The following is a 72,089-nucleotide window of genomic DNA, read 5'->3' as shown; positions in this document are numbered from 1 at the left end:
GCTCAGAAAGACGTAGCGATCCGTGTAAAACACCTCACTCACACTTCTGTGTGGTTCATGCTGGTTAGAGATTGGTCGTTCGGAAACTAACTCGTCCAAAGGAACGGTTCACCAATATGAACGGAAGGAGCGAGGTACGAATTCTAAGGAACGGTCTTTCATCACTTTGGTCGCGGCTTTCTACTTACAGTTCCCGGGACGGGAAACGGTCGGTCTCGTTCCCACAACGGCACGTCGGCCGGTCCCGTTCCAGCCTCGGTCCCGTTCCCGTCTGCCTCGGTCTCATTCGGCCGGACTCGTCCTTCTTCGCGTGGCCACTCGTCGACTGCCGACTGCTCATAGTTAGTTCAGTATCGAGTTGTTGTTGCTTTCATTCGCTGCCCACGCCCATTCGTAGATCTGTTTCAAACCTTTTTTGAGCTCTGGACTTTGGTTCTTTTCGTATTCTATTCAGCGATCACAACCGGTAATTAAAATGTATTTTATATTTACATAGATTACATAAAAATTAATAATTTTTTTCTCGGGCTTCCAGCCGCGTCAGGTGGTTAAAATCCCACGAGCTTTCGGCCGAGCTCTCTTCAGTCATCGTGAAGTGGTAAGAATGACTGCTGTGTCGCCGTTACGTGGTATATAATACATACATCATTTCAGGTAACAAAAGGGCATATCAGCTTACTTCACTATTTCGATAAACAGCAGAAGACATACGTATAAAACGGCATGGTTTTTTTTTTTTATTGTTATTACACGTACAAAGGAAGTCGGCGTGGAGCACGGGAGTGGCAATTTTCCGTCTTTTTTTGATCCAAGGTAAAACAGCGTGTTCATTTTTATGGAAGACAGACCGACTTATAACCGAATAAAGCCCACGCTCCATAATCGAGTGTTTGATGTCACGTTTTGTGAAGATAATATAGTAACTTGTACAATATTATTTCAGTGGTACATCGTGGCGCACGAAAAATCGGCCCCGAGTAGTAGCTAGACTGCTCATTGTCGCCCATCAATCGTCATGTGTTGTTTCGAAGTTGTTGTTTGCATTAGCTTATTTGTTGTTTCTTTACTGCCTAGTTATTTACATGTTTACCTATTCTGCTCGTAGCGGTCAACAAATCGTGATTAATTGGCGAGCAGTCTGTTCTCGGGGCCGGTTTTTCGTGCACCTCCTTATATTATTTCGCTGGGGTCAGCCACATAAGGCTACAGTTGACTAAACGAGAGGTTTTGCAGAATCACGAAAATTACATCTACAAGTGTGTGAGAATTCTGTTATGAATGAAAACTTTGGACTTCAGGGGGGGGGGGGGGCGCCCTCCATCTTCAGTCACCTATGCTACTAATGTTCAGTTTTTCATAAGAACCATAGAACCATATATCATGCGCAAATGAACGGTGAACGAGTAAAAATGAACGGTTCCCAAAAAAAGACCGATCACCAGTGAATTAGTGCTCGAGGTTGAACGAGTTTGCCCATCTCCAATGCTGGTCACGCAAGCTACGAGCCGGCGGCCAGGATGGACGCTCCTGTCTGCAGGGGTACTAGATCAAAAAACTGTATTGACATCAGGATTACATAGGTACTAAGCAGAATTTCAAGGCAACGGGACAAGTGGAACTGTTTCGAAGTAGAGTTTTAAGATTTGACCGAAACAAATCTAATGTACAAGTCAGGATGGTATCAGGAGATCAGCTTGGCATCCAGAATATTTTTCTTAACGTAAAATGAGAAATGCTAGAATTCAGAGAAAAATGGGTTTTCTTCCCAAGAACTACCACTAAGGGGTACGATATCCACGAAAACTGGCTACGGCCATGGAGTCAATCGCACACCATACGGAAACAGCATTTTGCGCTCAATAGGAAGGACTGGTGGACGCGTCCAGAGATTAAGGAAGGTGTCTGGCACGAGCTGTTGCGACCGCTACCTCACTGACTACCTCACTTGACAGCACCCGGTCCTGGCGCGTGGCGGAAAAGTAGGCGTTCCTCACTCGCAAGGGAAACTCCCCGTCGCACCCCTCTCAGATTTAGTCGTACGGTGGCCCAGTGGATACTGATAGCCCGTCAAAAACTGAACGCAGATCAACAGATCAAGCATGAAAACAGAAAGGAGGTGTACTGAATTGTGAAAAAGGAAGCAAAATAGAAACAGTGATCGGTACAAATTCAACATGTGCAGCATTGAGCTTACTTGTACACGGGTGGCGGCCTGGTTATGTGGGTATCGTGTTGGAGTGCGAAGGGGAAGATCTAGTTTCAAATGGCTCTGAGCACTATGCAACTTAACTTCTGAGGTCATCAGTCGCCTAGAACTAATTAAACCTAACTAACCTAAGGACAGCACACACATCCATGCCCGAGGCAGGATTCGAACCTGCTACCGTAGCAGTCGCTCGGCTCCAGACTGTTGCGCCTAGAACCGCACGGCCACTCCGGCCGGCGATCTAGTTTCAAATCTCGCTCAAATTCTTAAGTTTTTTTTCACAAAACTATGAACTGTTCCTCCGGTTATTGAGGTGTCTGTTCGTTGTATTCAGATTTGTGTGTGTGTCGTGGTGTAACGTCCTTCTGTAACAGCCAGGTGAAAGATAGGGACATCCAGATGTATGTACCTGCCGTTTGTTCTACAGAAGTGCCACATCTTATGACTGTTGCGTCTAGTTTTGACTTTTGAAGCCGGCCAAAGTGGCCGAGCGGTTCTAGGCGCTACAGTCTGGAACCGCGCGACCGCTACGCTCGCAGGTTCGAATCCTGCCTCGGGCATGGATGTGTGTGATGTCCTTAGGTTAGTTAGGTTTAAGTAGTTCTATGTTCTAGAGGACTGATGACCTCAGCAGTTAAGTCCCATAGTGCTCAGAGCCATTTGAACCATTTTTGACACTTGAATCCCTTTGTTGTAGTATAGTTGACACCGGCTTATTTGTTTTGAATTCTGCGAAAGGTCGATGCCGCATCTCCCTGCTCTCACTATACATCATACTTACTTGCGACAGTAATATATTCTTACTGCATGAGATATCCTACAACCAATTTATAGTATGACAATCGCCAAGACTGCAGAAGGAGAAAAGACACGTCAACGACCGATGATAAGTTCATAATTTTGTGAAAAAGAATATGGGGCACGCTCGAGATCTTCCCCTTCGCAGTTCAACACTGACTACATAATCACGACGGCCTAGCTGCATAATCATGCTCGATACTGAACATCTTGACCTTGGACCGTTCACTGTTTCTGTTTTGCTTCTTTTTCCATAGTTCAGTACACCACCTTCCTGTTTTCATGCTTGAACTGTGTACAGATTTTGACAGGTTATCGCCGGCCGATGTGGCCGAGCGGTTCTAGGCGCTTCAGTCCGGAACCGCGCTGCAGCTACGGTCGCAGGTTCGAATCCTGCCTCGGGCATGGATGTGTGTGATGTTCTTAGGTTAGTTAGGTTTAAGTAAGTCTAAGTTCTAGGGGACTGATGACCTCAGATGTTAAGTCCCATAGTGCTCAGAGCCATTTGAACCATTTGACAGGTTACCCACATGGTTACTTGAACACTAAGGATTATCTTCAGCCAAAAATGGAAAAACGTTTCAGTCTGTTGTCAGAGACAAGAGTTGCCAATGAGAGTGTGAGTAGTATGGTTTTCATAGGTAGCAGCAGTGCCTTTAGTAAGGATACAGTTGTTAGTTCATATACTGACCACCGTATGCTCTTTTCTGGCTCGTTTGTTACAGTGAAAAATTATTTCGTTTACTCTTCAACTTCCTTCTCTACAGGCAACACAAAGGATGTCTATTGCTGAGCAATTTTTTTTTAAATTTCACATCTTTTACAGTTTTATCCAGTCAGTTTGATATTTTTATAAAATGAACCATATAAAAAGATTCATTTAAAAACTTGTTCACATTACATGCAAAAGTTGGTTACTTGAGCCCATTGTGTTTGTCATGCGCTTTGGGTGCCAAAAGAGGATACTTTTTAGAATTGCTGAAACAAAATAAAAGAAAAAGAAACAAAACAAGTGAAGGTATTAGTGAGATGATACTAAGCAAGCTCGACGCTGACTGAACTGTAGAGGGGAAGCTTACGACAACGCTGCCACAATGGTTGGAAGACAGACAGGTGTGTAGCAACGAATAAAACAATTATATCAGTTCTGAAGCAGAATTTATGCCCTGTACAAACCACTATTTCAACCTAGTTTGCTTGCATGTGCCTACGGAGTAGGTGATTTCTGTGACTTTTCAGCACTTTGTAACGCTGTTAAGCTTCCTTGTTTATGGGCACTCGACGATTGGAGAGCCTGGTTGCTGCTACATGCAAGAGTTTGAAGAGGAATCAGGACACATGTTGAAGCGCAGGAGGCGATGCAGTAAACATGACACGAAATCATAACAGAGAAATTTGGACAACGCTATGGAAGCTAATAGAAATGGCCGAAAGCTTCAACTCGCAAATCGACGCAGTAATTTTGCTAGTCTCGATGCAATCAATTCCGTTTCTATGTTTCCTGGGTTGCTGGCAACCAGTACTGCACGAAGTGAATATGCCCAAAATTACTTGCAAACATAGTGTGCTCAGAAAGTAAGCGCCTGGCAGACAGTAATGGAAGAGAAACGAGAGGGATTCGTAGACGAGGCTTTAAGTTACGCTAAGAGCTTGTGTAAGGTATCTGACATTCCTATTGAACCTCCAAGAGGAATTAGGAGGAGGCACATTTCTGGCGACGAGAGTGGAGATACCAGTTTTTTGCATGAAGACGATTTAAAACGAGAAATTTTTTTCTTCATTAGATAATGTAACTGTTGAAATTCGGAAAAACGTTCCACCAACTCCAGAATTTCGGCAGAAATATGTCTTCTTAAGGTCTGCAAGAACGCTGGGCGTCGATGATCAGAAATCCAACCTGGTCCAGATTCCTCAAGATATTGACGGAGAGAAGTTTAAGATTGAGTGCGTGCAGACACGAGCCTTCGTAGCTGCAAGAGACTCATCTTCTTCTTTTCCTTCAGCGTTTGGCCCGCGTGCCTGCGGGGTCCACCACATGGGTCCGATGTCTCCCTTTCGCTCTATCACGGGTTACATCTGGGTGGATGTTCACGCATTTAAGGTCTTTATGAATAGCATCACCCCAACGTTGCTTAGGTCTTCCTTTGGGTCTTATGCCGATGACTTCAAGTGTGTAACCCGCCTTTGCAATAAAGTCATCTCCGGCCCATAAAACATGCCCAAACCATCGAAGACGACTCTCACGCATCTTGTCTTGGATAGGGTGCAACACCAAACTGTTGCCTAATGCTGTCATTATAAACGTGATCCAACTTAGTGAGGCCCGCTGTCCACCTTAGCATCTTCGTTTCCATTACACATAGGCAGCGTTCTGTCTCAACTGTAGTCGGCCAGCACTCACAACCATACAAGGCGACTGGTCGGATGACAGTGCGATAGATTTTTGATTTTAAATTGCCTTACATCCTGCGGTCACAAGTGACTCCGGTTGTTGTTCGCCACTTCATCCAGGCTGCCTGAGTTCTGGTGTTGACCTCTTCGGTGAGTCGGCCGTCAACAGAGATCGTGGAACCAAGGTACTTAATCACACCACTCAGATCTTCAACATTAATCGTGGTGGTTCCCATTTCATGTCCGTCTGATGTCATGTACTCGGTTTTCTTCAAACTAAGGCGCAAACCGTGTTGCGCCAACTGATCACTCCATTTTTGAGTTTGGCTCTGCAGATCAATCTTGTTTTCTGCTGCCAGCATCACGTCGTCAGCATAAAGTAGGGTCCACGGTGATGGCCCGTGCTGATCAGTGTCACGGTGTCCATTACGAGAATGGGAAGTTCTTGGATAGTCCTGAGACTGTACGGACATAGCTTTTTGGCTGTGCATAAAGTAACTGCACCCAGTTAATAAGCTGCTCTGGCACATCACGCTGTCGAAGTGATAGCCAGATGAGACTGTGTGGCACCTGATCAAAGGCTTTTCGGGATCCAGGAATGCTAGATGCAGCGGCCTGGCTTTCTCATGATGTTTCTCGACTAAGAATCTTGCAGCATGAAAGGCATTGGTTGTGCCACAGTTCTTCACAAATCCAGCTTGGTTTCTGGAAATCTGTGTGATCTCACGGATCCTTTGGTCCAGACTTTAAGAGGCTATAAGAAAATAATTGATTCCGGACTGCTGGGTTTATTAAGGTTTATTTTTGAGGCCAAACTTGAAGAAGGGTTACCGAATATAATTATAATGCTGGGAATACTCCTCACAGTTGGCGTACTTGAAGCCAGTTGTGAGAGAAGCTTCTTTGAATTGAAACCGATCAAAAATTATTTAAGATCTGCAGTGTGTACTTAATATTAACAAATGTAGCTATCGTGGCAATCGAACAAGAGATACAAACTGACATTGACGAATGTGTTAAAGAGCTTGCTTTGCAAGAAACACACAAAATAAAATTTTAATTTAAAAAATTACGTTTTATTGGAATCCATTTCAAATGGTGATAGAGTATTTGAGATTTTTTTTCAATTCCTTGGACGCATTGTACAGCCAGTACAAGATAGGTTAGTGCTAGTAGTGCATGTATATGTGTTCTGGGACAATGGCCCCATTGTCGTCCGTAAGTAAACAAATCAGTCACCTGTGCTAGTCTAATTTAATGACAGTTATATAAACAATCTTTTCACCAGCGTGCATGCTTTCTTTGTCCATGCCAGAATTAACCCACAATTACAGTTATAATAATGGCAATTAATGGTCAGTAACTATCATAATAATTACCATAATTTATGAACAGGATGGCCACCTAGTGGGGGACTTGGCTTCATGTTTACTCAGGCGTTCATTGCTTTTAGCTTAATGTGGCAACTGTCGTTCTTAATTATGGAAATTTGTGACTCAAATAAGACTGTGATCTCATTGTGCTGCTATTGGTCCTTCCAAAATCACCACCAGCACCGCCGCTCCCACAGGATATTAGCATCAACCTGAGACTCTCATTTTTAATCTGGGCCAGACTGGAGCAGCAGCAGTAATGTTGGAAAATTCCAGCATAGCATAGCATGCAGTGGTTTTGGCCTAGCTTTCACGAATGTTTGTCACCTGCACTATTTTCTGCAACATGCGATACTGTTTATGGTTTCATGGCTAATTTTTACTGAGTTTTAAAGAAGACGCAAATTTCATTGCTGTTTTGTTGATTTCCCCTCTTTTTAAGAAGATACACGTAGATATGGACTTCGTTGCTTTTCTCTCCACTTTTTAGGGAAGATAGGTCAATTACATAGCTTTAATGCTTAATAACTATCACAATCAACATGTAACGCTATTTACAGTTTTTAGGCAAATCGTTAAAATTTGATTGATTATCTCCCAATATTCCACAAGTAGATCCTTTTTGGTATATGTATATGGAGACACAAAGAACCGAAAGGCAGTAGGAAGTGAGGGCATTAACAGCGAACTAACAAAATATTCGTCAGTAGCATTTTAAAAAAAGGTTACTCAGATTTTTGAATCTTTGTGGATAACGAAGGAAATACCAAAAGAATGGAATATCTCACTTATAAAACCAATATTTAAAAAAGTAAACAGATCAAAACCCGAAAATTATAGAGGCATATCACTATTAAATACAGTGTATAAGAGCTATGCTAGAATAATAACCAAAAGACTAAAACTCATAATAGAGTGCCAGGTGTCAGAAGAACAAATGGATTCAGAAAGGGGAGAAGCTGTACAGAGAACATATTTATACGACAGCAAATTGTAGAAAAACATAAGGAATTCAATAAAGAAACACACATCCTTTTCGTCGATTATGTATAGGCTTTTGATAAAGTAAATAGACAGCTATTGTGGGAAATTTTAATAAGAAGAGGTATACCAATACACATTGTACAAGTTGTTCAAAAGATCAATGCTAATACAAGAATCCAAATAATTGGGGATAATGAAGAAACAACAAAGGTTATCAATTTAGCAGTTCGAAAAGATTGCTGTCTCTATCCACTGCTTTTTAATATATACATTGACGACATTTTACGGCAATGGAGAATGAAACTGAAGAACTATCAACCAAAAAGATTACATTATGAATTTGTTATTCGCAGATGATCAAACGTTAATTTCGAATAATGAAGATGGACTGCTGAGAGGGTGTAGAAACAGTCACGGAGTTCAACAGCATCCACTATGGATAAAATTCATTCATGGACTGCAGAGAGCTGCCTACGAACCATACCAAACATGCCAGATTTAGAATATGCCAGTATCAATAAAAAAACAAAAGCCATGGCTTCCTGTCGAAAAAATCCAGTAAGAACAAAAATAATTATAGACAACAAGATTATAGAGCAAGTAGATAGATTCAAATTTCTAGGAACCGTGCTGTCGTACAGGGAAGACCTAGATCAAAAAGACAAAACTGAGAAATTTGACTACTTAAATGGCACTATCAGAATAGCCCTCCAAAGTAAAGTAAGAACAGAAACATATCTAAAATTTTATAAAGTTATTTCAGTACCAGCATTACTATATGGAAGTGAATCTTGAGTAATGAAAAAGAAAGATAAAATAAGATTACAAGTCAATGAAATGAAATTCCTCAGGTACATAGCAGTATACACAAAGAAGACTACAAAAGAAATACAGGTATCAGGAAGGAACTAAATATTTTCGATGTAAGCAGGAAGGTTGACGAATACCGAGAAAAATGTATATCCCATCTGTTACGAAAGGACAAATCAACATTACCACTACATTTTTGGCGACATACTCCGCAAGGCAAAAGTTGCATTGGTAGACCTGCAAAACGATGGAAGGACCAGGTGTAGCTGCAAACCAGGTGAAGCTGCAACAGGCTGAAGGAAAGCCTAACGCATGACGGAAGAAGAAGGAAAAAGAAGCTACTTTTTTCAGGTAGGGACACGTAAGAATATCCGTCAAGCAATCACCATATCACAATAATCTAATAAATTACATGGATATTCAGCGTTAAACAATTTTTATTCAAGGTGAAGGAGGAGATTAGCTTTTAACGTCCCGCCTACAACGAGGTCATTAGAGACGGAGCACAAGTTCGGATTACGGAAGGATGGGGAAGGAAATCGGCCGTGCCCTTTCAAAGGAACCATCCTGGCATTCGCCTGAGGACTATTTAGGGAAATAAGGATGGCTGGACATGGGTTTCAAACGTCGTCTTCCCGAATGTGATTCCATTGTGCTAACCACAATTTTTATTCAACAACAAAATACACACACACACACACACACACACACACACACACACACACACACGAAGTTGCATCCCTCCTAGTCGCTTATAATGTGGTCTGATTCTACGTTTGTGCTTACTGCAGTCTTGGTTTCAGCTGTTTCTGTTTGATTAATGATTTGTTTCCTCATAACCCTAGGCTCATCTCTGTCGTACTGTCTCACTTTCACACCTGTTGTTTCTTCGTTAATCAGTTGATCATCGTTATTTAAGCCACATGTTTCCTGCTCAAAATCTTCACACATTGCTCAAATTCCTCACTTCACGACCCTGTAGACTAATGACGTGCCGATATTTTTCCCACAGAAGTGTCTCTATACACGGGTAATTATATCCCTTTTCATTCACCTCAGGTAGTGCAGTGCATGCGTTTTCTAGTTTCTGTGCGCTACCACGGAACATTTCTGCCTTTCTTTCACACGTCACATACAGCATCATGATTATGGAACCCTGATATAGCAGGTAACTCAACATACGCCCTCCATTCCCAAAGATTCTGCAGCAGCAAAGGATACATAGGATCACAAATCAAAACAAAAACGTGTGAAATGAAAAATATTTCCTGAGAATACCAGATTTTAACGTTGGCTTCGCCATTTCGTATATAAGGCACAAGTAGTTGCTCAAGTTCCCAACCAACAGTTTTCCAGTTACTACAACAGCCTACTGATCCCCAAAAATAAAAAACGAATTCGACTCTACTTTCTCATCCTCATACATAGCAAAGCACATTCTTGACAATCACGTGCGGAGTGCCCAGAACGTATTCAGCTATCACACAATTTGAGTAAGACTGATTACAACGTGCGCTGTAACTTGCGTCATCCTGATTTTAGAAAGAATATCTTTAATGCTGTGGTTTTCCTGTGAATCATCAGCAACCTTCAGTGATATCGAATTTTCCAGTACTGTTTATAAAGTCGTTCACACAACTGTGTCATGTACCTGACAGACGCTTGCATGTAAACGTAACCATCGAAATCATGCCGCCACAGGTCCCCAGTTTTCTTTTTCATTCTTCTGTATATTAATCGTGTCAGCAGTTTGGATGCATGAGCTGTTAAGCTGATTGCGCGATGGTTTTCACACTTGTCGGCCCTTGCTATCTTTGGGACTGTGCGGATGATATTTTTGCAGTAGTCTGATGGAACGCTGACAGTCTCATACATTCTACACAGCAACGCCAACAGTCGTTTGGTCGTGTTTTCCCATGATGATTTTAGAAATTCCGAAGGAATGTTATGTATACAGCACTTGCATCTACCCGACTTTGACGAGTAAGGCTGGCTAGCCCTCTACCCGTCACTCGCTACGTAGAGAGCTATCACAACGAGAAAAAATAACACACCAACGTTCAGGGAGGAACCCACCACCATGCGCATGCTTATGTCCATTTTTTTCGCAACTGGTACTGCTTCTAGTGAACTGTAGTTAAGCGCGTGATTAAAAAGTAGCATGCCTCTTTGGGTATTCGGCTACAACTCCCACCAATCTTCAGTCCTCTCCAAATTGCTACAGTCAACTGGTATCGCAAATAGACAGGAACCTTCATTTAAATACATATTCCGATGTCACTGCACTGAGTGGCCTATCTCATAATAGTATAATCGATTTTTTTTCGTTCCTACTCCAGTCCCAATGGCAATGATCGACTAAAATTATGCGAGACAGAAATTATTCGCAATTGTATAACGCAGGCTCCCTGCCGACGTGACTCCAAGAGACCGAAGCCGCCCTCAGGAGTTGTCTCGCCATTAGGCGGGTGCTGGACTATTGCATAAGCTTCGAGGACATTGTCGGAGTCATTCTGCTAGTGTACATCTATGATACTGCCGCGGTTACAGTCAGCGAATGGAACCTCTCCTGCGAGTCCAGTAGCTTGTAACCGATGCACCGCTGCCAATTTACTGTAACCCTCGCACACTCACATTGACAATTTGACACAGAAATTGCTTAGTGATTGCATACTACTTTCTCCCTGCCTACACCTCTGCAAGAGACTAATGACGCCCTCAGGAATTGTATCGCCACTAGGCGGGTGCTGGGCTATTGCCTAAGGCTCGACGCTATTGTCGGAGACAGTCTGCTAGTGTACATCTATGATACTGGCGCAGCTACGGTCATTGCATTGAACCTCTCCTGGGAGTCCAGTAGATCGTAACCGATGAACCACTGCCCGTTTACTGTAAACACGCACCCTTACATTGACGATGTGACACAGAAATTGCTTCACGATTGCATACAACAAGCTTTATCCAGGGACTCACGCCTAGCGAGTACGTGGCTGGTGACCACGGGGCCCCAAGCTGGCATTGCTTCCACTTACTTACGCCAGGCTCCTCACTTTTATCTTTCCTGTCTGGCCACCGTCGACAGACTTGTTCTTTTCCGACCCTGACGCTATTAGGTTACGAGGACTAGGGGTCTTTCATTTTCCAACCTATACGTCTCATGCAGCGTCTGACCCGCTCCGGACAACTGCGAAATGCGTCTGTATCCCATGTTAGGGGCGGCCTCCAGAACTGTGGAAGGCAACGGAATACCACCGCAGATTATCTTCCCTGCATAATGCAGTCTCCATTTTATGCACAAAAATGGCTTCCTCTCGTGTTAAATCAGTATCCGAATGTAAAATAGCCCCCCATTCGGATCTCCTGAGGGGACAACTTCAAAGGAGGCAAAAACCAAAACGAGAATTAGCACCTGGAATGTTAGAACTCTGCTACAAGCAGGAAAACTAGGAAACCTTAAAAGAGAGATGGAAAAGAATTATATGTACCTCGTAGGAATTGCTGAGGTAAGATGGAATGGATGTGGAGAGTTACAGTCATATAAATATGTATTGTCCTACTCAGGAGGAGAAGTAAAAGAAATGAATGGAGTAGGAATGATTATGACAAAGGAATTGGCTAAATGTGTGGAATATGTGGAACTACGCAAATGACCAGGTTATTGGTGTAAGGCTGAAAGGAGCACAAAAAGATTTACTGATTGTCCAGGTGTATATGCCAACTTCAGTACGTGATGAACAAATTGTAGAGGAAACATACAATGTAATGGAAAGAATAATGGACGAAAATAAAAAAAATGCTGCAAAATAGTAATGAGAGATTGGAACGCCATTGTGGGAAAAGGGAAAGAGGGAAACATAGTAGGCAGTCATGGTCTTGGAAGGGGAAATGATAGAGGTGAATGGCCAATTGACTACTGCAGGGAAAGGCAGTTGATAGTGGCAAACACATGGTTCAAGAACCACAAGAGGAGGCTCTACACTTGGAAATCACCAGGGGATAAATACAGAAACCAAATCGATTTTATACTGCTAGAAGAAAGACACAGTAATGGAATCAAGAAGGTACACACATTACCAGGTGTGGATATTAATAGCGAGCACAACTTACTTATGGCAGAAATAGAAATAAGAATGAAAAAACTGAAGAGGGCGACCATGGTGAAGAAGTGGTATCTAGAGAAGATAAGATCCAACAGAGAACAAATTACAGAAATGCTGTCACTTGAGTTTCTAAACACATTACGAGACAAAGAGCCACCTGATAATGTCAACGAGTACTGGAATATGCTGAAAGAAGGAATGATTAAAGCAAGACAGCAAAATATAGGATATGTAAAAGGGAAAAGGGGAAAAAACCATTGGTCACACAAGAAATAATTTCCAAAATGGAGGAGAGAAGAAAATTTAAAACCAAGAACACTGAAGATGCAAGAAAGATGTACCAAAGCTTAAATAATGAACTGCGAAGAGAAACAGAGCAGGCTAGGAAAAAATGGCTAAAAGAGGAATGTGATGCAGTTGAAGAACTGGACGGGAAGGGAAGATACGACTTACTGCACAGCAGAGTAAAGACTATGACGGGGGATCAGAACAGAGCAGGAAGTGCTACTATGGAAATTTTGAGTAAAAGCGAAGAGGTAGTGTACAAAGATGGTGACGATGTTCTCCAGAGATAAGAAGAATATCTAAAGCAGCTATATGACACAGATCGCAAACGAGAAACTCTAGAACTTGAATCACTCAACAGTGTAAGTGATGACGAGAAAGGATCAACCATCATAATGGAAGAAGTAAAGTATGCCATAGCTGCAATGAAAAATGGTAAAGTGGTAGGTACAGATACAATACCACGAGAAATATTAAAATGCTTGAACCAAGATGGAATAAGACAAATATTGAGGTTATGTAATAAAATACATGGCAGTGGTGAATGGCCTGACGACTTTCTGACAACAGTACTGATTCCATTACCGAAGAAACAAGGAACCAAGAAACGCAGTGAGCACAGGACAATTAGCCTCATTTCACATGCAGCCAAAGTGATGTCATTAATTAGAGACTGGAAAAAGTAATGGAGGAGAATATTGGTGAGGAGCAGTGCGGAATATGGACACTAGAGATGCAATAGGACTCCTACGAATCTTGGCAGAAAGGTTTATTGAAAAAGAAAGAGACCTCTGTATGTATTTCATCGATCTAGAAAAGGCATTTCACAATGTGGCTTGGGACAAGTTGGCGACTATAATGAGGGAAAAGAGAGTGGACTGGAAAACCAGAAGACTTGTAAACTCATTATATATGAATCAAAAAGCCTCAGTTAAAGTGAGAGGAGAAAGTATAAACTGGATCGGACTAGTAAAAGGAGTAAGACAAGGAGGCTGTCTATCACATACCCTGTTCAACCTCTACTTGGAAAATATGATAGACAAATGCCCATTAGATGACAAAGGAGTAGAAATTGGAGAAAGAAGAGTTGGGTGTTTGAGGTTTCTAGCCACAGGGAAAAAAGAATTACAGGATTTAGTGGACACCATTGAAGCTAACGGAAAAAATATGATATGAAAATTGACACAAACAAAACAAAAGTATTGGCACTAGGAGGAATCCTATAGAGTATGTCTGGGATGCACTAGGGGGAAAGCGTGCATCACATCAGCATCCACCAACACCCCTACAAGACTTGCAAGCAGCTCTGCAAGAAGATTGGGTGTTATTGCCTCAACATGAGATAGATGACATCATTCACAGTAAGCCCTGTCGTCATCAGGCCTGTATTGCTGACAAGAGGTGGCCACACCCCATATGAGCATGTTAACCAGATGTCAGATTGTCTGTGCAAATTTATTAAGTTGCAAAAACTGAAGAACATTTTGTTTACCATTATGCATGTTGCAGTTGTTTATGTTCTTTACTTTTTACATTATTTCTGCTTTTATATCACCTATTTAAACTATTTTGTGGCAAAATAAATGCAACATTGCAAAATTTCCATTTGTTGCTTTCATTTTGGACACGAGTGTATTTACCTTATAAGGATTCCAGATCCTACTTTAACAATTATGCTGCCAGGCACTTGCCATTCCCTAGATGTATTACAAACTAACCACTGTCCTCAGGGCACCACACTGTAATCCCATGGCCTCAGTGGTATTGCCCTAACTTTGTGGTAAAGTGGCACCCATCATCTGTTGTCATAAAATGCATTAAGCAAAGGATCCACTGCAATCCTAGACAAGGCAGATAAATTAACTAGGTATGCTCCCTTCAACAGATTGAGTGTTGTCACATACAAGTAGGTGATATGAGGATGAAATAAGAGTTTATCTCCAAGAGTCCATATATATTATAAAAATAAGTGTGTGAGAACCATCAGCCTATCACAGTTCTGGAGAAACTGCGTCATAACTAACGGGATGCATGAAAAACGGAGCCCTAATGCATGGTGTTTAAATTTATTACTTCTGTGCTACTAACTCCATTTGTAATAATTTTCAGAAACAGTATCCAAATATGCTGCTAAATGCACCTGGAAGATGGTATCACGGTACAAGGGTTGTTCAATAAGTAATGCAACACTTTTTTTTCTCGGCCAGTCTGTGTTGAAAAAATGCAGAATTTGATGTGGCTTCAGCCCCTATAGCCTCATGAAGTTTTGACAGCTGGCAGCACTATACATAGTCTTCTACATGGCAAGTTTAACAGAGGTGCGAGAACTGTCATTGAGTTTCTTTTGGCAGAAAACCTGAGTTGCAGAATGTCTACAGAGACTTGGCAGAGAAGAAAGACATGGCAAGTCATCGAGCAAGGAGTCTGTCATCACAAAAAGGTCGCACAAACTTGTCCAATCCTTAGTGTGCTGGCCAGTCGTACACAGCTGTGACTCGTGCAATGTTGGAACATGGGAACACACTCATTCGAAGAGATTGACAGACCACAATCAGACACCTCACTGTTCAACTGGATGTTGCTGACACACTCATCCACCTGTTAGGTTACTCAAAGCTGTGTGCTCATTGGGTTCCTCACCACCCAACATAAGAGCATAAAGAGCAACAAAGGACCACCTGTGGGGAATTATTTACATATTATGAGGTTGATCATGACAGGTGATAAAACCCAGATAAATCACTTTGAACTGGAAATAATATGGCAATCTATGGACTGGCTCCACACCATCTCCCCTACAAAGAAATAGTTCAAAGCCACACCCTCCGCCAGTAAGGTCACGGCATGAATTTTCTGGAAGTCTAAAGAGGTTATTCTGTTTGATGTCCTCTCCTATGGTGCAATGATCAACTCTGAAGTGTACTGTGCTGCTCCCAGGAAACTTCTTGACTTCTTCTCCATGATGTCAGCTCTCACAAGTGTATGTACCCAAGAGGAGCTCACAAACTTTCACTGTACTGTCCTTCCTCATCTATACTATAGCCCGGATCTCGTACCTTCCGACTTCTATCTGTTTGGCCCAATGAAGGATGCACTCCACAAAAAGCAGTACATGGGTAATGGGGAGATTACTGATGTTGACTGGTAGGGTTGTACAATGTGGACATAAAGGCCCTCCCAGTAAGGCAGTGTAAGGCCCTCACATTCAATAGAGATTGAGATGACAAATAGATTATTGTAGCCAAAAGAATGGGGAATAATGTGGTGTATTGGAATCCTGAATAAACTCAACTTGCTTTCAGAAAAAAAAGTGTTGAGTTACTTATTGAATGCCCCTCGTACTACACAGTTCAGGAAATATGACATTACAAAAACTGAGATACATGAAAAACTGCCACATCATGCAAGACATTTAAATTTATTACTGCTTTGCTATTAACTCTATTCATGACATATTTTGCAGACAGTATCTATCTATGCTGCTGAACGTACCTACACAAATATATCATTGGATGACATAATTCAAGAGACATGGCATCAAATAGTGAGATGCAAGAAAAAATGCCCCATAATGCATTATTTTAATACATTTCTTCTTTTCTGCTAAGACACTACAATTGAGTAAACTTCAGGAAATCTCCAACACTTGGTAAAGTTCTTGACAGCTTTCAACAGTGATGCGCAAATGCTTTAGGTGAGAACAACAGCTGTCTATAGAACTATGAAGAGGCATTGCCATACAGAGGTTTCCAAAATCATATTGTAGATACGCAGAGCAGCTGTACTTGTACATTTGTATATTATGCATATTTCTTTCTATAACTGTTTCATAATTTCAAAGGTGTTTTTACTAATATAAGGAAATTAATTTTTTTCAATATTATACTATAAATGTAATTAACATTTTTTTTTCATTTCTAATAGAAAAGTTGCAAAATGAATACCCAGAAAATGCCAGGTTTGTCAGCTAGTCAACATGTAAATACGCACAGTATCTCATTCATCGGGACCACCCCAAATAAATTTTGTCAAGAAGGAAAATGAAAAATGCATCAAGCAAATGTTATTTAGCTACAAGAAGGACATTAGCCAGTATGAGTGCCTTTCTTTTAACTTTGATTGTTATGAACATATGAGCAACAGTACATCTTTTTTAAATAGCATACTACATTTTTTAATTGGTAATCCACTTTCTCTGCTCAAAACTTGCTCAAAAACATGTTCACGCAAATATAAGAATATTAAAAATATAACACGAAATATAATTTTAGAACAGTATCTGAATTATGAGCCAAAGAATTATTAGATTGAAAAATATTTCTTTTCATGATAAGTTCATATTTTACAGTAGGGCAGAATAACAGATTACACAGAACAATATAGAGAACATCTTACTGCACTCATATCTTTACTTTGGTGTTGCTATCACCTGCAATAATAGGTAGATCCATCATGACAATTCTGTGCATTTGATTACAATCATGGGTGCTACAAAGATGGGTACAGCCACCGTATTGCGGTAATAGGGATAGTGATAATTTTTTAAATTATATCCAATGATATTACAGTAATTATTCCAACTAACAATAAAAAAATTTAATTAATTGATTTAGTAAAGCCACTTGTTTATTTTACTTCAGGATTTACTCTAAGAAGACATGACACTATGGATTTTAAGACATCTTGAACATAGCCAACATTAGCTTGTCGATGAATAAAGTTATCCGAAAGTGGTTTTCTTAAGCCTGAAGAATCTGCATCTGGCAGCAAGAAGTAAAGCACTTTATAGGTTCCAGTTTGTGTGAAACCAGCTTTCTGCAAAGCCAAACTCACCTCCAACTGTCAGAATTCTGTTCATAACATATTATGAAAAGGATAGTTGTTACTCATCATATAGCGGAGAAGCTGAGTCGCAGATAGACGCAACAAAAAGACTGTCAGCAAGTAAGCTTTCGGCCAAAAAGGCCTTCATCGGAATCAGACACAGACACACACACACACACACACACACACACACACACACACACACACACACACACACACACACACACAGAAACCAACTCCCATACACATCACCACAATCTCTGGCTGGCCTTGGCAGCCATATACTGTGGTCATGTGCGTACGAGTTGGTGTGTGTGTGTGTGTGTGTGTGTGTGTGTGTGTGTGATGAAGCCTTCTCTGAGTGAAAACTTACTTGGACAGTCTGTTTGAAGTGTATCTGTGACTCGGCACCTTTGCTATAAGGTGGGTAGCAACTAACCTTTTCGTAATAGGTCATTATTCTATCCTGGATTTTCCACTGTAAATTCTGTTGCAGGTATTGGCGAATTTGCCACCCTCCAGCACCATGCATTTGACCAGACCCCACTGGAAATTGGATATGAGCAAGCATGGAGTCTAAGATGCAAACATTAACAAAATCTCAATCTTATGAGCCCATTTACACATCTTTGATGATACTAAAGCACTGACTGCCTCATGCTTAGTGATGGATGTTTCACCACCACGCCAGGCCCACTGCGTGGCAGCTCTGTTGTGACCACTGATGGCCACACAGCAGTCAACATGTTAACACAAACATTTGTTTGTTTCAAATTTTTGTGGACTGTGGTACTAGGGTGCAGCCTATACAACCTCTCTGTAAATGTGGCCTTTTGGAGGAACAATATTGGACGAATGAATGCTGGTATTTCTCTAAATGGTACCCCTGCAATCAATAACCTGTGTGTGTTCCTGTTGCCTGTCAGTGCTTCTGCTATTCGGTGAGTGGTCTCATTAACTCCTGAATTTATTTAAATAATCATGTGATGTTTTGTGTGAGAGCAGGGAGGGGAGGGAGGTGTCTTCATTCAAATACCTTCTACATCTCTGAGCAATCCTCCTTGCACACAGCCAAGATAATTATATGAATCGTTAATATCATCATTCTGTCATTCTCAGCAAAATCCTGGACCAGTTCATGCAAAATTTCACTGTCCTTACAAAAATGTGAAGCCAAGTCTTTCATTTCTTTAGGTTCTGAACGAACAGCTGCTGCCTTCCAGCAACTTGTTATCATACAAAACAATGTAATGTACCGGCTGATTTAAAATCTGCATTTCCACTACCTATCCATTGTTTTAGAACCTATATGTTTCTTGCAGCACAATGAAGATTGACTGAGTCTGTCAATCTACCATGATTTGATATTCACAAGCCAGAGAAATCATACCTCATCAAATGACAGGATCAGTAGCCCATAAACTGAAATTTTCGCATCCCGTGTATTGATGGAACTGACAGAGAAAGTATTAAGTCCTGTCATTTGCTTGTCTAAATAATATTGATGGTAGGCATATTAGCATATCCAGTGAGCCAATACTGGAAGTCTGTGGCATGAAAATTGACATGAAGTCTTTGTTTGCCATTTCCTTAATTTTTCCATTCCAACGAGAAAGTTACATCACCTAGCAATCAGGCAAAAATTTTTGCTATTCATAATGCTGTTTATAAAATAAAAGTATTCCAAGTCTATTGTTTGTGTCCTCCCATGCACTCAACATCAAAAGTTTACACTCAAATCAAAATATATATGTGCTTTACAACTTCATAACATATCCTTAGAGGCATGGTCATTTTGTATTCACTTCCAGCTGAAATACTATTCAGTTTACAATAGAAACGAAACACTGACTGTTGTACTTCATGTTTCCTGCAGTTATTACTTTGTGAAACTTTAAAAGAAATACTGATGTCATCTTTTGCTTGATCCCACACACAATTTCAGATTAGGAAAATATTTAATAAATAGAATCAAACTTTTAAAAAATTGATTTTTGATCTTTTATTAAAATCAAAATAAAGTCTCCATATAGAAATATGCATGTACATATTTCACAAACAACTGTGTTTGCAGTAATATCACACTTCAATAACCATAGTTTGCTGTTTGGTATCACCCTAATACATGAACAACAACAATGTGAAAATATACAACACAGACGTGTGTGTTGTATTCAATCACAACTCAGCCTATGAAACATCATTAACATAGTTATTTCTGTATTCTATTGTCCATTAAAAATTGGTCAAATATCACAGTCTCTGAATATCAAATACGCGGCACTGTGTGTCATCGGAAACTGTTACCAGTTCTCGCCCATCCCTGGAACATAAAAAAAAAAAGGTAAGACAATAAAATCTGCACTTAAATGAAATGATACATTTATGTGCACTTATACTGAGTGTATATGTGCACCTTTGTTTTGGGATACCTACACAGATACACAAATGTCTAAGATAGAGCTTCGATGTCCACTCAACTGGCCAACTTCTTGATTATTCTGAACATCATATATTCGTACAGAACCATCTAAGCTGCCTAAATATGCTACAGGACTATCCTTCCTCCATACAATAGTAGTTATGCCGCAATCTTGTTTTGAGAATGAACGCAGTGCCTAAAATAAAAAAAATGGCCCATAATAAATTTAACTGTTCCAAATTATGCAAAGATGATAAAATTGTAATTAGTATTCATTGTGAATCCTGTAAAAATAAATAAATAATTTAAATATGTGTAACTGTTACTTATAACTGCTACTTGCCTGTCTGCTGACATCCCAAATGAATAGGCAACCATAACAATTTCCTGATATAGCAACTGGAAAAGATGGATTTTTGTAAAATGCAATTGTCTCAACACAAAATTCTGCTGGGTGATCATCATCTGCAGAGTCACCACCTGCACTACCAGAACTGTCCAGCTCCTTGGTGTCAAAAACACTAACTACCTGGAAAGAAAAATCCCATTACTGGGTCCAGTTTAACACAAATTAATGTACATCATTTCTTAGGGTTAGGGAGCGGGGAGGGAGGAGAGAGAGAGAGAGAGAGAGAGAGAGAGAGAGAGAGAGAGAGAGAGAGACTAAACATGTTTACATTATTCTGTATTATATCTTCAGGCATTAAAAAATGTTGCACAAATGTTTCTGAGATTTTGAGTTCACACACAGAAATTTACCGACCCAACCTCTGCAGAAATCATTGTTTGTCATTTTTATGCCTCTTATTTCTATAGTGTTTTCTGTCTAACTTTCTTCACTTGTGCTAACTTTACGGATGCGGTGAAAGCAGAGACTAAAAGCACATTGGTAGAGCAGAAGAAGGGTGTATGCATGTTTGTTGACGCTTCCCAGTGATGATAGGCATATTGTTAGTGAATTCACCAGCCCTGGGACAATGAGATTTCACTTAATTAGCCAGGTGCATCTGCATACTACCACCGAGCGAGACGGCACAGCGGTTAGCACACTGTACTTACATTCAGGAGGATGACGGTTCAAACTCGAGTCCAGTCATCTGTGGTTTACCTAAATCATTTCAGGCAATTTCTGGGATAGTTCCTTTCAAAGAGCATGGCTGACACCCTTCCCCATCCTTCCCTAATCCAAGCTTGTGCTCCATCTCTAATGACCTTGTTGTCAACTGGACGTTAAACACTAATCTCCTCCTCCTCCTCCGCATACTACCTACCCCACTAAATTGTTATAGATATTTTCAACAAGAAAATCTTATGAATGAGTGTCTTGAAGGGGGGGGGGGGGGGACATATTTTAGAAGCAAATCAGGAATGTTAGTTTTATTCGTAACAGATGAATAGATTATAAGCATAACAATCCAAGTATTTTCTTTCTGACTTTGTATATTACCACATCACTAAAATCCAAAGATTCAAAACATTAATTAAGACGAAAATGAACACACTCAATTCAACTCACAAAAACAATTTTAGTACAAAATTTCTATCATATCATTCACATGTTTGCCAACATGAGAATCTGCTGTTCAACAACTTAACGACACTTTTTTTAACTTTTTTTACTCTCTCCCGTTACATAGACTTCTTGGTGAAATAAAAGTAGAGTACAGTGTCTGAAAATAGATTATACTGTTTACTTACTCTTCCAGTGGCTGTTGTGATGAAAGCTACAATTCCATCCAAGTCACCAGACATAATAAGGTTGTCATCATGGAATGCATCTAATGCTGTGACACTACTTCTGTGTGCATCACCGGATTTGATATGTTGTATTACCTTGACTGACTTTATATCAAATACTTTTATTGTTCCTGACTCATACCCCACAACAAACCTTTTTCCTGTAATATGACAAACAAAATAAATATAAATTATCAGATTACAATCCTATCAAAATTATCAATAAGGTCAGAATTAAAAAAGAGGGGGGGGATGAAGAGGGGAGAGAGGAGGGCAGAGGGAGGGAGGGAGGGAGGGAGGGAGGGATGGATTCTCCAGTTATACATGTTGTACTGTTCTATGTTGTATTGTTCTATGGATTGTAAGTACAAAGTGTTCATTCCAAGATTCATAGATTTCATTTTCTTCCTTTTTGTTTGCTGCTCTTGTTTATGTGATCCACTTTTTATAAACTGCAAGCAAAGGTTTTTCATACCTCAAAATCTTTTATTTTTACATTAATCATTAAAAAATAAAAGAGTGAACCTCGCCAGTCAGCAAAAGTTGGTAAACCCTTATTTCTCATCCAGAATAACACACATGAAATCACACGACACACCAATAACTATTTTGAAAGGTGTATGGGAAACTGCAAGATTCTTTTTTGGGAAACTGCAAGATTCTTTTTTAAGCTGCAGTACTCCTATGTGGTAACTTTGAAAAATGCAAGGTAACATACAAACTAGTAGCTGATCCAGCTTCATTACTGGACTAGTGGTCTGTTACTACTCTGTACAACCAAATCTACAAAACTGCTGAGTGATCAGCTCTGTTCCTTTTTCCTCTAAATAATCCCATCTAGCATGTAGTCCACTTTTTAGGACTTCAAAAAAATAAATTTTATTATTTAACTTTCTTACCTGGTGTCTTACCTGACACCACAGTCTTCTAAGGGTGTGAAGTTGGGTATGCCATCTGTCAGTAAATCATGTAAATTTTGTTCTGTGTGTTATTGAATTTTAACTGTTTCTGTATCGTATTCTCTGAGGCAGAATTTGGGGACCAGCCCAGAATTTGCCCAAAAAAAGTGTGGGAAATCATCTTAAAACCACACCCAGGCTTGCCAGTGTACATGGCTGTTAATCTACCATGCATATTCAATCCAAGATCAGGCTCACTGCCTTGTCTCACAAACTAGCATACTGCACATTTCACTACACAAGCAGATCATGTACAAGCTACTTCTATATAGCTGTTTATTTGTAACAGAGATAAAAAACACTAAAACATAATATAATCAAGAAATCAAAAGCTAGTACTAATGATTGAGAGCACTCCCCACTTTGTGAATCCAATGTTCATTTGCTGTCAAAAAGTCTTCCATATCACAGGGTTCACTCAAGTTACTGCAAGCCAACAAGTGTTCAGATTCCTTCCATGCTCCAAATTCACAAAGTTCATCATCACTAATACCGCACATCTTCGAATTAATTTGGCACCTTATCACTTGTGTCTTCAATCTGCGGAGGGTTTTCCAAGCCCCAGGTTGAAGATAGCAGCCTGATGACAGTCTTCCTTTTGCTGTCCATAATCCTTCACGAGTCCGAAACAATGGATGCCAGTGATGTGTTTCTTGCTTTTTCTTTTCAATCTCTGCTACTACCTGTCATCTTACATTTGAAGGGGCTGCTTCCATCACTTGAAAGATCTTATCAATGGGTTGGTTTTAGCACCTTGTGACTGAGTGGCCCATCTCAAAGAGCTACAATTTCATTAGCAAGTGCAGAGTTCCTCCAGACTGGAGTGGTGTACTCAGCAGCTGAGAAACACAGAGCAAGGGAGGATGTGCGGAGGATGCTAGGCTGTGCTTCCCAGATGGTGTTTGTCAGTTTGCAGAAAGGGAAATGAGACGGACAGACAGATGGTTGTGAGCATGTGAGCAGGAGATGCACACAAAAATGGGAGGAGGAGGAGATGTGTGGAATATATGTGTCAAACACAACTCAAATCAAATCACAGGAAAAAAGCATAACAGACTGTAAGTACTTATGTCCGAGATCTCCTCCCAAACCCCAGCATTGATTGCAACCAAATTTGGCACACAAACTTCACGAGTATCAGCACTGTGTGGTTTATAACCTCGTTGCCATAATAGGAGTGGAGATATGGGCAAACGCGTGTTTCTTCATCACATACCATATAGGCTGCCCTGCAAGACAGGTGTGTTGTGTGGGAATATCAGTCTGCCTTATTGACCTGCTTTGTAGGGCAGTCACAAGTCAGGGGCAGGAAAATATTTTATAGCCCAACATGTGCGCTGCCCTGAATGATAGGTGTTTAGTGTTGGGGCAGTACAGGCCTGCCTTATCGACCTGCTTTGCAGGGCAGCCAACATGCAAGGGCCAAAAAAACAGTTTTCAAGCACACGATTTGTAGGCTGCCAGGTGCAACAGGCATATTGCCCTGCTTTATCGACATGTTTTTCAGGGGCTATATGTGCGGATGGGCACAGCTGCGGGAGGACAGAGGGGGTGGGAAGGAGGGGAGAGGGTGTAGCGAGATGGGAAGAGGAGAGAGGGAGGAGAGGGGCCAGGAAACAGAGGTGGGGGAGAGGGAATATAGAAGTGGATGTTGAGAGAAGGAGATGGAGAGAGGTGGAGGGGATGGCCAGAGAGGAGGAGAAGCAGATGGACAAAGAGAGGGAAATAAGATGGACAGAGAGAGGGGATGGACAGAGAGATGGGGGAGGAGAGGACGGACAGAGAGATGGGGGAGGAGAGGATGTTGCTCACAGTGTGGCTTCAGCTGCCAGAGGCTGCAGCCATGTGTGTGAGTTGGGTTTACGTGGGTGCGTCACCTGTTTTTGACAAAGGCCTTGTCGGTTGGCACCTTATACTGTGACAGTCTTTTTGTTGTGCCTATCTGCAACTCAGCAACATCTAGTTAGATAAGGCAGGCACGTGCAGAAGTGCCACACCCATTTCAACTCTCTGGCTTCATATCATGCCAAGGCAACCACAGGATATCTACAAATATGTATAAACAAATATAGGGTTATTCTAAATGATGGACTCATTTTCAAAAATTCATATGTAATCAAGTACAAATCCAAAATGAACAAGCTTTATACCAATGAAAAGAATACGTTAGAAAGATTTTGGCGGGCAGCGGTGGTGGGCGGTGATGGTTTCAGAAGCAGCCGGTAGAGATCGCGCGGCATATGGCCGTCATTCTGTTTCAATGTCAGTTGTGGGTGAGATGGCAACTGTGGAGCACAAGGTTTTCTGTGTTCTTGAGTTTGCAAAAAGTGAGTTGCAAATTGTGGTACAGCGGGCATTCCGTACCAAATTTGGTATTCAACCACCAACTCACAAAACCATTAGCTATTGGTTTAAGCAGTATAAACAGACTGGGAGTGAGTGCAAAGGAAAAAGCACAGGCCAACCGCATGTGACAGAGGATGATGTCAGACGGAATCAAGAAAGTTTTGTGCGGAGTCCCAGTAAGTCTACCAATAGGGTCAGTTGAGAACTTGGAATACCCCTACCAACTGTATGGAAAGTTCTGAGATGTCATTTGCTGTACATGCCCTACCGATTACAACTTGTGCAGGCTGTCAACTCCAGTGACAAATAGAAGCATCTCACATTTTGTGGTTATGTGCTAGCAAAGATGTTTGGCATACAGCCGAAGGTGGCCACGTTGAACATTTATCACATTTCTAATTATTAAATAATTGTTAAAAACTAATTAATTAGAAATTATTAAATTTATTAAACTGATATCAAACATCATGAAAAAACTTTGAAACTACTACTTTTCACAGATATAATGCTTGTTCATTTTGGACTTTAACTTGAATAAATACAAAGTTTTGAAAATGAGTCCATCATTTAGAACAGTCCTGTATATCAGTCAACAGCGTACATTGTATATTATTTTTCTTAAGGTGGATGACGTACCTACAGATGTGCTTTTTCATTTGCATAATTCTCTTGTGTAAACAGTTTGTAACTGCTATGCTGTGGTCTCGAATACTGGGAATGGCATTTTTTGGATAGGGCACTGCAAAGACAGATTATATTACAGTAAAATCCCCCTTTTACACTTTTGAAGCGAATTAAAAAATAAAAAAAAGGTTTAAAAAGCGGGAAAATGTAAAACATGGGAAATAACATTTTAAGCAGGACAAGCTATGTATAGGATACCTCCTTGCATTTTCGCACTTTATGTATGAGATATGCACATAAAAGGCATCGAAAGACTTATCAGGAACTTGTTTATTATCTAATAAAACCTGCTGATGTAATTGGAACTGATAACTGTCTGGGAAGTAGTATGTTATAATCGATGTTTCTGAAAGCCTGCAGCTGTCATTCATTATTTAAAAAATGAGATCCTGCACTAGCTACATATTTTTTCATGTTTAGCAAGATGCATTTTGAGAAGTTTTTCAGTATGTCGAGGGCAAATATGTACCTTTTGTGTGGTGTTTGAATATATGTTATTCTGCGCCTGTTGCATTGTATTCAACAGGTTATCAGGAACTGTGCCTCCTCAGTTATGTGGAACCCCCCCCCCCCTCCCCCCCCCCACACACACACAAAATTACTCACACTGTGCTGTGTTTAAACTAAAAACATTTGAGAAACACAAAGTGCTACAAGTGGCCAAATGCCAAAATACGTCATATACGGTTCGACAAAGGTGTCACAATGATCAGAACAATCACGAAACTGTGTTTGCACTGTTGAGACAGTTTTTAAGTGGTTGTGATTGATCACGTTATCTTTATTTGAACAACTCTAGTTACTCCCATCAGCCACCACACCAAGTAGAGCGTGGCAGCGGCGGGAGATACAGCACAAATTGTTCCAACTTTTACACATTTACCAGTTGAAATCCACTGAGTAGAGTGCCCTGGTGTCAAGAAACTTCGTAACCACGCAATATTTGTAAACACTACTCGATGGCCAACATTATGCCAGCATCATTTTCTTCTCCACGAACATTTCTTCATGTGTAAACTGCGAGAAAATTATAAATATGCTGACGCAAAATCAGGTGCAAATTAACATTGTGGACATAGGAAATTTGACGGGAACAATAAAAAAATGTCGTAAAAAGTGGGAAAACATTAATTCCTGGAACGTAAAAGTGGGGTTATACTGTATTTCATTTACAATTACAGAATGGAACAATGAACACTCCACATCTGCACAGAGAGCTGAGAGGTAAGAGGTGGATAGAGTGAGGAGGAGGAGATGAAAACAAACACACACACACACACACACACACACACACACACACACACACACACACACAAACAGAGAGAGAGAGAGAGAGAGAGAGAGAGAGAGAGAGAGAGAGAGAGAGAGGGGGGGGGGGCAGGGAGGGCAGGTGGGAGGGGGGCAGGGAGGGCAGGTGGGAGGGGGGCAGGGAGGGCAGGTGGGAGGGGGGCAGGGAGGGCAGGTGGGAGGGGGGCAGGGAGGGCAGGTGGGAGGGGGGAGAGGGGCACGAGGAGATAGTTGGCGAAGGGGAAAGGAGGAGATGAAAGGAAGGAGGGGGGAAACATGCAGGAACCATATGAAGAGTGTAGATAGGTAGAGGGTATATGGACAAGGATGAAGGTGAGGAGGAGATGAACAGAGGGAGTGTGAGAACAATATGGAAAGAGTAGGGGGGTTGAGGATATGGACAGAGACAGGTTGTGGATGACATGGACAAAGAGAGAGGGTAGGAGGTGGTGGACAGAGAGCTTGGGGAGAGGAAGAAGTGGAGGCAGAGAAGGTGGCAGGGGGGGGGGGGGGGGGGGGTTACAATGTGTGTGTTAAATACGTATGGGGGCAAAACTGCAGGGGAAAAATCAAGACGTCAAAACAAACATTACTTAGTTTGTTAAAAATCACTCATTATTTTTTAATTTATTGCTCAGGATCTTACCTGTTACATTACTGGCTACCTATCTGTCAACATCACTTACATACAAGAAATTAATCCTTCTACTAAGAAACAGTTTACTAAAAATTATTGTCAAAGAAACTTACCATCTGGCATAATAATTCCACTTTCTGTTTTCTCTCCAGATCCGGGAAGGACCTTAATTTCACCACTTGGAATTTTAAAAGCAAAGACATCACCAGTGGCAAATCCACAAAACAAAACATGAGCTGCAGGGTGCCATTTCATCCACTACAGGAAAATGAGAAAAATTATTTCTAATGAATTCCACAAAACAATGGAAAATCCAGGATGGAATGTAACATTAATTTCGTAAAACATAATCTACATGCAAGCCAATATTTCATAAAATTATTACATTCAGTCACAGTTAATCACGGTCTTTTTTTTTTTAGAAACACATTTCAGATCATAATGCCCAACACTATGAAAAAAAGAAAGAAAGAAAGAAAGAAAGAAAAAAAGAACACCATATGGAGCCCACTTTAGTTACAATCAAATAATCTTTCATAAAACTCAAAGAAATTCTGGTCATACGTAAAAGCTGTTAGCGTCACCAATGTTAGTGTAGAGTCACTCGTGACAGACAGAAAATGAAATCAAGGATAGCAAAGCAAAAGCATAGTGCTTAACGCTGTATTCAAAACTTCCTTTACACAGAAAAACCCACAAGAAGTGCCTCAATCTAATCCTCGTACCACTGAAAAGGTGACTGAAATAAATATCCGAGCCAGTGGTGTTGAGGAATATCTGAAATTGTTAAAATTGAACAAAGCTTCAGAGTCCTGTGGAATCCCCATCAGATTCTATACTGAACTCACAGCCAAGTTAGCTCATCTTCTAACTATAATCTACTGTACAGAATATTGTGCCCAGTGGTTAGAAGAGGGCACGTATCACACCCATTTACAAGAAGGGTAGGAGAAGTGATCCACAAAACCACCACCCAATATCCCTGATATCAATTTGTTGTATAATCTTAGAACATATTGTCAGACCAAATATAATGAGGTGTCTCAAACAGAATGACCTCCTCCATGCCAATGAGCAGGGATTCCAAAAACATTGATCATGTGAAACCCAAATCACCCTTTTCTCACATGAAATAATGATAGCTTTGGATCAAGGTAGTCAGGTAGATGCAGTACTTCTTGATTTTTGAAAAGGATTTGAATCAGTAATATATCTATGCTTCTTGTCAAAAGCAAGATCGTATTGGGTATCAACTGAAATTTGTGACGACTGAGGAGGTATTGGAGAGTGTGTGTGTGTGTGTGTGTGTGTGTGTGTGTGTGTGTGTGTCAGGTTATGTTGGATGGAGATTCACGGTCAAATGTAGAAGTAACTTCAGGTGTGCCACAGGGAAGTATACTGGGACCCTTGCTGTTCTTGTTTTGTATTAATGCCCTTCTGCACAAAATTAATAACACTGAAAGAAACAGCACAAATATTCAGTCAGACCTTGATAAGATTTCAAAGTGGTGGAATGATTGGCAGCTTGTTTTAAATGTTCAGAAATGCAAAAATGTACATTTCAAAAAAAGAGAGAAAATGTAGTATCCTACAATATCAACAATCATAGTTGGAATCATCCAACTCGTACAAATAACTGGGTGTAACACTTTAAAAGGATATGAAATGGAACGATCACATAGGTTCAGTCGTGAGTAAATCAGGTGGTAGACTTCAGTCTATAGTACTGGGCAAGTGCAATCAGTCTACAAAGGAGATTGCTTACACATCATTTGTCCAACCCATTCTAGAATATTGCTAAAGTTTGTGGAACCTATACCAAATACGACTAAAAGGGGATTTTGAACTCATGGTGAAGAAGCTGAACTATCAGACTCTTGAAGATAGATGCAGCTTTAACAGGGTGTATACATAAACAAGAAAAAAAATTCCTGGATTTCCAGGTTAAAAATACACTTTCTCCCAGGAAAAAATACACTTTTTCGCGTTAAATGACGGTATACTCTACCTCGGAACTGTAAAACTTATGAATCCTTTGAATGGTTATGGTTTTATACACTTGCATAGAATTTCCCAGCCCTTAAAAAAAGAATTAAAAAAAAAACGTTTTGGAAAGATTTTTGACGTGCATCAACATATGTGCTGCATATTTTCGTATTAAGAAAGTATAAATTTGAATTCCACCAAACACCACATGTTAATTTCCGAAGCATTGAAATCGAGATTGAGATGTGCTTTTCCAAGCCAGTCATAGCTCATGTCATGTGATTTCGCCAACCGATGAAAGTGGATATTCAGAGCACATGACAGTGATGTCGTCAGCCAATAGCACTATCACTGTTAAGTAGTGTGTACACACAAATAGGAAAAGTTGCTGGTTTAAATTAATATACATAGTGTTGTTACAAGAAAAGCAAAGTTTTCACATATAATGTTGGTCTCTAAGATTAATAAGCTGCAAGAGATGCTTGCACAACAATGTTGATCTTTATTCTGTGTGTTACACTTTAATATACAGCACACAAATAATCCAGTAAAATTTTTAATAATGGCATAAATGTTTGATCTTCTGGGTTCAAAATTTGTCTAAATAATCATCCTCAAAGAGTTGATTTTTAAACGAGAGTCAAATGCTCTGGGATTTAAGAAATTCATTGTACATTCTTGCAGATAGTTCATCATGCGTTACAGGACATTTACTTTGAAAGTAACACTTTTCAAACAACCATTCAAAATATTTTCCCGCAACCTGTTAGAAATACACTATGTGATCAAAAGTATCCAGACACCTGGCTGAAAATGACTTACAGGTTCATGGCACCCTACATAGGTAATGCTGGAATTCAATATGGCGTTGGCCCACCCTTAGCCTTGATGTCAACTTCCACTCTCAAAGGCATACATACAATCAGGTGCCGAAAGGTTTCTTGGGGAATGGCAGCCCATTCTTCATGGAGTGCTGCACTGAGGAGAGGTACCAATAACAGTCGGTGAAGCTTGGCACAAAGTCGGTGTTCCAAAACATCCCGAAGGTGTTCTAGAGGACTCAGGAATCTGTGCAGACCAGCCATTACAGGGATGTTATTGACGTGTAACCACTCCGCCACAGGCTGTGCATTATGAACAGGTGCTCAATCATGTTGAAAGATGCAATTAGCATTCCTGAATTGCTCTCAAACAGTGGGAAGGAGAAAGGTGGTTAAAACATCAATGTAGGCCAGTGCTCTGATAGTGCCACGTAAAACAACAAAGGATGCAAGCTGCCTCCATGAAAAACACGAACACACCATAACACATCCACTTCCAAATTTTACTGTTGGCACAGCACACACTGGAAGAGGACATTCACCAGGCATTTGCCACACCCACACCCTGCCATCGGATCGCCATTTTGTGTACCGTGATTCATCACTCCACACAACGTTTTTCCACAGTTCACTCGTCCTCCAATATTTACACTCCTTACACCAAGCGAGAAGTCGTACATTTACTGGCGTGATGTGTGGCTTACAAGTAGCCACTCTGCCATGAAATCCAAGTTTTACCACCTCCCGCCTAACTGTCATAGAACCTGCATGGATCCCTATGCAGTTTGGAATTCCTGTGCGATGGTCTGGATTACAACGCTCTTCAACTGTCGTCAGTCTCTTTCAGTCAACAGATGAGGTCGGCCTATGCTCTTTTGTGCTGTATGTATCCCTTCATGTCTCCACTTCACTATCACATCTGAAACAGTGGAATTAGGGATGTTTAGGAGTGTGGAAATCTCGCGTACAGGTGTATGATACAAGTGACACCCAATCACATGACCACGTTCGAAGTCCGTGAGTTCCGCAAAGTGCCCCATTCTGCTCTCACACGATGTCTAATGACTACTGAGGTTGCTGATATGGAGTACCTGGCAGTAGGTGGCAGCACAATGCATCTAATATAAAAAAAGAATGTTTTTGGAGGTGTCTCGATACTTTTGATCACACAGTATAGTTTCGTTTCAGCAGTTGCCAGAGAGCACCAGATAACAGGCGTCACTGCACTTGCGCAGCTACGATGATGCAGGAAGCCAACATGTTCGTAGGTGTAAAACATCAAAAGATCTTACATTATGTCATAAAAGAAACTAGACATCACAGAATACTCCAAGAGCAGTGGAATTTCATGAAGCATACTAAAATGCATAATTCGGCTGTATGTGCAGATTCATATGTCCAGATTCAGATGTAAATTTTCTTGGAATACCAGTACTGTATTCTCATGTTTGTTTCTTTATCATGGCATAATGCCATACACGCTAGAAGATGAAAACGCGCACATTAAATACTTCATTTCAAATAAATTGACTTCCTCAGCGGAAAAGATTAATAACAGCCAAATTTTTTCCCCAAACCGACAAAACTAACTTCATTGTTCTGCAAAGAGATTAATGCTTGACTGTCAGAAAGATGGAAATAAAATGAAATCTGAAACTAATAACATATTTTAGTCACCCGTAATTTTGTGAATGTCTTAATTCACTTGATAGCTCCCGGTCACAGAAAATTAACAGCTTGTGCTTGCTTGTGGTAGGCCTAATAGGCATTTGATATTGGTACTTTGTGAATTGTATTCTGTCGTGTTATAAAAATGACTATTTGTGCCAAAACAGTCTCGTTTATTTGGTGTGTGTTACAACTGCTGCAATATTATTAATTTGGTTTTCATTTAACGTGAGAGCAATAAACGAAGAGAAAACAGCAAACTCACTAAACATAAACACGGGGCACGTGGAGACTATCCACCTACCCACTACAACTCAGGCTTCTCCGAGCATCAGCCCCGGATAACGATATTTCTAAACCACAGCAATACTAGATAGTGATGCCCCCCCCCCCCCCACACACACACACCTCCTGCCTCAAGCATTTGAGATAGGACAGGGAGGGGGGGAACTTTTCAAAAATATGTTCATGTTATAGCGCACAACTTTCTCAACAATGTGATACATAAAGGAAAAGGTAATACATGTAAAAGAACATACAAGACATGTTATTTGGTCTTAAATATGCCAAAGTGCAGTGTCACGCCTCTTCACACAACATTCTTCTATCGCACCTCACTGTATTTCGCTCTGTGGAATTCAAACATCTATATTTTGTAATGGATGCCATCAAACTATATTCCAGGGCAGAGGAAATTAAAAATGTCCTGTGAAATTACACTAAAATCCAAACCTTTGTAGCTGCTTACAGGTGTTGATAAATATCAACAGGGACACTTGAAAATGTGTGCCCTGACCACATAAAAATGTCCTGTGGTGCCTCTCCTGCTCCCAGTCGGCCAGTCTTACATCCAGCCCCTCTTTTCTTCTTTTTTTTAAAAAAAAAAAAAAAACCCTCACAATTAATATTGGATGGGATTATTTGTAACTGGGAGAACAAGAATTCTTCGGAGAATTTGCACTCTTTATTGCCTATTACCTAATAACTGGCTCTTTTGTGTGACAAAACATTAAATATAGGATACATAAAACCAGTAAAGACAAGAGACAAACAAGACACTACACATTTCTTCAATCCTTAAGTCCTAGCATTTTTTTCTCTCTAACCTTAGTACAGCTTTACATGGCGTGCTTTCCTTTCTGGGAAAGATTGTATTACCTCATCAAAGTTCGTCAAATGTTTTGCTACAAGAAAAAACGAAATGTCGTCGTCTAATACTGAAAAAGCTGTTAATATAAATAGTACCTCAAGACTGGTGTGGTTTCTCGATCTGATTACGTGTATTTTGTCACTGTCTGCTAGATAAAATGAAATAGGCCTGTCTAATATTGCAGCAGTTGTAACACACACCAAATAAACGAGACTGTTTTGGCACAAATAGTCATTTTTATAACACGACAGAATACAATTCACGAAGTACCAATATCAAATGCCTATTAGGCCTACCACAAGCAAAAAGCTTTAGGTCCGGAAATAGTTCTACATTTCATTCATATGCTCCAGCTTCTCAAGCACGAGATTGAAAAGTAGTAGTATGAAATCTTTATAAAAATTCGGAATCGTCATTTTCTTCCATAATTTGTGTGAGGTCCCCGTGTCTTCTCCCTCCTCGTTCTAACAAACAATCATGTCATCATTAATTCTGTAACTATTCCTACGAGTGCCAAACCTTATTCTCCAGTTAACTTCACTAACCCTGCCACACTCAGCGGTTTAGTTATCCCATGTTTATTTTCCAGTTAGGCGTTACTACGAGTTCGAACAACGCGTTTTGCATGCTACTCCCAGAATAGAACTCAGGCGGCTGCTACCAGGGACTGTACAACTGGCCCTTACTGGGGTAGCGGTCTGGCCAAAAATTTACTGTCAAAATTTCATTTTCTTGGATACACCGAGACGATAAGTAATCTTTCTTACCTGTTGTCCCTGTTAGTTCTTTATTTCCACTCTGGTAGCCTGAATCTATGGATTTCACTGATAATTTTAACAATGCTGATCATTTGCAAACCCAGTCAACTACATAAACAAAGAGCGATTGGTATTAACCCATTCAGCTTTATTCTAGTCAGTTCGTATAGCCCCACCCCATTCTATCTGCAGGAAAGTTTATTTCTAGATGCAACGGGGATTCCCCTAGCAGAGAAGTGAAGTACACTGTGCACGCATTCAAAAATCAACCTACGATTCATTCAGAAATAAAAGAATAAGTTCATAAACCAACAGGGATGCATTTCAAAATCATATGAGTAACCAATACGAACAATGTGCGCACCTGGCTGGCTGCTTGCTGCTACTGCTTATACAGCCAATAGCCGAACTTCTGTAGCCAAAAGCAGGAGAAGGTACTACACATGCGCAACTCAACTGCGCATGCGCATGAGCCTGCTCACAACTGCTGAAACGAAACTAATGTAAACAGTTGTGATGTCACACTCATCATAGGAAATTTGTTGTTATGGAGCATTGCATAATCTTCGTACTCCTTTGACACATTTTGCTGTTGGCAGACGCTTGTATGAGCACTGTGTTTTGTTGTATATGGCGCATTTCCTTGGCTACTTAAGTTTTATTTTCATTTTTTCTCTCTCGTTCATGTTTTATTGCTGCAGTATTATTCTGCAGTACCGGGATATAGTAATATCCTTTGTTAGAGTATTGTTTCTTACCAGTCAAAATTACAAAAAATTAATTGAAAACTAAAAAAATCCCAGAATTCTAAAAAAAATCCCAGGTTTTTCCTTGATCTCCTGGGTCGTATATACCTTGTTTAAGTAATGACTCTAGGAATATATAGCAATCCTCTAAGTATCACTCACACATGGATTGTGAGGACAAGATTAGATTAATAACAGCATGCACAGACGCATTCACACAATCATTCTTCCTGCACTCGTTACGTGAATAGAATGGGAAGAAACTCTAATAACTGGTACAATGTGCTGTACCTTCTGGCGTGAACTTCACAATGGTTTGCAGAGAGCAGATGTAGATGTGGAATCACCCCTATGGTAAAAGTTCAGTTATGGTGTCAGTGGATTTTTTATTACGTGCTGGTGTTGCTAACTGCTGCATGACGGGGAGTGAATGTGATGGTTCGTTAGTTGGATGTGGGTAACCAATCACACTGGTCATAAAATGAAGTTAGCTGGTGTTTCATTTCACTCGCAGCAATGTAAGTTGAGCTATTAGGTCCCACCATAACCAACACTTCAGAAATCATGACATATTATGGAAAAACATGTGTATATCTTGTATACAAGTTGGAATAATTTTGTCGTGGCTGGCTCTGCCAAGGATTTTAATAATTCTGATGGAATGTCTTCTACTTCAGGGCACATGTTTTAACTTGGGCCTTTCAGAGCCCTGTCAAATTTTTTCTTGGAGGATCATATCTCCATCTCATCTTCATTTACTTCCTCTTCTGTTTGCATAATTATGTCTTCAAGTTTGTTACCCTTAAGTAGACCATCTACGTATTCCTCCTACCTTTCGGCCATTTCTTCCCCTTGTACAGTGTTGCAATCTGAGCTTTTAACATTCATACAGCTGCTTCTCTTTTCTCCATATATATTTTTTTTAATTTCCTTTATGCTGCAGGTATCTTTCCCATATTCATGCAAATTTCTTTGTGTTTCTCTTCTAACCATTTCTGCCACGCAAGTTTGCACTTCATGTGAATCTCTTTATTCCCTTTTTCTTGCTTTCTGTATTTTTATTTTCCTTCTTTTATCAATTACACTGAATATCTTATATGTTATCCAAAGATTTCTACTGGGACTTGTCTTTGTGAGTATTTGACCATCTACTGCCTTCATTATTTCGTGACTCAACACCAACAATCACTGTCTGTGTTCCTTTCTCCTGTTTCAGTCAATAACTGCCTAATGCTGTATTTGAAATGTGGAACAATTTTGGGTCTCTTAATTCATCCACATCCCATTTTCTTAATTTCCTACATTGCCGCAATTGATTCAGTTTTAATCTGCAGTTCACAGCCAACAAATTATAGTCAAGAGTCCACATCTGAACCTGAAAATGTTTTGCAGTTTAAAATCTGGATTCAAAAACCTCTGCCTTACTATTAAGTGTCTGTGTCTCCATTTAACTTCTACATGCACACCCTTCCTTCATTATATTTAAACAAGTATTCACAGTAATTAAATTGCGCTACATGCAAAATTCTACTTGGGACTTTCCCCTTTCATTACCCCTCAGTCAGTCCTTGTTCTACTATCTTTCTTTCTTTTTTTCCCAGTACAGATTTCCTGTCCCCAATCACAATTAAATTTTCATCTACCTCAAATCTGATAATATCTTTTATCTAATCATATATTCTTTCAAAATTTACACCATTTGTGGAATTAATAGACCCATACACTTGCACTACTGTCATGAGTGTTGGCTTCGTATCTTTCTTGGCTACTATAATGTGTTCACTATGCTGCTCATAGCAGCTTACCTCCATTCCTATTCTATTATTCACCGAGTACTCTGTGCTGACCGGGTATGTATTTATTTCAATTTTAGTGTCCATCTCTTCCTCCCCCCCCCCCCTCACCACCTTTCTGTCCATCACCTTCTCCCCTTCTCTCTATCCACTTTCTTCCCTCCCTAATCTCTGTCCACGCCTCCCACCACTCTCTCTGTTCGTCTACTACTTCCTCCTCTCTTTGTCCATTTCCTCCTCCCCCTCTCCCTGTCCATCTGCTCCTCTTTCATTTCTCTGTCCTCCTCCTCCTCCTCCACCATGTTGTGCAATGATATATAATTTTGTTGGTACATTCAGTGACATATGTGGATACTGTCTGCTAAATGTGCTGTGAATATAGTTAGTAGCAAAGAAGTAATAAACTTGAACATCATGACATCATGCCTGATGAACAGCAAAAATGTAGCAAGTGCCAAACTCTTTTCCTCTCATTTTTTTGTGGGGGTTATAAGTGAAAAAGTTTTGTAAAGGTTTGACATTACATGTAAAGTTTGTTGCAAGCCACTAAGTGCTCTCATTCTCAAATACTGGATGCTCTTAGCATGTTTACACTCAGGAAACAAGGAGGTAAGGCACCAACAGGGTACAAACTGGTATTCTTGTAAATGAAGTGCTACCACACAATACACATTTGTATGTCAATGCAATAAATGAAGACTGGCACTTTTGTTCTGACTATACTCTACAGATGATATAAATTTTTCCAGCACATTTTCACGGAATAACAGATATCAAAACCACTGGCCATTTCAACTCTCACAGCTAAAATTTTTGTAATAGTCTAATGCAGTCTGCCTTTTTTGAAATTATGTTGTCTGATTTGACATGATAATTCATATATTGAGATACAATTTCCAAATAAATATCATAGAGAGGAGAATTTTTTTTTTTTTTTTTTCACAAGTGGACAATGCAGGTCAGTGTGCTGGAGGAGGAGGTTGGTGGAGGGGGCAGAGGTCAAAGAAGGGACTGAATGGCAATGTATGCCACAGTAAAGTCATTCACATTGATGGGCCTTGTGCAGGAACTTCAGCCCCAATAACTGGATGATGTCAAATGACCTGCTATCCACTTACCTATCATACATTACAAAAGCAATCACTTCACAATTGTGAGATGGTAGAGTGCACATAGCATCACATAGAAAGTTACTGTAGTTCTCATAATAATTTTTTTTTAAAAAATTGTTAGTGTTAAAGCGCTTTGTGTAAATGATCAAAAATAAGGGTGAAACCCAATGAATTTAAATGGTTGCAAAATTAATATATGAGAAACCAATAATGCAATTTCCCCTACAATAACTGATAATTTATTGGAGCCGTGGCAAGGTGACCTTCATACAATGATCATGGTGCGAGAACAAATTACCAGACTGATGTTTTATTATGAGTATTGATCTAAAAACTATAAATCATAGCATAGTAAATAACTATTATGTACCTATCACATATTTAATATGAAATTAATTGTATTTTCTTTCTTTGTCATCATTTTGTAACTAATTCAATGAAGGTGGTTATCAGCTCTCATCACATGTGAAAGTACAGCAAAAATAGAGACAAAGAGAGAAGAAAAATTTCATACTGAAATAGTATAAAACCCAAAACCTCAATAAACTAGCTTGCAACCTTACACATCACAATGTCATGCTCTCTTGCAGGCTACAATCAATGTCAAATTCATCTCCCAAACAAATGTCCCAGTAGGATGAATGGTTTTAGGGTAAGATACAGGACATTTCAAACCAGATAACCTTTCAGTCAGTTCTTCAACCCCCATCCCAAACCCCCTGCCCTCTTTGTCAGTGTTTATTTGCTAGCTTCGAACTATAGTTCTAGCAAAGTTGTTATTTCCTAACATTAGTCATAATGTCACAGAAATTGTTGGCAAATAACAGATTTATCCACATTGTCAAGGCGTACATACTATGGCCAATTTGCTGACTTTTCTTTGGGGCAAATACTTCAATTCCACTCATATCATCATTGAATCTATCCCGTCCTACTTTGCACACTATCAACTTGCTCTGTTTTAATATTCTGTTTGCATATTCCGTCACTTTTTCCATCTGTCACGCCTTTCTCCTTCTCACCTCTAATGAATTTAATTTTGTCAACAGTCAGCTTCAACAGTGCAATGTGCACTACTTTAATTGGAGCATAACTGTACCATGTCACATGACCTAGTCAGTGCCCAATATTCCTGGCTCTACAGTTCACTTTGCTGAGTAACAGTAAATTAATTGTTAATGTTTATGTTAACATAATGACTGCAGGAGTATTTATGATGCTCACCACACTGCAGATAAGGTTGCTGTTGACAATTAATGGAAATGTAACTATTATGCATTTTACAAAAAAATTTTAAGAGTTGTATGATGAACATACCTGAAGATCACCATAACTGTCATCAGAACTCCAAGCCAGAGTTTTGGTTGGCACTTTCCATACCTGGATAATTCCAGACATATCAGCAGTTGCAGCATACATTCCATCATGGCTGAACCCAACACAAGAAACCGAATCCTACGGAAAAAAAGGATGCATAACATTGCTAAGTTTTAGCACAAGATGATTATGACAAGCCTAACATCCCTTACTACATCATGTTTGTGACTGACAATCTGAATACAAGAAACAACACAATTCCTTGTCCAGATTACGTATTCACGATGTATGGGCATAACATTTAACTGTACACAATTTTCAACAACAGTTCTGCTGGTATCATACACTTCTATGATTTTATCTGCTTATTCAATCTGAAATTTTTATTATTCCTGAGATCCACTGACAGTGGTGATTTAAACCTTTATATTTTCATAATTTTTCAAACTTTTAAATAATTCCTTAACATGAATTACAGGAAAAATTGGATATAAAATGAAAGACTGGTACATACAGCTACTACAAGAAAGGGAGAAGTTCCTCTTGTATGAATGATTCAGTTAGAGTTTGTTTAGGAAGTAGGAGTTCACAGCTACATCGTGTTTATTTTATTTATCTTTCATTCTTGCCAACAGTTACAGGGTTGTAGTATCACTTACAACCATTCATTCTCACAAGCAGCTAATATGTACATTTATTTCTAATGTAAATTTATATGCCTCTAAGTTACATAAAGGAATTATTTAACAGTTTTAAAAATAATGAAAAGTAACAATTTAAAGCAGTCATGGGCAACCTTTGGTGATCCATGGGCAGGATTCACACACTTACTTAAGCTTGCAGGTCCCCTCATCATGTGACACAACAACAGCACTTCTAGTGCACAGAGGCCCATTTACATTGAGTTCAAAACATGTTCTGGAATATTGTTTGCGGTTAGCACTGAACTAGCAATGTTGGCAACTCAAAACTGTTGTTCTAAGGCTGTATCAGTACAGATCAAAGGAACACTGTTGTTGGCCTGCTGTCATTAAATGCTGTTACACAGCACTAGTGTCTGTATTCTGTCTCGAGTCTTGCGTGCATGTTGTCTTTCTGTGTGTTGCATTGTTACAAAATGGAGTGGACAAGGTGCAAAGTTTCGGAACTTTTCTCACTCTATCAGGCAAGGGAGTGCCTCTGGAATGTTAAAAGTCAAAATTATAAAACTATTTAAATCCAACATTACTCATTAGAAAGAAAAAAAAAACTGCTGCAATGTTTGGCATCAGTGTCAGTGACATTGATAACAAAATTAAATGTCTCATCTCAGAGTACAAATCTGAGAAACATAGAACTGAAGAGAGTAAGAGATCTGATATTAGTGCAGATGATGTTTACAAACCGAAGTGAAAGAAACGGTCCCTTGAACAAGTCCACTGAAATGTTATACTACAAACAATGATAACAAGACTCATCATTTGATGGAAAATTAGCTGCCAGGAAATTATCGGAGCTTCCATCCCACGAAAGAGAGGTGGGGGGGGGGGGGGGGGGGGGGGGGAGAAGAAAGATAGATAGATGCATTACCGTATTTACTCCAATCTAAGCCGCTAAGCCGCACTCGAATCTAAGCCGCACCTGAAAAATGAGACTCGAAATCAAGGAAAAAAAATTTCCCGAATCTAAGCCGCACCTGAAATTTGAGACTCGAAATTCAAGGGGAGAGAGAAGTTTTAGGCCGCACCTCCAAATCGAAACAAAGTTGGTCCATTGTAATATGAGACACAATTTAGGTCGAATGAATGACGATTTAGCTACAGTAGTTTGGTTTGAATCGTAAGCTTAGCAGCTAAGCTTTACCAGGTAGCCATTGCTATGTGTCAGGCGCTCCGTCCGTATTTATACGGGTACCCTTCCTTTTTCACGTGCTTCGTCTGGTTTGAATTGATTGCTTATTTTTCTTTGATCTGATACTAAACATTGGCCAGAGACTGCTATTTGTTGTTACTTAACACTGCTGCTTTCTTTGATAATGATCAACAAGAACCAAATAGTAGACTGCGTATGATAGAAGATGTTCTGAACGAGAGTTTAGCGAAAAATTTTCTCCGTTTGTAAATCTTTGCAGACGCCTCTTTAGTACATTACATTCTGCACATAAATTAGAGCCATCTTAGATTTAAAAATCCAGTCAATTGCCTTGCTTCACTTCTGACTGTATCACTAATACGCATAAGAATAATACGAATATAAACATGACATGATATGCATATTCTTCCGCGTTTGCTGTTGTCTCACTCTACTTTTGTAGTTTATTAGGCAGACAGAATTTATGAGATAGCAGCAAACACGACAGAATACATGGCAAAATGTTTATATTCGTATTATTCTTATGGTGAAGAGAATACTGCATGTGATTCACAATTCATAAAAGTTCTTATTAGCAACCATCTCTTCTCACAGGTAGGAAAAAATTCAGAAAGTAGGGTTGGCCATATTGACAAACATCCCAAACAGTCTTGCCAGTCGGATTTTCGTAGTTCATTGAAACGCTGCATACGGAATTTGTATATACTTCGATGGATAATGTATGAAAATGCAGTGGTCGAAACACGGGGCGGAGGAAAAAAAGCTCATCTTCCACCTTTTTTATTTATTTATTTATTTACTGACGCAGAGGTTTTGGCGCCAGTATTTATCTTTGTGCCTGCAAAGCATGCTTGTGTAGCGGTACATATATTCGACAACAAAAGTTAGTTGTGGCGACACCTACCAACATTTTTCAGAACTTCTGCTTACTTTGCACTTGATTCTAAGCCGCAGGCGGTTTTTTGGATTACAAAAACCCGAAAAAAAGTGTGGCTTGGATTTGAGTAAATACGGTATACATGGTAGAATTGAATGTGCTTAGGAGGAGGCAGACAACAGTGAATGTGTATGTGGCAGGGGGATCACTTTATTGGAAGTGTTACAGACTTCGAGGCTGTAGCTGAAGAAATTATCTTCACTGAAAATGCTAATTTAATTCCAGTATGAAAATAAAAATATATATTCAAATAGGTGTTTCAGTGCCATAACTGAGTTACCTTACAAAACCTTCCAACCAAAGCTTCACAAACTGCAGAAATTATCTGAGATATGGCTGGCTTTGAAACATGAAATAAATATGCAAGGGTTTGATAAGAATCTCCTGCTGCCAAAAAATGAAGAGTAATAGCAAGTCTTTCCTTCACAAAAATTGCTTTTCTGAAATTTGTATCTGTCTTTGAAACAATTGGCCTCATAGCATTCATCAAAATTTCAAAATCTTACAGCAACACCCTAGTGAAGTTACAAAAACCAGAACCATCTTTCAATTTCAGTTTACACAGCATGTCATTCCCACCACATCCTCTAAAAGACATTTTGGTCCGCCAATGATGAGTATGTTGCTTTCTTTGCTACTTATTTCATTGAGTATGATTAATGTAGACTTGTATGTCACTCATTCTTCCTTTTCACTTGTCATAGTGCAGTTCTTGCTGCAAATACACAATGTGAAATATTTCCTGCCAAGTCCCCGTAGCAGATGATGCGAATACATACATATAAATATTTGTCAATAGTGTAGACAGGGATGCAAACAATGAACAATGTTGCTAACATGTTGTGGAGCAAGTTGCAAACAGAAACATGCTCTTAACTCAGTGTAACTCTGGCTTAAAGTCAGGACTATAGCATCCGTGACTTGCAATGCATCAATCAATATAATGGCATGCATTTCATGACACGACAAGCCAACAGACTGTTCCTGTAAACACATACTTTTGAGAGTACATTCATTTTATGTTCACACTATCTTGGGATGTGTACACTTATATATATTCTGGATTCGAGGCAGCTTGAAATTACACCACGGAAAAGTAAACGCCTATAAAAAAAACTGGTTGCTGTTAATTTTTTATATATTACCTTTAGTTTAAGAAGTTGCTGTGTTCTACGAACAGACAAGAAGTATTTACTAATATTAATACAAGAAAGAACAAGAAAACAAAACACAACAATAAGTACGCAATCCCTGTCGACAAGCAATTCGGTGTAATTTTGTGACAGGTCATTCAAGTGTTTGAGATCTACTGTATATATATCAACAAACACTATTAGCAAGCATTTTTTAAAAAATATTTGTACAAAAATACTTTTCGTGACTGACTGCACAGGCACAGTTTGTTTCTGTAACACAAAATAAATTAAGCACTCTGACTAGAGACTCGTGTTTCACTTGCTCAAATTCAGCAGCGGTAAAATGGCATCATGCATGCACAGAGTAAGCAAAACTTTCACGGGTCTGCAACATGAGCCAAAACCCAAGCAAACCAAGTGTCAGTGGAAATATCCGAAAAATGCATCCTAGATGGAATACATGCAAGTGCCTCACATTCATTCATTCATTCATTATCTCTCTCTCTCTCTCTCTCTCTCTCTCTCTCTCTCTCTCTCTCTCTCCCCCCCCCCCCCTTCCCTCCCACAAATTTCTTCTTTCTTCCGTGGACTGCGTTGAAACCAGTTGCAGCAGTTTAAAGTCTCACTAATGATGATGGAGCAAAAATTCAAATTGGATACAAATACTTATGCCTTTTCAAATGAACCACCCCAGTATTTACCATAGTAATTTGTGGAAACCAAAATCTGAATGGCTGGAAAAATATTTTAAGTCCACTTCTCCCGAAAGAGAGTTCAACATTACTGAGCCATCTTGTTTGATCGAAAAACTACACATTCAGCTGTGGGTCTTCTTTAGTAATTTGTTTTCTTGTCTATTCTTCTTTAAAAATTAATGCTGTTTCAGCAGCTGATAAGCAGATGCTCTCTTCCAAAATAATATTCAAATCATATAAAACTTCCTTTCTATAAGTGATTTTATTTAAATACAGAAGGTTTTGAGATGCACCAGTTTTGTCAACACTAGCCCCAACAAATTAATCTGAGGTAAGACTCACAACACCAACTATAGATTATTTATTGGAATCAGGGTTATGGGTTTACTGACATATGGGCATTTCTGAAAGGAACAGCAAAAATTTGGGATGTTGCCAGTTGCACAAAATGGACATTAAATATTGCTGAATATTTAAAAAAGCCTACAATGAGACACTGATAACTGTGGAACTTACCTTGTGATTTGTACATTCAAACAAAATTTCTCCTGAGCTTGTGTTCCACACATATGCTTTTTCATCTTGTCCACCTGTTATCACGAGCTTGGATTCTTTTGGTTCAATGTCACAACAGAATACAGAACCTGAAAGAAAAATATATTACTCGAAGGAACAGGTGCCCAATCCAAAAAGAAGACTTGGATGATAAATAATTACAAACTCAGTAACAAAATTATTTGTAACCCATAATTTTGGGTATTCCTCAACTTTGAAATGTAAAGCTGATGCCAAATTAAAGGAAATTCTACTGTATGGATTTCTGAATGCGAGAAGCAAAAACAGCTAAACACAGGGTGTCCCAAAACATATCAACCAAAAAGTCACTCTTCCCTTTACATTGTTCCATTAGCCTACCAACCTGTTGGAGAAGTTTCTCTATATATGGCTTACCCTCCTAATATTGATATTAAGAAAGAATTTTAAATAACTCTTTCAATGATGTTTCCAGCACTCATGAGTACATAACCATTGGCTTGTTTTGAATGTTAATTTGAAACCAGTAATTTATGTTCTTAAAGTTCCAGAAGTAGTTTTTCCTCATATTATATACACTTTCATTTCTTGTATTTTCTATAGATATTTTCCTCTTCTCTTCACAAAGAATTATACTTGCTTCTCTGAGCTGACAATGCTATTCTGATCCTTTGGGTATATTCTGACGGAGGTCTTAGCATGCAGTTTTTTATCCTTCATGGCTTCTTGACTTCTGACATCAACCAGGCTTTATTTTTGTGCTTCTCATAACCTAATTACTGCAGTGCCAAGATTTTATTTAAAAGATTCCATTCTTGAATTGCTGATGATTATTTGTACTAGCCCAGGATGTGACATTCTCATTTCTTCACATGCTCCTTGTTTTCATGCAATGCACAATAAGTCTTTGCCACACAGAATATAAAAACAGGGGTGGAACGTGTTGCTGTCTACTTTATTGAAGCTACAAAACCAAGCATTTAGTCAAAAATCAAGGAAGGACAATAAAGGTTTAATGTTCTCTCAATGATGAAGTCATTAGAGGTGGACCACAAGCTCAATTGGGAAAGACGGGAAGGGAAATGGCTCAAGCCTTTTCAAAGGAATCATTTAGGGAAATCACAGAAAATCTAAATCTGGATGACTGGATGAGTATTTGAACGTATATCCTCCCAAATACGAATCCACTGTTTTCCCACATCGCTCAGAAACACAGAGTCAGTTTTATTGAGGAGCTCTCATAGTCTCGTTCTAGACAAACCATTTCTGTCCTTGTTATTACTATGGTGATAGGGATGAGGAGGTAATAGTGTAGCGGTCGGAGTGGTCACCACTACATGATGCAGCAAGTACATTGTTACTGATATTGTGTGCTTTTAAATGGGACAGTAAATCAAGTGAAGTATAAAGAAATATCTTAATCGAAACAGCATACTGTTATAAACATGAATTTTGTTTCACTCCTTATACATACTTTGAGATCGCAAACCATGCTATGTAATCACATTAACATACTTAGTCCTGGACTTGAACTTGTTGAAAAGAAGGCTTTCAAGCTGGAAAGTGTGATATCGGCTGCTATCTGTTCCACACTTTCAAATACGCACACCGCCAGCTTGTGCCACTGCATTTCCTACAGCCAGCACCATGGCACGAGGGCTCTGCCACAAACGACACAAATGATTATGCCACAAACGACACAAACGATTATGCCACAACCAATGAGAAGCAAGCATTTGTTCTCCAGAGCTCCAGCTGCAGAAGTACTTATATTTGAACATTCACGCACTGAGCTCATTTTGCGTGTTTGCTTGTTGAATAATATTTACAGACTTTCATAGTGGCTAAGGACATGATCTACTGAAAATTTATTGTACTGAAGACTGAATAATTTGTAAATTTGCAGTATCTGTATATGTTTCAACATTCAAGGCTACTGTTTGCAATTGCGACAGCAATCTCACGAATCTTTTTACTATTTGATATTAGATGTAGAATAAATTAATATCTGAGTTTTCTGCTCACGAACAGCAACTGTTCCTCACTCCTGTAGTCACTCTAGAACCACATGACATGCAACGAATGTCTAACAGAAAAGTACGCGTACAGTGCCCAAAAAAAGAAAATAAATGCATAACCTGCCTTCTCGGATAAATTATCATGCTTGCCTCCACCAAAAAGAGCTTTAGCTGAGGTCCACAACTGTCAAAGAATGGTTACATAACTCTTGTGTACCTGTATAGCAGCATCTCAATTTGCTGATTTTTACTGCTTCAAGCATTGTATTGCATGCATATGAACACTTGTTTTGGGATATTGTTCATTTTTAAGCATGTGATTACTGTGTAGATGTACACATGACAATTACTATTGGCATCTCTGCTCTTCCTCCACTATGTATACTGCTCCAAACAATCCAATCGCAACACATTATTATCCAATGATAAATTTGACAAGCTCCAAGTATTCCCTGTTTTGCTTCCAGTGTGACACAAGTAAGTATATGCTTTGCTGCAGGCCAGCTGGCGGGTATGATAACACATTCTTTGAGTTGCTGATGAGCTACATGGAAATGAACTGAAGTTTGATAAAATGTTAAATTACTCATTGTTTTAACTCCAACACTCAACAAAGCATCTAGTCTCCATGAAGGTATATGCTTCACTCTGCTAACAAAAAACTGCTGATACACTAATCCTGTAACTGATAATCTACAAATCTTCATTTAGCCTATGGTTAAACAGCTTCATTTGGAATGTGAGTCACAGGTAAAATTTTGGAATGGGTTGATCCCAATCAATGTCATTTTGCATGTAGAGAATATAATCCATGTTTGCAATTGTATCTACAATGAATTCTCAAATAATTATCAATTTTCAAGACACACTGCCCACTGAAAAATTCTATAGCATCAAACAACTACTTTCCAGCCCCACTGGGCAACACAAACTTAATCAATGCAGTAAGGTAGAGACTGCAATGAAGAATCTTTACCTATGTGGTTTGTGAAAACAAGTTTTGAATCATCACTTGTTGGTACCATGGCCTCTGCACCTTCTTCTGCCTGCCCAGTATCATCGTCGTCGTCATCGTCATCATCATCATCCTGCTCCAAGCCTTCGTCAAGTTCTTCAACTGAAACTTCTTCATACCACTGTATTTCTTCATCAATATTTTCTTCTTCTATGAAACCTGGATCATCATCCATTATTATTTGTGGTGATTCTGGAGGAGTATCCAGAAATACCATTTATCCCACCACCAACTTCTGTAAGGAATCATAAACATTAAAATGATGAACATAAAAGTAAAATGTACTACAAACATGGAAAAATCCTCTATGGAATATAAATATGACATGTTGAAAAACATCAACAATAGAGAAGAGAGGTGTGTGTGTGTGTGTGTGTGTGTGTGTGTGTGTTTTACACTGGTGGAGTTTTGTTTCCAGTCTTGACAGCAACGCTGAAAGTCTTCCACTGGTAGGGCCATTAGACTGTCAGTTACATTCTTTTGAATTATTATGTAAATTGAAGATGGAGGGGGGAGAAATGAAAGGAAAGAAAAGGAAAGGAATGGTACTAGTGATGTCAGTTGCAAAGAGACTTTATGCAGACTCAGCGGCAATGAGTGAAAATGTGCGCCAGACCAGGATTCGAACTCAGGATCTCCTGCTTACTGCACAGTTATGTTAACCACTGTTCAATCTAGATGCAGTGTTTATCACAACTGTGCAGACTATCTCAGCATGCCTCTCAGCCGACCCACATTCTCATCTAGCACCACCAATCCCAGGCCCAGCCCCAGGCTCCATCCACCATGCTCACTTGTTTGAGATTATCGCAGGATGTTGAATCAATTATATGTATGTCTGATGTCTGTTCTTTCATATGGGAATCTCAAAGTAGCAAGCATAAAGGACATGGATGGAACTGCGGATAGATGGCGCTAAGTGGGGACGTGGGTTGGCCGAGATAGTCCACGCAACTGCGATAAACACTGTGCCCGGATGACACAGTGGTTAATGCAACTGCCTAGTACGGAGGAGGTCCCAGGTTCGAATCCCGGTCCAGCATATATTTTACCTTGTCGTCACTGATTCCGCATAAAGTACTAATGCAGCTGACATCAATAGTTCCTTTCCCTCCCCCCCTCCTCCTCCTCCTCCACTTTTAGTTTACACAATAATAGTTCCTTCCCCCCCCCCCCCCTCCACTTTTAGTTTACACAACTGCAGATTCTGTGCGGTGTCTGTTTTCTCGGACATGTCTGAAAGCAGACATCAAGCATTTATACAATTATTTGGAATGATCTACAGAGTCCCAAAACGAAATGCTTTCCAGACAATCTTCTGTTTCAGGAAAAGAAAAAAAGAGTCACAAGGATCAGGTGAATAGGGGTGTTGTGGAACAACAAGAATCTCTTCTGAGGTCAAAAATTCCATGACAGAAGTGGCCATGTGACAAGGGTCATTGTCATGATGCAGCATCCACTTGGCTGCAATGTCCAGTGTCATTTTATTCACCAGCTTTTCCTGAGGCCTTTCAAGGACATGTTTGTAAAACACCTGGATGATACTTTCTCATGGATGAACAAATTCTATATGCAAGATACCCCTAGTGTCAAAAAAGCAAATCAGCATTATTTTGATCTTTGATTTGTTCATTCAAGCTTCTTTCAGTCAAGGAGATGACTCAGTGTGACACTCATCACTTTGCCACTTTGTCTCAGGATCGTACTCAGAAATACAGGATTCATCACCTGTGGTCATACGACTGAACGATTTGTGGTCATTGGCAACTCTCTCAAGAAGATAAATGCACACGTTTCTTTGATTGTCCTCCTCCTCCTCCTCCTCCTCCCCAGTTGTGAGGTTTTTCAGCACCATTTTGGCACAAACTCTTCACATGCGATAAAACTTCAGTCAAAATTTAACGTGCAGTGAAACTGTTTAACACAGGCCACCCATCATCCTTACTGTACAACATCGATCTGATCTCACAAGAGCATGCACACATTGAAGTTTTTGTCAGTTTTTTAAGTTGAAGGTCTCCCTGAGAGAGGTTCATCTTCAAAATGTTTTTAGCCTTCCAAAAATGATTTGTGCCAGCAAAAAACTTATCATCTTGATAGGGAATGTTCCCCACTGGCCTGTTTCAACTTTTCGAAGGTCATATTCACGTAGTTCTAAATTCCCCCCATTTCATTCTCATAACAAATCACGTGATGGCCGCACTCAGCAGAAACTCAGATCGAGCATCTGGAAGGGATGAACACACTAGCGTACACAAGTAGAGCAACACAGCATTGCCATATTGCTCACATTGTTGTCAGTCTCTTTACTTTCTTCACACACACACTGCAATTCAAACACAGTCAGAGCCCTTCTCCCCCATGCTGGGAGAAAGGTCAACATACACAATACCTAGTCTACCACTGTTCCACTGTTTTCAACTGGTACTGTCCCCCTGTGAACCACTCACATACACCACCTGTCCCATAAAACGCATCTTCCACTTCCTATTGTAACCTATCAAAGGCATTTCCTATTCTGTTAGACTTGATCATAAGCAGTGGCGTAGCAAAAAATCAACCATACAATTGCTTAAATATGTTGCACGCCAAAAATCTAATGACTTCAGCAGTTATTTTACTAGCCTTGCAATTTGTATCCTTTACTCCAGCACCACCAGCTCTGAACTGTGCAGTGGGATCTTTCCCTCCAGCACATCCTCCATATCCAAAGTTCCTGTGGCCTAAACCAACAAACATCCTCAACCTCCAGTCATCCCCAACCCTCCAATCACTACTGCCACTACTTATTCTTGTCTCCAGCCCTTTCCTGATCTGACCTTCTATTCCACTTTCTTTCTCACTTTCACAGTGATCAGTTAACTACGAGAGTCATTCAATAATTAGAGAGACAAACTGGTCTGGGGAAAAAAATATTGGTAGGGCAAGTTTGGTACTTTTATGGCTTTAAGTTGGCATCACTGGGATGAACCCTGATCAGCTGATGTATCAGCATTATTTTGTTTATAACCTCAAAAACACATTTCAAGATGGTGAATCCACTTGAAATGTCCACATTAGCTTAACAACTTTCTGTTATTCATTTTTTACATTTTTTACTTGCTGAAGGTGAAAAACCAGTGAATATATATGTAGAACATCTAAAGATTTTGATGAATATTCTATGAATTGTGCCAATTTTTACAAGTAGATAGAGCAATTCAAAAATGGTTGCAACTCAGTAACTGATGAACACCGTTCTGGCTGACCAGTTGCAGTTTTAACTCCCTCACTTGAAAGTCGAATTATGACATTATTCGTGCCGGCCGCAGTGTGACTGTGGAAACAATAGTTGATAAGGTTCATGTTAGTACTGGTACAGGTCATAACATCATCTGTAATAAGCTGATGTACCACAAAACATATGCAAAGGAGTTGGCATAGCTACACAAGGAAACAAGGTTGAGAGAGTGAACAGAGCTAAAGGAATATTATGAAAGAGAAGGTGAGCACTTCCTCAAAAAATTTTAACTTGTGATGAAGCTTGGGTTCACTATTATGAGCCAGAATATAGACAAAGCATGAAGTGGCAGTGTTGTGACTTGGCAAGACAGCCAAGTCACTATGAGAGGAAGCCGAAAGGCACACGCTTAAGCTCACGCAGGCTGGCGCGAGGTCTGGAACAGTTAAGGGAATTAATAGTAGCAAATAAAGTACGTAGTTGATATAATACTTAACTTTAATCCATAATTGGAGAACATCGCTCTTGACGGTGCATGTTTTATAATTTCAATATTAACTGGTAATGGCGCCTTGCTAGGTTGTAGCAAATGACGTAGCTGAAGGCTATGCTAACTATTGTCTCGGCAAATGAGAGCGTATTTGTCAGTGAACCATTGCTATTAACGTCGGCTGTACAACTGGGGCGAGTGCTAGTAAGTCTCTCTAGACCTGCCGTGTGGCGGCGCTCGGTCTGCAATCACTGACAGTGGCGACACGCGGGTCCGACGTATACTAATGCACCGCGGCCGATTTAAATGCTACCACCTAGCAAGTGTGGTGTCTGGCGGTGACACCACAGGCAGCACACGAACTCACTTGTCCAGAAAAAATTCAAAACTCAAGCATCAGCAGGAAGAGTCATGGTGGCCGTGTTTTGGGATGCTGAAGGTCCATTGTTTTGTGATTATCTCAAACAGCCACTACTGCTCGGATTTTCCTATAAGCAAGGTGAAGCCAGCCATGAGATCGAGATGGCATGGATCTCAGAGGAGAGGTGTGATTCTCCAGCAAGACAACATACGTCCTCATATTGCTCAACTATCGTCCCCCATACAGTCCTGATTTACCATCTCATGATTTCCATTTGTGTTGGTGTCCTGAAGGAGGCATTATGTGGGAAGAGGTTCCTGGACAATGAGGACGTGAAAAAGTTTTTGGGAAATTGAACATCAAGATAGAGAGTTCTTTGCAGCCAGAATAAAAATGCTTGCAGCCTGTTGGAACAAGTGCATAAATGTTCACGGGAATTATGCTGAAAAGTAGAAAAAGTATTGTTTTGTAAAAATAAATGCTTTTTCTCGAGACCAATTTGTCTCTCTAATTATTGAATGACCTTCGTATATTAATGCTACAAAATAACCCACAGTTTCTCGGAGGTGAGAGCATACATCCTCATCCTTTATCCTCACGTGTTTAGCAGGAAAAAGAGGGGGGGGGGGGGGGGATTCTTCTGATGAATCACATTGCAGAATCTGCTATCTCATAGTTAGAATTATAAAATTGCTGTTCCTCAAATCTATCTGGACAGATACTCCTAGCTACTTGACAATTGTGACTGATTGCCTGCAGTCTTAAACTATTGGATGTTTACATTCATGGATGTATATTACGCTTATTTATGTTGTGCACTAGCTGCCAGTCTTTATAAAAAGTGTCTATTACTGCATGTACTCAAGCATTTCATAATAATTTTATTGTTATGAGTAGACTTCAGACACAGCTGTGTCTGAACAGCACAAGAACTTCTGATAAAACCTCTTCATTAAAAACAATATACTGAGTTCCGTGTACTAGGATAGCTCCAGTTCAATTGTGTACCTGTTATATTCCCTAATTGGGTATTTTACTAGCTGAAGGAGTGGAAGTGCATTGAGAACTTTGCAGAAGGCAGTGAACCCTGGGGTTCACTGTTTATAACTGGATCTCGTGAACAAGCTGAGTTCCACACAATTTGTAATTGTGGAAACCACGTCACATCCTACAGAGGAGTTGTTCAGTCAAAAAAAGCCACAACCTGTGCGACCACAAAATATGGTCCATAATTCTGCAAGAAAGTGAGACAATTCTATGTTGCTGTGTAAGTTCTACAACCCACCTTAATGGAACAACATGCAACTTCTTCCAAACATACAGGATGTTACACTGTCAGTTATCTACAACACACCATTGTTAATAGAATGGCCATTCCCACCATACACAATACAGAATCTACAGCCTAACTAATCAGATTCAGTTGCCCCCCTCCTGTAAAGCATATATAATTGTTTTTCAATTCTGTAGACTTATTTCTACATTCGACATTTATGTATCAAAATTAAAACTATGTTGTGAACTTTCTTCACAAATATGCCACAGAAAACTGGGCTATACCTCAAATAAGAGTCACTTGGTAGGGGTCAGCTACTAGCTAATCATAGTTATTTTTCAAGCACCATATTCCTATTGTGTCATCTCTTGAATAGTTGTAGGCAAAACACTGTCAAGTTTGGCTGGCTGTATTCTGGCAACATAGCTTTTCACTTTTCACCACTGCAATGCGTGCATCAAAAAGTTATATTAGTCGTACCATAAAACTAAACTAAAATTTAATTACACACTGAAAATTACACCTTGTTCAAGTTTCTCGTGACAGAATATATTCCTTTCCTGCTTTCTCTTGCACTTTCTGAGATATGTACTGAAACTGTTAGCACCAGTACATTAACGACAAAGGAGTGTGGATGAATGTTTATATTAAACTGCAGCACACATACGAAATATAATAAATGGCTGATACACCTGGTAGCAAGCAACAGAAACAATACACAAAGGCTGTTCAAAATGCATCTGACTTTTATTTATAACACTAATCTTTATTCAGATACAATTGTTTGACACTAGTCAGCTTCAGTGTCTACACACCTCTCCGAACGCTGCTAACATTTCTGGAAGTGTCACTAGAAAGCCTCTTTTGGTATGGTCTACAGCTGCTCGTCAAATACTGCATAATGTCTTCCCTGTTCTGAAATCTGGTCCAATTCAGAGTCTTTTTCAGTTCAGGGATAAGTCAGAAGCCACTATGGCTTGGTTAATGGGAAAAAACAACAGCTGTGTTGTGTTTGGCCAAAAAACTCTGAATTCATTGATAAAGATGAGTTGGTGTGTTGCTGTGGTGAAGTGCCAACAGCCCACTGTCCTCAAGTCTGACCATTTGCATATTATTGCTTCACAAAGGTGACACGGAACATCTTGGTTGTACTCCTTATTGACATAAGTAGCTTGTGCTGTGTACTTGTAATGGACCACGACAATGGAGTCAAATAAGGTAACATGACTTTCACATTGCTGCAAACCTGCCTCACTTTTCTGGGTCTCGGGGACGATGGATACTTGCGTTCTGATGACTGGAATTTTGATTCTGACTTGTACCCATAAACAGTGCACACATCATCAGTGATCGCTATGCTACGAAATTTGGGATTGCTGTTCAAATATCCAGCATGGCCTGTGCAGTATCCGAACAGAGTTGATTCTGCTCAGTTGTAAGCAACTTTGACACATGTCTTGCTGAGATCTCCTGAGGTCGAAACATTTCATTAAAATGGAATGAAGGCCCCAAAACTAATTTTAACCTTGTCTGCAAGTTCTTTAATCGTCATTTGTCTACTCTGCATCACCAGTGTTCTTTGTGATCAATAACTACCACGTTTGTGGGTGGTGCTTCACTCTTCGCTGACGAGTGGCCATCTTTGAAGCGATTGTACCAGTCCATCTGTGTGGTACCCGCTGCTTCGTCCTCAAACACTTGTCGAGTCTTGGGATTGCTTCAACTAGAAAATCACCACCAAGCTTAAAACAATATTTGACACAATGTTGTTCCACTTTTTCTGTCATTTTGTCCACAATTCAAAATCTGATGACTAACACTTACACATGATCACTTTTCAATGTCCAGCCAGCGCCTGGTTATTTCTACAGTGGTGAAAAGACTCGGGCATGCACACTAAGACAATAAAAAGTAAGGTCTAATATTTTGTGAATGGTCTTCATATAAGAGTCTCTTACCTCTACAAGGTAGAGCAAACAGCACAGAAAAATTTTAAATGTTTCACATTCACGGACATCACAAGATATAGAGGTTAGTTCATCAAATAACCCCCTCTTGTCATAAAGCACAAAAAAATTGAGATCAAATGTAGAACATCACAAAAATGGCTGTATCTTCTCATCACAAACGGAAACCACATGTGACAAAGCTTACGTGGAGACAGGTCAATTCCATGTTTTAGGTGGGAAGCATACTGAGACTTTGCATCTGCACTCACTCAGCAAACACATTTAAAAAAAAGTACACCGAAGGAATTATCCAAATTGGTCAGAAATTGATATTCATACAGGTATCTACATAAAAAGCAAAATTGTTAACTTTGACAGGTGAATGATGAAGGTGTACTCAGTTGGACAGTAACTGTGCCTCGCAGACTGGTGTGTGAACATTATACACAGATGTCATCATTCAACAGAGGAAGTGCAGTTGGCCTCAAAGAAGTGGGTTGGAGTAATGGGTGAATCGCTTGGCATTTGAATAGGAGCGATACCACTATTCGACAATGTCGGCAGAAATGCAAGAATCATGGCCGAACACAGCACATCAAGAAGAAAGTGGTCGACCTAGAGAGACAACAGAACACGAGGCCCAAGCAATTGTGAGAGGCACTCAGAACTGCAGACTCATCATTATCATAATCTGACTTTCAACCGGTGCTTTCGTGAACACAAGGACCATTAATACGCAGTTCACACAAAGGGATCAAAGCTCATGATGTCCTTTGTGCCAACTACCACTGACTTCTTATGCCAACAAGCCCATTTGCAGTATGTCTGGAATCTCACTGACTGGAATAGAATTGTCTTCAGCAATGATTTGCAGTTCAAACTGAGCCCTGGTAACCAGCAAAGACTTGCTTGGTATTATCAGTTTCTTTACGTTTTGTAAATTTTAATTATAACATTGAAATTGAACCAAATTAGTAATGGGTTATTTGGAAATCCAATGTTGAAATTCTACAAAAAGAAATGCAGTGCAGCCCCCTGCCCTCAGTTTTTTATGTTAGGCTCAGTCTTTTGTCTTTTTGTTTTGTCTTGTGGTGCCAAGGACAGTCAGTCTTTTGGTAATGCTATTTGTATCATGTGGAGAACAAATAAACGATGATAAAATTGAAAATACACCCGAGTCTTTTATTTACACAGTTTCCACATGCAAATACAGAACCAGGCAAATTTCAAAAAAAGAATTCGACAAGGTGGAGGCAGCTACAAAAACAACAGCTTATGTATCATTTTAGTGTAACTTCCACTCATCTCGATACTGCTCAGTGTGTTAAAAACTGTGTTTACTACAGTAGAAACACCGCTTAGACTGTATCAGTGTGGCTTTTGGATATTTATTATTAAAGAGAGGGTGGTAGAGTTACACCACCTTTCGTTTTTTGTCTTATATAGGACAAAAAAGACAAGACCTAGCAGAAATCCTCGGGTAACACAGTTGATATGGAATTTAACTGAGGAAAGTAGAAAATATAAAAGTACAGCAAATGAAGCAAATTACAGATTCCACAAAAACAAACTAATCCACACCAGCAATGAAATCCTTTACCAAACTATCGAAAAACTTGCAGACACATGAGGAAAAGAAGAATTGATTTTAATGGACACATCCCCAGACTAAACCTACATAAATTTAAAAATGTATACTACTTCCACAACGAAAAAAAGCAAACCAAACTGGTTCAAGAAAATGTAGGAAGACTTAAGAGAATCCCAAAGTATAGAAAATATGCTCATAGATAATGATGCAAAAGAGAGGTTCCACGTCAAAATCAAAACCAAATGAGCAATCCAAATCTCTGAAGAAGAAAGGACAGCAGGATTAAAAAGAATGAAACAATACTATGCAAACAGACAGAAAGCAAAGAACTTATAAAATTGATTAATTTAACTTATGCCAAAGTCAGGCAAACTGAAAGACGAAGGAGAAGAAGAAGAAGAAGAAGAAGAAGAAGAAGAAGCAGTTGTAAGGGAATACACATGTCTAGAAAATGAGATTGACAGAACTTGTGAAAATTGGTGAAAAGAAAACCAGCTGTGTGAATATCAGGATCTCTGATGGCAAGCCAGTACTAATAATAAATGGAAAGCTAAGAGATGGCAGGAATAGAGGGTCTATAAAATGGAAAAAAAACAAACATGAAGACAATATGACAGAAAGAGGGGAGGAAGTAGGTGAAGATGAGACATGATATTGTGAGAAGAATTCAACAGACCACTGAAAGACCTAGGTCGTAACATGGTCCCCGGAGCAGACGGCATGTCCTCAGACTTGTTGAGATCCTTAGGAGAGCCATCCATGACACAACTTTTCTAGGTAGTGTGCAAGATATATGAGACAGGGGATATATCCTCAGACTTCAAGAAGAATGTAAGCATTCCAATGCCGAAAAGTAAGGTGCTGACTGGTGTAAATATAACCAAACCATCAGTTTAATGAGTCATGGTCGCAAATACTGACATGAACTGTTTACAGAAGAATGGGAAAGCTGGTGGAGGTCTTTCTTGGGAAACATTAGTTTGAGTTCTGGAGAAACGTTGGAACTCATAAGTCAATACTGACTGTATGTCTCATTCTGTAAGAAAGAAATCTAAGTTTATACTATTTGTAGGTCTAGAAATTTCTGACTATGTTGAGTGGAAAACACTCTTTGAAATTTTGAAGGTAGCAGAGATAAAATACAGGGAACAAAAGTTTGGTTGCAGCTTGTGAAGAAACCAGACTGCAGTTATGAAGTTGAAAGACACAAAAGGGAAGCAGTAGGTGAGAGGGAGTGGCCCCACTACAGCACATTTTTTATTCTTGAACTTGATGATGACAATGCCTTGTATGACACCAAGAAATTCTTTTCTCACTCTGCTTTTGACACAGTTTATTAACCTTTTCTTTCCTCACATGTTACTGATAAAGATTCTGTTACCATTTTATAAAAATTTTACAACAGATAACAAATGAAAAATACTGTGTCATACAACACACAATTCACATGTCACAATGGCCAGGTGCAAGTGTTTTCAACTGGACACCACTGCAGCAACTACTGCGCCCCTAGGATAGAGGCAGACCAAGATTTGATCCTGCAACCCCAAACACCTTACCACTAATTCACTCAAAAACTGGCATTGGCACCTGAATGGTCACAACATCTCACAATTCATTTATGCATTCTGTTGTTGACTTTGCCACTAGGTCACCATGCCCAACATATCAATGATAGGCAATGAAAACATTGTAACTCCATCTGTTTGTGAAAAGCCTCGCAATTCCAGTAACCCGTAACACTATTATCAGACAGATTTGAAAGGGCATGGATTTTCCTATTCTGTCAATAACTAGGCTTCTACAATATTGTTATGCATGTAGTAACTTTATCTGCGTAACTTTATACTATTTGTTAAGAAACCATTCTTGCTTCTCCCCTAAAGTTTAACAAAATGGAGTTACGAGGTCTTCATTGCCTACCGTGGATATATGAAAAGAGTGTCACTTTTAATATTGTCTGTACTGAAATGTTTAACAATGTGTGCTCAATTTATTTTTTCTACACTTTGAATGGAGACACCAAACCAAAATGAAACAAAGAATAAGACGCCACAGACTGCACTGGCCCAAGTCGATGGTGTCTTGTGGTATACCAGATGTACAATCTACAAGAGGCTGAGACAGATACAACCAGCAAACAGCATCCACCACTAACTTAAACTGAAGTGGAATAACATTGACACTGGCCTTTTTCAATGTTTTGTTTCATTTTACTGTATGCTGTATTGAGGACTAATAATAAATCTGATAAGCAGATGAATGTGCCTCCAACCCTGCTTGTTACATTTAACATCAGTGTATGTCAATACCAAGCAAAAGATATAGTTTGGCTACACTCTGTACAATGAGTGGAGCAAGGACTCTTTTTCTCTGCTTGTCACACAATGCAATCAATGTGAAGCTGTTTCACACTTCCTTTCCTGAAATGGCGCAAAACAAACTGCATTAATAGCATTCAACTTCAGGCTCCTCCCGGTCAGAGAGTTATTGTGAGGCAATGCTCATAAGGTTTAAATGTAGGTCCACTACTTTGTCGGCAGTGTGCTGCCTAAAAAGGATGGCAGTTATCACTGGAACAACCAATTTTTGGTTACACCATTTCTTTTTATCTCCAGTTTAACCTGACTATTAAACCACTCAAAATGACCGAGATCATTGATCAATATGGGTTTGAAGCAAAAAGTTTTCAGTTATTTCTACTGAAACAAAGTACATCACTCCATTTGCATTAAAAGATTAAAAGCTGGGGCAATACGACAAACTTTCATCATCATATAAGGAGAAAACATCCACAGATTCCTTGGAAGAAAGGGTAAATTTGATGGATATACTTATAATTTTATTGACCTGTTATAAACTCAGGATAATAACTCAACACATAATTTAGTGGATACTTCTGGGTGGAATACTGAATCATCCGAAACTGACCATGGAAGAAGTCATTAACTCGTGATCTCTCGTTTTTACCATTCTCCTTCACCTTCGCAATTCTTCCTGTAGACAATGAGACCAATTTCCGCTACAGCTTCAACCCAATATTGATCGTGATCTCGCTCATTTTGAATGGTTTAACACTCCCAAACTAAGAATGGTACCAATCTGCAATATAACTGAAATCCGATGAAGACAGGGACAAACTATCCAATAGACAAGGTTGGTGGCAAGTCTTGCACACTGTACATACATGTGTACTGTCTAATAGGCTATGCCACATAGCAGTGGGTACATTATTGTCTCTGCAATGCTGTACCAATTCTTATGCCATGTGTTCGTTATTACTTTCTAACTGTAGATGTTGTTATTAAAATAATAACAATAATAATAATCCCATATTTCAAAGCAATGGAATTTGGTGAACAGACATATATTTTGCTAGAATACTTACATATAACAACTTCTAGAAAACTCAAAAATAACTGTAGCAGTTTTGGGCATAACAAATAGTCTCTCTGCAAAACTATTTGGTTGGTGCATAAATTCATTGCATTTTTTATTTGAATGTTGGTATTCCGGTTGCTATAAGTTTATCATTTTTATTTGTAGTTCACAGATGCTATTTGAGTTTACACATTGCCATTTTATCATTTGGATATAGTGAGTGCAAGTGTGGACATTCACCCACTCCAGTTCAATAGGGGAGCAACAGAAAAGTAGGCAGTCAGAAACATTTGTGCCTTGTATGGGGATAATGATATTGGTCAGAGCACAGCAAGAAAACGGTTTTCTCATTTTAAGGAGGATTGTTTTGCTGCACATTCAGCTAGGCTTTTGGTTTTTGATGGAGAGTGTTTAAACACATTAATCCACAGTTATTCATTTAAGTGTACTCAAGAATTGGCAAATGTTATGAACTGTGATCATTCCACCACTATGCAACATTTGCAGACAATAGGAAAGGTTCAAATAATGGGTATATGGGTACCACATGCTCCAAGCCAAACCACAAAAATCAGTGGGTGGCCACATGTGCATCTCTGCTTGCTCATCACTAACTGGCTCCTGAACAAAATCAACCATTCCTATCTTGCATGGTTACCGGTCACAAGAAACAGTGTCTTTATTGCTCTCCCAAGGTGTAGCCATTACTACTGACATTTATTGGCAACAACGGAGACATCTTTGAGATGCAATCCAAGAACAATGACTGAAGACTGCATCAAGTGATGATGCACCAAAATATCGCCCACCCACATTCTGCTAGACCAACAAAAACCACTGTTTGGTTCAGAAAGTCATTCTGTACCTACCTTATTCACCTGGTCTTGTGCCCTCAGATTTTCACTTTTTATTATCTCTTATCAAACAACCTTCAAGGAACTTCTTTTCTGGATGAAAATGCACTCTGAACATGGCTCAGCGAGTTCACCGCAAAACCACTTTATTTCTACAGTTGCGGAATCAAAAAGTTACCCCAGAGTTGGCAAAATGTAAAATAGTGAAGCAGAATATATTATTGATGACTAAACACTCTGTTATGTGTATCTGTGTGTTTATTGAACTTATGGAAAAATGCTATGAACTTGTGCACCGACCCAAGATAACATTCCGTGCCAGTTTTTATTGGCACATTTAACAAGACATGCTTGCCATCCATGACACCTAAGCACTGATGGGAATTCCACAATTCTTAAAATTTATTTGAGCAGTGTAGCCACTATTATGAATTTCTGGCCTCTGCAGGTAAGGAACAAAATGCCCTATCTTACAATATATATAATTATGACACTCAGTTTTAGTCCACAAGAAGGGGGGAAATATCTGTATTGTCTTTCCCTCAATGAGGTGGTTGGTGGTGGTTTAGTGGTTATTTAGGTGACAAATGGTTATAACTACCATGTTACACAGACAGCCCAAAAAACCAATGACATGTAATAAAATGATCAGGAAGCAGTTATGTTATTAAATAACCTGATTTATTTAACAGAAGTATTTTTATAAAAGTGGTTGCTGTATGTATTTTTTTACACTACAACTTCTGTTCACTGAAGTTTATTCTGTCAAATTTTCATTTCATTTCAGCTTTCCAGTGACCAAGTCTCAAGAGATGCCCATCACCGTTCTACAGGCGACATCATTATTGACACCAAATGTACTGAGCCTGCAGCACCAGGTTACAACGATCTGCCTGCTCGAAGGAAGTGAATCGTCTCCACAATAAAAATTTTTCCTCCTAAACCACTAACAAGAAGAAGAGACTTCATTAACTAAGGCTTATGGCATATTGGAGAGAGTCACAAATGGACCTCACAATGAGTGTAACACATTTGGAGAGCATATTGTCACAAACCTTAGGAAATTTCCTAACCAACAAAGATGCATAATAATGCACAGAATAAATAGCCTGACTTTTGAACCTGAGAGGGAACTGTACAAGCAACAGCATTACACATGAAACAATAATGCGAATGGCACACTATCTTCAAAGGGGGGGATTGCACTCCTGAGTACAATCATGTTCAATGTAGTTTTGAACCACAGGGTGGTCAATCGCCTCAGTCCCCTTCAATTCTATGTTCTCCAATTCAGGTAGCTCAGTCATCATATCAAGAAGGGCATCATGCACTTCCATCACAGTATTGCCTCTCTTTGTGGGAATTTGTTAGCAATTACACCTCCTAAGTTGTATTGTATTACAGGAAATTTGAAATGAAGACTGTAATTTACTTACTTGTATATCATATTTTTTCAATGCATCATTACGAGTCCTGCGCACTTCAGAATAAATCAATGAGCTACTTTGGAAAGTAGGTACCAGTACATCAAACTCGAAACAAATACGCAGCAGCCAACAAACGCAGTGTTATCGACTCTCTCTTTAGAACTTATCACATTTTGATAATTAGTGTCCTGTTTTTGTTTTTGTTTTATCACTGGTTCAATCAAACTGACCAAATGTTCAAAATATTCCAACAACATGCGACAAAAATTTCCAAAACTTTCCATCAGTGCCAATAACTATTTAAAAGATTATTTCCTCTATATGTATGAGGTCTGTTCAAAAAATTTTGAAACATTCGTAATTTCCCGCCAATCGTGTGTTGGAGCAAAATGTGATTGGCACCCTTGCACACACATGTGTTGATGTGTAACTGCTGGAAGTTCCATTGTTACACGTCACACAGTTATTGTTCAGTGCTGTATTGAATTGAACATTGTGTCGTAGAGTTTGCGAATTTCAATATGGCAGAGTTAGAGCAGCAACGTGTTGGCGTTAAATTTTGCTTAACACTCAAGAAAACCTTTACAGAGACATACTAAACGATGCAAGAAGCCTACGGTGATGAGTGCTTATGCTGCACTCATTGTTACGAATGGTTCACATGGTTTACAAATGACCGAATGGAAGTTAAAGACGATCCTCATTCAGGACGCTATTTGACGTATACCAACAATGCTCACGTCAGGAAGATAGAGATTGCAGAAGAATGTGAAATCCTGACACAATGCAAAGTGTTGCCACCAAGTTCGTCCCAAGGCTCATGAGTCAAGACCAAAAAGATCTTTGTCTCACAATCTGTGAAGAGCTTTTGATCTCACAAATGAGAAAGCAATGTTCCTAAAGAGAATCATAACTGGTGATGAGATGTGGGTCTACTGTTATGATGTTGAGACCAAGGTTCAACTTTCACAATGGGTCGGGAAAGGTTCTCCAAGACCAAAAGCTCATCAGGTCTGGTTGGATGTCACAGCCATACTGGCAGTTTTCTTTGACTTTGAAGGATTAGTTCATCATGAATTCATGCCACAGGGACAAACTGTTAATCAGTGGTGCTAATGGGACATGTTGTGACACCTGCAAGAAAATGTGAGGAGACAAACTGAAATGCGGCAAGACAACTCATGACTCTTGCATCACTAAAACACACCCACACCGTCATCCCTGTTGGTTTGTCACTACTGCACAAAAAACGAAATTGCTGTGCTGCTTCATCCTCTGTACTCTCCAGACCTGGCCCCTGAGGACCTTTTTTTCTTATTTCCAATGATGAAAACCCCATTGAAAGGACAATGATTTGCAATGATAGACAAGATAAAAGAAAATTAGCAGACAGCACTTTGCGCGATCCAGCAAGGGGCATACCAAGACTGCTTCCAAAAGCAGAAAAGGCATTTGGAGGGGTGTATCAATCGTAGTGGACAGTATTTCGGATGAGACCACGCGCAGTAGGTAATAGGTAAACATAGAAAAATTTTGTGGACAAAGTTCTGGATTTTTTTTAACAGATCTTGTATTTCTACTTTTTTATACTGGTGTCACACACTGATGAAGTTTTCTGTTTTCCCCACTTCAGCTAATGATAAATAGCTATGTGCCAGTAGCTGCACATCACCCTTCACAGGACATAGGTGTCCTTAAGACCTTAGTGCATAGGGCACACTGTATATCCAATAAAGATACTTCGCAATAAGAGCTCACATACATCAATCGCATTTTTAAAGCGAATGGATTTTCTCCGCAACAAATTCATAGAGCATTCAACGTGGAACCTAGAATGCAGGTATGTGATGGGGGAAGATCCACATCAAGTGCATTTTTGCCCTATGTGGGTGCACTTTCCTTGAAGATAGGCCATATTCTGGAGAAACACTGTGCAAAGGTGATCTTCTGGCCTGCCATGAAGATTGCAGATTTACTTGGCTCTGTAAAGGATGATTTATTGCTTTGTAATGGGGATGTGTATCAGATTCCTTGTGGAAATTGTGAGAAGTCATACATACATTCAAACAACGTGCACCATTCATGAGAGATGTGTGGAATACTGAAGATACACATTCTTCTCACAGCCAGACAAGTCAGCTGTGGCTGACATTCCATGAACTACAGTGATGTGAAGATTCTAACATCCACCTCTTCCTTTTGGGATTCTGTCTTCAAGGAAGCTACAGTGATTAGATTAACTAATATTTAATAATTAGAGGTAATGGTTTTAATTTGGACAATTTGGGATAAGTAAACTGCAGAGAAGTCACCATGGTGTCATCCCTGCTGAACATACATCAATAAGCGGATTGAATGACTGTACGCCTTCACCACAGGTGGTGCGTGTATAAGCGTGTCTCTTTGCTGTCAACCAGCGTCTGCAACTCGCAGGTGCGTACCACCGTGGCAGAGCATATAAGGCTGCACTTGACACCTTGTTGTCAGACTTATGACCAAATAATGGAATTAATCAATGTAAGAAGGAAAGACTATAGAATTTGATAAAGCTATAAAAAATTGATTTTCCCATCAATCAAACCTAAACTGGTTATGCCAGTACCACCAACAATTCAGTAAGTCAGTAGTCTGTGACTGGAGTACCGACTCATAAAACCAGCACATAAACAATTGGGACAGCTGCTTCTAACAGACGAAGCATACTGCTCAGCAGATGATGACAAACTAAGGCAGCTGCCTCTTCTGCACAAAGGGGTAGACTCGCCCTGCGCTCACAACAAGAACGCACTTCTGAGCAGGTGCAAACTTATTCTGCAGTAGCTCTGTTCACTATTTATGGAATTAATTTTCCAATTTATATTATCATAAGCTTGTATAGTGAACATGGAGTCTCTGTACTTTAGCTTGCCAGATGCTGCATTGCAATTTTACCAATGTTCTGCATTCATAACCATAAAAATTGGATGAATAATTTTAAGAGTTGTTTCAGAACAGGACAGCGATAATTTTAAGCCCTTATCTGACAACATAATTATCATAGTTTATTACGAAAAACTGTAAAATACCCATGCAGTTTCTGGAACAAAGTGTCATTACTTTTGGAATTTACAAGTTCGGTCATTCAAGTATCCAGTGCATCCGCAAAGAATGCCAAATTACACACTCTGCAAGATACTTCATTTCACTTATCGCATTTCCTGTTATGCTCTTAAGATCTGCGATCCCGAGTCAAATGCACCTACCAGAAATGGATGTCAGCCTGGCCTGTCTTGTAATGAATCATGCAAACAAAAAGACACTGGAATACTGAAAAAATGTTTGTTTTGTACCTGCATTATTTTTTGGAATGCTGGTTGTGATGGCAGATTTATATGTAATACAATCCAAAGTCTAGGATAGGATGAAAGACGACAGTCTGGTTACAAGCTGAAGCGAACAAATGTGACACCACGAGAATAACTGTAATTCTTGCTATAGGGCACATGTTGGGCATGTTGAGTCCAATGAGTTGTTTATGTTTACCATTTTGATGAACTCATTCGTCAATGGTAACAGTATTGAAGGCGTCAATTAACTCGTAGTTTACCTCTCTGATCATGAAACCACTGAAGTATTTTACTTTAACCACCCCACTTTCCGATAACAAGGAACAATTATATTATTTGGAAATAATTATGTCTAAAGACTTTATATGCAAGGTAAGTCAGGAGGAAATGTATATGCTTTGTGGGGTGATACCATTAGTGATTCTGAACAAAAAATTTCACGTGGGCGTATGTCCTTTGCCCAATTGTTTCTGCGATATAACATACTTAAAGTATATTGTTCTTTATTTTATGTATTATTCAAGCATTGTCAGTGTTTACAGGGTACCACAGTAGTGTGGACGAAGTTGAGATGAACAATTTGATACAGGACATTTGAGATTAATCAAGCCAGAAACTGCCTCAAAATTGGTCTACAAAAACTACCTAAGCTACAAAATGTGCATCATGCGAGATTTTCAATATTCTCAGACTCTCTTCGCACAAACTATTAGACCCACACAATGAATAGGACCTTTTTTGTAGGGAAAGTGATGTGGATTAATTTTGTACTGCAATAAGTCTTCACTGGAGGTTCTGGTTTCTGCAAAAATGATATTAAATTTGTACTATCTTGGAAACCATTCAGAACAGAGTACATGTCCATACGAAGTTTTTATTATTCAGAATCAGTAACACTGCCACTCCTCGGCACATAACTTGCCTCCTGACTCATCCTGTATTGTCAGACACTGGGAGCATTTGAAAACACAAACAATTACAACTGCTCTAACATATTGCAGATTTCACTAATCTTTGAAATTTTGCTTGTGCATAATGAAGTGGAAACCTGTGGATCTTTCAGCAGGGTCTATAGCTGCACTGCTTTTTCAGGACCTATTCCATAACACTCACGTATAGCCGCTGAAACGATATCCTCACTTCACACTACAGATAATAAAATCCTTAAAGCTCACATATTTCAAACCCTGTGTTGAATTTCATACGTTTATTCAGTAATAATTGTTACATTTAGTAGCATAATCATCAGAGTTATTTACGCCATACTGAAATCTACGTTATCACTTCAAATAAAAATTAAATGTTGAGCTGTTATGGAAGCATTGCATCTCTTCCAAACCTATTTAATATTCTGCCAACAGAGAAATCTTTCGTATAAACCCTTTTTTTCTTTTCTTATTAACCATAATTTGTACCTGTCAGGCCATAGTATAACATGACAAATGAACATTCTCAATATTTACTTTTCAAAACTTTTTATATCTGGAGCACCCCATTAACACATTTAGGTACATGCTCCTTCAACAATAAATGACATACAACATTTAACAATGTTGTTGTCTAACATTACGCTGGCCACTGAGTATGTCGTGGCACTGAATTATTTGCTGCTGGGTACACAAGATTTTATTGAACTTTTGCACTGTGTAGTTGGGTCAACTGAAGGTTCCGATTCCACCAACATGTTTTGACCCATGACATAACTACGTTGTACTGTGTGACAATATTATGAAATGGAAAGTTGCCACTCATCATATAATGGAGATGCTGAGTCGCAGATGGATGCATCAAAAAGACTGTCACAAATAAATAAAGCTTTCGGCCAGTTAGGCCTCCGTCAAAAGCAGACACACACACACACACACACACACACACACACACACACACACACACACAGGCGTGCCAGTGTGGTTTCAGATGTCTGAAACTGCAGTCGTGTGTGTGAGTTACATTTGCGTGAGTGAGTGTGTGGTCTATTTTTGACGAAGACCTTACTGGCTGAAAGCTTTATTTATTTGTGACAGTCTTTTTGCTGTGCCTATCTGTGACAGACTCCACATCTCTGTTGTATGGTGAGTGGCAACCCTCCTTTTCATAATACTGTTACATTCAATCCTGGAGGAAAATGGTGGTTTTAATTTAAGCTGTATACGACAAACGAAATATTCGATTTCAGTTGTGTGTTTTTCATATTTTTGTTCAGTTTATTCTCCAGAATTTCGCGTATGTTATTTTTTGTTTCTGTTTGCTTTGTTATACATTCAGCTTGGCGGACGTCCCGTTAGTTTCCTTTTATTCCTGTACTTTACATCTTTGTCCGCGGGTGTATTTAGTAAAGTTATGGTCGGCAGATTGTACATGCTGGAAACAAGACTGTCCACCATTTTGATGACATCATCAATTAAAGAGTACAATTAGAACCATACTCTGCAAACCACCATGAGGTGCCTGGCAGAAAGTATCTCCCACTGTACCAATTATTAGTGTTTCTTCCCACTCCATTTGCATATGGAGTGCAGGAAGAATGGCTGTCTGAATGCCTCTGTGCATACAGTGATAATTCTAATCTTATCCTCATGATTACTATGTGAGCGATACATAGGGTGTTTTAGTATATTCCTAGCCGGTTCCTGTAACTTTATTAATGGACTTTCTCAGGGAAGCTTACATTTATCTTCCCCGAGTCTCCCAGTTCAGTTCCTTCAGTATCTCTGTGACAATCCCATGGATCAAACAAACCTGTGATCATTCGTGCTGCCCTTCTCTGAATACGAAACTTCCTGGTGGATTATCAGTGCACACTCCGCTCTCTTCTTTGTATACGTTCAAAATCCCCTGTCAGTCCTGTCTGGTACAGGGCTCACACTTAAGCAGTATTCTAAAACTGGTTGGATGAGTGATTTGTACACAATCTCCTTTGTAGATTGATTGTCCTTCCCCAGTATTCTACCAATAAACTGATGTCTACATCCGCTTTACCTAGAACTGAGCCTATGTGATCATTCTATTTCACACACTCACAAAGTGTTACACCCAGGTATTTGTATGACTTGGCAGATTCCAAATGTGACTCAGTGATATAATAGTTATAGTATACTACTACTTTTTTTTTCAGTGGTACAAGGATTAAATTAGAGCAATTTTTCTGGGTTTCGCTTTGTAAAGGGAGATTCCAAAATGGAGTCAAGCATTCAAGTTTCTGCTTTGCTACATTCCGTTTCAGTTCCTGTCTCATTTGTCAGAGATTGGACACTAACTTTGGTTACACTGACAGACCAGAATTTCTTTGGGTTTTGTGAAGTATCACTTGACAATATTCTGCTCCAGTAGCCACTGAATGCATCACCCACTGCTATCTTGACAGTCAAACATGTTTCAGCATCCATCCATCTATATCCCTACACTTAATTTTACACCTATTATGCAGTAATCTCTGTTTCTTTAGAAGTTTCTTTACAGTGGCCATAGAAGGTCCCTCCCATTATAAACCATGCTACTGGGTACATTTCTATCCAGCCCACTACAACTGTTCTTCTAATCTTGGGCCATAGTTCCGCTACGTGCTCCTGCCCTGTACTGAAAATTTCATGTTCCTCACTGAGGTATGACAGTATACATTACACTAAATACAAAGCAAACAAACTGTTACTGGTCAATGTTAGCAAACAAGATAAATGAACATAGCTTGGGGGAAAACGGATTAACAAGTTTTCAACCAGGAAGGTAATTCCTATTTGTTTATAAATTCTGAAATGTATTAGGTGACTCAGTGTTCGGCATATTACAGGTATACACAACGTAATAGGTACAAATTGCACACTGTGTAACAATATGCTTGGATACAGTGCCAGACTTAAAATTGTTCATGCGTGGCATTGCAGTGTCGGACATAATAACCTTGCAGCAATTTAAGGTAAATCTGTTTCAAGCAAACAATCTGTCAAACATAAAAGATATGCAAATATGAGTCTACGCAATATTTAAGAACTTGCTGACCACATGTCACAATTATAGACAGACAGCATTGCACCACACCTACGAACCCACAAGACAATTTCCCCACTTGTTGTCAACGTATGACTATTTGTATACTAAAATATAACTCCTTATTGACATTTGGAAGCGTGTCACACTTATCAGTTTGAAATATTTCATAGTTACCGTAAAGGGTGGTACAAAACGTAACATTTGGTAAGCCTACATCATTACACAAATTTTAAAAAAATATTAAGCGCATTCAATCTTTGTCACACATATTCACAAGCACACAAATTACTCCAGTGAATATACTCACACTTTCTCTCCTTGCTGTTAACTTTGATGAGTGTTGTTTCGCGCTTATGTTCAAAGAATGTGGGACCTTAAGATATCACTCCGTTGATTAGACTTGCGCCATTGCAAAAAAAGTTGCGGCACTCTAGTGACACCACCAGAATGGCCACTCGACTAGTGTCATTTTAGTTGCATTTGGAAACATGGAATGGGACATTCCATTAATTTTTGCCGCCAGACACATACGTCTTCCCATTTCCGTTTGCTAAGGCCACATCTCTGCTGACGCTCCTTCAGTTGTGCGGCAAGAGATTTTTTTTTTTTTTTTTTTTTTTTTTTTTTCAGGGGACAAATAACAGATAAGATTTTGCAGGTGAGGAATTTCATTTCACATATTTATGTCTTTTACATCCATTATGCACGTAAGATCAATAAGACAGAGACAAGTGAATCTGAAATTATTTTGAAAACGTGGTTCAAATGCAATACAGAAAACAATGTAGATAGTTCTCTAAATTCTATACATTCGTCAAACCCTTTTTGTGGAGACGTTTCCATATGTAATCGCTTACGCAGCAGCAGAAGCTAAGTGAAATATATTGATAACAGCAATTATTAGGGAGGTTTCAGAGACACTGGAGTTTCTCAGTTCTTTACAAATACACTCCAGTAGTCCAGAGTTCATAAAGTATAGCTGCAGTTACAAAAGGTATCTGGGAGGTACCGCTTACTCTACAAATAAAATAAATACTACGAAATCAAAAGCATAATATCAACTACTACACCATCAGTAAGCATTGCGAGACCGGTTTAAATTTTCTGCCCCAGTGGCCTTCACGTTAAAGTTTGGCACCAGTCCGCTGACATTCTGTGTGGAATGTGACGCTCTGTTCCACTACATCAAGAGTGAATCGACAGAAAATAAAATTTAGTATGGAACTTCATACTGTAAAAAGATGAGATAGAACCATATTAATGGAAAATACAAAGGGAATAGCAAATTTTTTATCGGCATTTTTCCAGGATTGCAGAGAAACTGCAACAACATTTCTCTAAAGCTGTTGTAGCACCCAAAATGAATTGTATAGTGAGCACAATGATGTTATATCCCACAGCAGAGCATGAAGTCAGGAAAATGGTACAAATATTTTTTTAAATAAGATGTCAGCAGGCCCAGATGAGATGTCGATCTCTATTCCGAAGGTTTGCATAGAAAACATAAAATTTAGAGTAACAAATTTGTCAGGTAAGTCTTTCAGTTCATGAATTTTGCTGGAATATCTAAAAGCCTGCATCATTTCTGCTCGACCAAAGAAAGGTAGCATGAAAAATATTAAAACTGCAGGCCAGTTTCTCCACTCTCATCATTCTCAAAAATAATATCGTAAACTCAGAATAATTAGTTACCTAGAGAAATAAAGCCATCATAATGAAGCACACTTTGCTTCTGAAGTAGCAGAAGTACAGTATTGTCCATAACACAGTTAGCAAAAGTGGTACTTTAACATCTCTACTGTAATGATTGAGTTAATAGCATAAAATTTCCCCTGATGTGCCATACTCCCACACTCTGCAATACTTTGTTAATAGGTCTTTAAGATTACTTATACACATCTAACCCAGGTAATGATGAATTGTTCCATGAACTCACTAACCATACATTCAACTAAAGCTGCGGAAATTATGAGAAATTCAATAATGAAATTACCTAGGAGATTAAAACTGTGCACCTGACTGAGATTCGAACTAGGGACCTTTGACTTTCGCAGGCAAGTACTCTACCAACTAAGCTACTGAAGCACGTCTCAGGTCCTGTCCCCACAGCTTCAAATCCAACACTATTTCATCTCCTACCCTCCAAACTTGAAACGTGCTCAGTTGGAAGAGCATTTGCCCAAGAAAGGCGAAGGTCCCAAATTCGAGTTTCGGTCTGGAACACAGATTTCATCTGCCAGGAAGTTTCATATCACCGCACACTCCACTGCAAAGTGAAAATTTCATTCTGGAAACACCCCAGGCTGCGGCTAAGCCATGTCTCAGCAGTATCCCTTCTTCCAGGAGTGTTAGTTCTTTAAGGGCCGCAGGTGCGTTTCTGTGAAGTTTGGAAAGTAGGAGAAGAGGTACTGGCGGAAGTGAAGTGGCAGGGACGGGTCGTGAGTCGGACTTGGGTAGCTCAGTTGGTAGAGCACTTGCCCCCAAAAGGCAAAGGTCCAGATTTCGACTCTCGGTCAGACACACAGTTTTAATCTGCTGGGAAATTTCATATCAGTGCACACTCTGCTGCACAGTGAAAATTTCATTCTGAAACTTTAATAATAATTATTCTGCCTCCAGAGCTATATCAAGTTCATCCTGTACCCCCTTCAGAAAAAAGCTCCGTTTCTTCAATTTTTACCACATAGAATTAGTAAATTTTATAATTTTGTTAATAGGTTTATAATAAGTTTAGAAAAAATGGAGCAATGTTGCATAATATTAGTTAAATAGGTATATTTATATAAAAGATAGCTCACAAGCAATGGAAGTATGATTGTAGTATATAAATTAAAGTTGCATAAACAT

At 39.4% G+C, this 72,089-nt stretch overlaps 1 protein-coding gene across 2 annotated transcripts; it reads right to left on the bottom strand.

The window, feature by feature from the left end:
- Positions 1-19,749: 19,749 nt before the first annotated feature.
- Positions 19,750-69,680, bottom strand: LOC124596455 (angio-associated migratory cell protein). 2 transcript variants are annotated; one of them, XM_047135589.1, is made up of 9 exons: positions 69,550-69,680; positions 47,342-47,615; positions 44,330-44,457; positions 39,195-39,332; positions 27,957-28,101; positions 21,892-22,091; positions 20,537-20,722; positions 20,208-20,389; positions 19,750-20,094 (listed from the first exon to the last, which is right to left on the bottom strand). In XM_047135589.1, the coding sequence occupies exons 2-9, from the start codon at positions 47,595-47,597 to the stop codon at positions 20,025-20,027; spliced, it is 1,305 nt and encodes a 434-aa protein (XP_046991545.1). In that variant the 5' UTR covers positions 47,598-47,615; positions 69,550-69,680; the 3' UTR covers positions 19,750-20,024. The 2 variants fall into 2 exon arrangements, with proteins under 2 accessions (XP_046991545.1, XP_046991546.1); XM_047135590.1 differs by lacking the exon at positions 69,550-69,680 and adding an exon at positions 69,417-69,524.
- Between the last annotated feature and the right edge of the window lie 2,409 nt (positions 69,681-72,089).

Source organism: Schistocerca americana, chromosome 2, assembly GCF_021461395.2.
Source record: "Schistocerca americana isolate TAMUIC-IGC-003095 chromosome 2, iqSchAmer2.1, whole genome shotgun sequence".
Taxonomy (NCBI): Eukaryota; Metazoa; Arthropoda; class Insecta; order Orthoptera; family Acrididae; genus Schistocerca; species Schistocerca americana.
The sequence above is the reverse complement of the archived record's forward strand: the minus strand, read 5'-3'. Positions and strand labels throughout refer to the sequence as shown.

What these genes read in the sequence shown, in the direction of transcription:
- LOC124596455 (XM_047135589.1), bottom strand. Translation starts at nt 47,597, where the DNA reads ATGGTATTTCTGGATACTCCTCCAGAATCACCACAAATAATAATGGAT. An exon ending in TGGAATTATTATGCCAGATG is followed by an intron (nt 22,092 to 27,956) that starts GTAAGTTTCTTT and finishes GTCATATTACAG; the next exon opens with GAAAAAGGTTTGTTGTGGGG. An exon ending in TTTGGGATGTCAGCAGACAG is followed by an intron (nt 20,390 to 20,536) that starts GCAAGTAGCAGT and finishes TTTTTATTTTAG; the next exon opens with GCACTGCGTTCATTCTCAAA.